Source organism: Pipra filicauda, unplaced genomic scaffold, assembly GCF_003945595.2.
Source record: "Pipra filicauda isolate LSUMZ 115617 unplaced genomic scaffold, ASM394559v2 scaffold82_size2718185_pilon, whole genome shotgun sequence".
In the NCBI taxonomy this organism is placed as follows: Eukaryota; Metazoa; Chordata; class Aves; order Passeriformes; family Pipridae; genus Pipra; species Pipra filicauda.
In genome coordinates, this window is record NW_024105009.1 from 2,375,259 (window position 1) to 2,436,206 (window position 60,948).

General features: G+C 41.7%; 2 protein-coding genes across 4 annotated transcripts; both read right to left on the reverse strand.

Annotated features, from left to right (window-relative positions):
* Positions 1-8,125: 8,125 nt before the first annotated feature.
* BBOX1 (gamma-butyrobetaine hydroxylase 1) lies at positions 8,126-29,175 on the reverse strand. Of its 3 annotated transcripts, XM_039390510.1 has the most exons (9): positions 25,027-29,174; positions 23,855-24,422; positions 22,156-22,270; positions 16,570-16,744; positions 16,393-16,416; positions 12,878-12,983; positions 10,533-10,729; positions 9,636-9,802; positions 8,126-8,487 (listed from the first exon to the last, which is right to left on the reverse strand). In XM_039390510.1, exons 2-9 carry the CDS (start codon positions 24,365-24,367, stop codon positions 8,327-8,329), a joined length of 1,458 nt encoding a protein of 485 aa, XP_039246444.1. In that variant the 5' UTR covers positions 24,368-24,422; positions 25,027-29,174; the 3' UTR covers positions 8,126-8,326. The 3 variants fall into 3 exon arrangements, with proteins under 3 accessions (XP_039246444.1, XP_039246445.1, XP_039246443.1); XM_039390511.1 differs by having other exon boundaries at positions 16,393-16,452; positions 16,606-16,744; positions 23,855-29,175; XM_039390509.1 differs by having other exon boundaries at positions 23,855-29,174.
* A 7,039-nt stretch (positions 29,176-36,214) lies between these two features.
* FIBIN (fin bud initiation factor homolog) lies at positions 36,215-38,346 on the reverse strand. Its single transcript, XM_027735789.2, has one exon. It carries the CDS (start codon positions 38,206-38,208, stop codon positions 37,585-37,587), a length of 624 nt encoding a protein of 207 aa, XP_027591590.1. The 5' UTR covers positions 38,209-38,346; the 3' UTR covers positions 36,215-37,584.
* Positions 38,347-60,948: the final 22,602 nt, after the last annotated feature.

Genomic DNA, 60,948 nt, shown 5'->3' on the forward strand with positions numbered 1-60,948 from the left:
CTTATTCTGGACAAATAAACCTATGTGTAAAAAGAGAATAGAAACGTGTTTACTCAGATGAGACATTTGCCGTGACAGGCAGAGGTAGTTGCAAAGCCAAACTCACCCTACATGCTGTCTAATCTCCAGGAGATCTTGGCTGCACATCAGACTCATTACTCAGCCCACAACCCCAACAAAGCCTCCTGTAGAAGGCAAAAAAGGTCAGAGAACACTATGGCAGGAGTGCCTGCCCTGCAGTGATTTTCTTCAGGTTGAGTCCATGACTTGAAAACCCCATTTCTAACCTATGTGAGCCAAAGCTTGTACACACTGGGTTACCAGTGCCTTCATCAGCCTTCAGCAGAGCAACACCCACTTCCAATGAAAGGCAGTAGGTGCCTAACATGCCTCTCTTTTCCCCTTTGAGGGAGCAGCAACAGGTGTGGATGATGGGAATGCAACAAACCTGTCCTGAAGTTTGCTTGGTGTCCTGGCTCCCTGAGGTGTCCTGAGCCTGTCTGTGAGGGTACTGCTGGCAAGCCAGGGGATGGTGAAGGTTTTCACCCACTCCATGAACTGCTTTGAACAGCAACGTAGGAAACGTCAGGGAGCATCACCAAGCTGGGAATGTTAGTGTTAAATGGAAAATTTCAGGGGGCTTTTCAGCTCCTTGACACAGTGATGTGATAAATCATCAGCCAAGTGCTTTTCCAGCAGATGTGACTGTACAATATGTGGTGCATCTGACAGCAAACATCTGCCTGGGCTGCAAAATGGTGTGTTTTTCCTATCATATTCGTTTACCTTACTCATCTGATGGACGTGAAATTTCACTGAACCTTGGCTTTTTTTTTCGTTTGGCTGCTTGCTTCCCTCCATCCCATAAACCACAGCAGGGATGGTAAGCAGACCGAGAGCTGCTGTGGCCACCAGCTAGGGGAGAGGCAGGGCTGGTGCAGGGCCTCCAGCCTCAGGGGATTGGAAGACTAAACTTCCATCTTCAGGGGTTTGGAAGATTAAACTTCAGTTACGAGAATTTAGCTCAATTTGAATTGGGTTGCGGGCTGCATCCAAAAAAGGAAAAGCATTTGCTGTCTTCCTCCAGCTAGGGGCAGGCTGTAACCCCATCAGCCCTACTTATTCTCGCCGGACCTTAGTGGACCTCTCACAAGATGTTGATCTCATTATGTTTCCAGAAATTTCATCTGAATTCCCATAAAAACAACTGAGCACCTGACACCCAAGACCTCAGTTATCTCTTGGTCTTCGCTTAGTTCCTGTACAAAGGATGTAGCTTTGTGCTTCAGCTTTGTATCACTGCAGCTATGAGCTTGCAAATGCTGAGTCTGGGGAAAGAAATTCAAACAACAAGTGGAAATCTAGACTGGTTAAATCCCCCATAGTGGAGTTCTTCACACAGCACATGTAGCCAGAAGCAGACTCTGAGGTACGTGGGGTTACTCCTCTGTTTTGTCGTCTTACTCAAAAAGAATTAATCTGAATGAAAAAAAAAAAGCCAGAAGCAAATCCTTAGCTCTGGAGATAAGTGAGGTATATTAGAGGAGACAATGTTTTGCCCTCTTTCACTCATGGTCCCTTTCACTTTGAGAAGTTGTGGAATTGCCATCCCTGGAAGTCTTGAAGGCCGGGTTAGATAGGGGTTGGAAAAACCTGGTTTAGTGGAAGATGTCTCTGCAGGGGGATTGGAACTAGATGATCTTCCAAGGTCCCTTCTAACCCAAACCATTCTATGATTCTATGACAAATACTTACTATGGAAAAAGCTGGCAACATAAGAGATTTATTTCTGGCTTGGTGGGCCCATGACACCTCAGGTCATCAGGGAAGAGATGCAACACACAGATGGGCTCGTGATCCAGGGGTGGACTTAACCATGGGCACTATCTCCCAGGCCATCCATAACTGTGAAACTGCAATCAAACAAGAGGGTAAAGCCCCTGTGGCTGGTGGAGGATGGTCAAAATATAAATATGGGGAGGCCTGGCAGGCTGATTACATCACGTTCCCACAAACCCGCCAAGGCAAGCACTACATGATGGAAACAATCACTGGAAGGCTGGAGACACACCCTGTGCCTCACACACTGCCCGAGACACCACCTTGGGCCATTAAAAGAAGTCCTGTGGCAACAAGGCACCACAGAGAGAGCTGAGTTGGAGAGCAGGACTCATTTCAGAAGCAGCCTCAGAGACACCTGGGCCAGAGAACACACGATTGAGTGGGTGTATCACATTCCCTATCATGCACCAACCCCTGGGAAAATTGAACAGTACAATGGACTGTTAAAAACCACACTGAAAGCAATGGAAGGTGGGACTTTCATACATTGGGACCCACATTTAGTGAAGGCCACCTGGTTAGTTAACACTAGAGGCTCTACCAATCGAGCTGGCCCTGACCAGTGAAAACCCCCATGTACCATAGAAGGGGATTAAGTCCCCATGGTGCATCTAAGGAATATGTTAGGGAAAACAGTTTGGATTAGCCCCGCCTCAAGCAAATGCAAACCAATCCATGGGACTGTGTCTGCTCAAGGACCTGGGTGCACTTGGTGAGTAATACAGAGGGACAGGGAAACACAATGTTTACCTCGAAGGCATTTGACTTTTGGGTGAGAACAGTCCATAATGTTGAATTGTATGATATTGTTTGCTGAGTGACACTGAATGCTGTATGTCATAACTACCACAGACAATGAGTGTGGACTGCTCAAGATTCACCAGCTGTGAGTTCCTGGTGCAGCTTGCAATCACATGTCAGCACACCAGCCCTCCCGCCCTGGAAAACCTCTAGGACAGACAGAACCCACAGTGATGGACTAAATGAACTCAGCAGACATCTTGGAGGGGTAACCACTGACTGTGGAAATGATACCTGTGCTTGTGTATATTCATATATATACATATGTGTGTATATGTATTATGCATATATGGAAAGATCTGGGCATGAGATGATGTAGAATAAGGGGTGGATAATGTCCTGGTTCTGGCCAGGGCAGGGTTAATTTTTGCAGTAGCCAGGAAGGAGGTTGTTCTATACCACATTACATCACTGCTAGGGACAGCAAAAAGGGACTCTGCAGGGGAGAAGGGGTCCCTTCCAGTTGAAAGCATGGTGGACAGAGTGGACATGGGGGATATCCATGTAAATCGTTTCTTTTCTTATACCTTTTGTTGTTAATACAGTCGTTGCTAATGTTCATTTTCTTATCTCATTGCTGTTTCCAGGAAACTGTTCTTGTCTCAACCTGTGATCTTTGCCTTTTCTGTCTCTGATTGGAGGGAGGAGAGGAAATGGTGCGTGGTTTTAGTAGGAGTACTAAATTGGAGAAAACCATTCCTAAACCACGACGCTGTATTACAGAATCTAGTGGACTGCATGCCCCTGGGCAAAGGGATGCCACTGTGAGGGAAGGGAAGTGATGAAGTCAGGGAGAAGCTGCATATACAATGCACAGAATTGCCTCCCTTTCCTTGTAGGATATGCCAGCAAGAGAACGACTGACACGTGGCATGGGGGAAAGGCAAAAGATGAGGAAAGGATCCTTCTAAGATCTTGCCAAAAAATAATTATGTGCTTCAGCTGCGCAGCATTTGTTTTACTTGGTAATCTTGTAGAAGAGCCAAGAAAGTGAACAGATAGGATTTTCCTCCTGCTTGCCCTGGTCTCATGTGTTTGCTTATCAAACTGAAAGCCAAGTTGCAAGGGAGCAGCGTGGGAAAGCCCAGTTGTGAGCACAGCATTGAAGACAACAAAGGATGGGAGACAGCTATGGACTGGTGTGGCTGGAAGCCAGGGAGTTGTGTCCTGCTGATTTCCAGCCGTGCTGTGGGGAGTTAACCAGCTCCTCCATTACAAGCAGTGTTTCAAAGGTATCCCACTGCAGCACTCTCTGCAGCAGCTGCTCCTCGCCCGCTGCATTCAAGGTCCTTGTATGGCCCCCAGCACATTTTCCTGACAACATTCCCGCTTGATTAAAGAAAAACAGCAGGCCCAGACTTCAGAAATTGAGTATGACATAGTCTGAAAACTGCTGTATCTTCTCCGTGTCTGTTGGTCTGTGATCTTTGCTGCTTTGAGTGCATCCAAATATAACTTGAAAGAGAGGCATAGCTTGATTATTGCCAATGTGAGTAGTTATTGATCCAAATGGCTGCTGGAAAGGAAGGACAATAGAGAAATCACCTTCTGCAATCCACATGTTTAGACCTCCTGGCTGCTTGGAAAGGAAGGATGATAGAGCAACCACCTTCTGCAATCCACATGTTTAGACTTCCTGCCTTATTTTGCTTGAGCTAATGGCCTGAGACTTGTATCATGGCATGGCAACAAAGAAAATCCTCTGCCTGCTCTAAAGCTATTGGCCCCTTTGATATTACAAATAATTAAGAATACATAAAACATTTGACTTTAAATATATTTTGCTAACTAAGCCAGCTCATACTCTAAAAGAAAAGCAGCTCCTTATCCTTTGGTTGACCACATGCCCTTGACACCAAGGAATGGCAGCCTTGGGGCCACTCTGAATTGCCATGGACCTGCTTTTAAGTAGCCAGGGAAAATAGTGGCTCATTTTCTTGCTGCAGCTGCTTCTCTTGTTCCCTAGCACCATCCTGCTGAAGATGCTGCAGGAGACTGGGAGATGCACCTCTCCCTCCCTCCTGACCCAAGGAGGAACAGCACTGCCCCCTGCCCACACCTTGGACCTCACAGCTCCAGCACCAGGGTGGAAAGGGCAGCTGCAAAACGCCCTCACTCCCTTCTCTGGTGTCTCACTCCATGCCCAATACGAAAATGGTTTCAGCAGAAAGCCCCCATATAGCTGCCCCATCTCTGCTTTAGTTAGATTTTTACATTATGGCTATTTTCTATAGGTGATGTAGCTAATTCCCAGGCTTTGATAATTTGTTTTTCAACTTTAATCAGATGTTGTCTAGAAAAACAGGGTTCTTATGGTTTGTGATTTATTTTCATTTTTATTTTTGTTTTGCTCTGGCGTGTAATTTTTCTTTGGTTGGGGGTTTTGTTTGTTTGTTTGTTTTAAAGGGGATTTTTGTGTTCTGTCTGTGTCTCAGTCTTTACCATCCTTTTTTGCACTGCTGGACTGGCACAACCAGGTGGGGGGGATCTTTTGCTGTATGTTTAAAATGTGTGTTAAAATATATCGCTTATGCTAGATTTGACCAAAAGTGATTTCAGATTTCCACCAGGAAACTTTCAAATATGGACTTGCCCTGACAGCTGGCTTTATAAATAAAAAGTCATTTGCCTTAAGGAGAATTTGAGACAAGATCACTAAGTACTTTATCTGATCTGTAGCACAGAAAAACACAGTACATAATAAATATATATTTGAATTTACAAAAGTGTGACCTCATCGCAGCCTGTACAGCCCAAATGTGAAACAGAACTGCATCTGCCTTTATGCCTCTGGGTAACATGACCCTGTGTGTACATATATATACAAATAGCATTTTAGATCTATCTGGACATATATATATATATATATATATATATAAAAATATATTTCAACTTGAAAAGGTGGGCAGCTAACCTGGTTTTCTTCCCACGATAGGTATTGGGAGATCTCTCTGGACTCTGGTTTACTGTCCACCAGCCAAAAGAAGTTAGTTGGCCCATGCTTCAGGTAGCTCAGCACTGGCTGGAGTGGAGCTCTGCTGAAGTGATCCACAGAAATGTATTGATATGCCCAAGATGCTACTTGCTTTCAGCAAGCTTTAAAAACTAGCTGGAAATCTGCTATATATATAAAATTATTTAAAAAATTATACATGAAAAGTGCCATGGGATTGGATCCAGCATCCACTGCTACAAAATGCAATGGGAGAAGAAGTGTTTGTGTGGGTAGTCTGACCCTTTTTCAGTTAAACTGCCATCGCTCCTGGAGGCATCACAGGGACTAGATTTGTTATTTGTACTTCATTCTGTTCAAAGATATGGGCTTAGTTATATTTTAACTATTGGTTAAGTACACAGGACAAACCTGTGTACTTAACCAGTAGTTAAGTACTGTGAATGGATCCAGATTAATAATATTTACAAATATTTGTAACTAACAGTAATGACTTCATATCTGTGTGCAGGATGTTACATGTGAGATTAGATACAAGCCCAAAACAGTAATCAGTTCCATAACAGCTTTTAATAAACAGAAATTTGAATAAAAGTGTTTAGAAAAGTACAGAATAAAGGCAGAAAATCTCTTTCCTATTAACAATTGGTATAAATCACAAGATGTCTTGTTTTACAGGTATAAATTGCAATCTTCAATCCATTTTTATATAGAAAATATCACAGTTAAAGCACAGCACTGCTGGAATATAGGTATTAACCCCTCCTCAGCTTTTCCCTCTTTCATAGCAAAGAGAAAAAAATACTTTCCTCATGTTTCCAAAATTAATTATTAAAGGAGGCACTGAGAAATTGAATTACCCCTAAAAAAAGTTTTGTTACACTATCACTTAGTGTCATAGCTTTGATAAAAACACTATTTAATAAAGAGGAATTCAAACCACACTGTGACCAGTGCCTAATAGAGTTTTAACTGATTATTCAACTGTTATCTGTTGACTGTAAATGATGAGTAGAAGCTATGAAAGTGTTTGCAAGCTGATGGTAGGTCACAGAATCATAGAATGGTTTGGGTTGGAAGGGACCCTAAAGATCATCTGGTTTCAACTCTCCTGCTATCGGGACATCTTCCACTAGACCACATACCTCAGAGCTCCATCTAACCTGAGCTGATTTTAATTCTACAGTTATTTAATTCTGTAGTTATGGTTCTATTGTGTTACTCCTCTAGGAAGAGACTAGGATTTATTTGACTTGGAGGGAACAGTTTGAAAATATAGAGTTGAGCAGAGAGATCACAGGGTGGAGATGGGGTTGTTTTGTCCAACTCGCAGCATGGTGAGAGGCATCCTGTTACCTCTGCAGCTGTAAGGACATTGAAGAATAAACTCAAGATTGTTAAGTATAAAAAAAATATTTGGAAATTCTTTCTCTTTCCATTTGGCATCTGAATATAGGGAAAAAAACACACTACTTTGGCTGCAGTAAGTTTTACATAACGTAATCTCTAATCAGAATCCAGAGCAGAGAAAAACATCATGTACACCTTTTGGAGGTGTCCTCTTTTATCTGGAGTAACAAAAATGGATTTGGGTTCAGTTGCCTCTCTCTGTCATGTGCAAAGTCCATAACTACCTCTTGTGCTTTGTGGTTTCCAGCCACCAGGCAGCTTCTGTGTTCCTCCTCCTGACATTACTCAGAAGTCTGCTGTGCAGATCTTAGGTCTGTGCATAGCATCTGATGGAATTTCTGACCCTACCTGTGACCTCTACACTGAGATTTATTTATCATCCTAATGCAGAGAAACATTAATATGATGCATTCTCTCGTAAGTCTATAGTTTCTGAGCTTATGGACTTGGAAATGTAAGAAAAAATATTTGTGGCTGTGATAGTCATGACGTGTACAGCAGGATATAGAGAATATGACATCTCTTCAATGAGATCATGTATTACAGTGAAGTCCTACCTTGAAAGGTGTGTATTTAAAAACTACAGCACTGGTTGTTTATTTTGATAGTGAATTTTAGTTATGATTTATGCAATAGAGAATGCCTCTCTGAAAATAGAGGAAGGTGCTGTTTATAACAAAACTTCAGTAAATAATACTTCAAGTTCTTTTCTCATGCTGACTTCCAAGCTTTCTAGGGATGGCAGGTACATATGTAGAGGCAAAGGAAGGCGTTGTGATACCCAGTCAGCCCAGTAAAGTGACAGTCTTTCAAGCCACTTTGCACACTGATTTTAAAAAAGCAAATAAACTGACAGAGGTAGCAACACATTTATAGATTCAAAGACCAGGGCACAGGCAAATCTTAAATTGTTATGAACAACACATTTCTTAGCTTATAGAACTCAAAAATATATTTATGATAGAATCATAGAATGGTTTGGATTGGAAGGGACCTTAAAGATCATCTTGTTTCAACTCCCCTGCCATGGGTTGCTCCAAGCTGCACCCAACCTGGCCTTCAACACTTCCAGGGATGGGGAATCCAGAGTCTCTGGGCAACCTGTTCCAGGGCCTCACCACTCTCACAGTAAAGAATTTCTTCCTAATATCTAATCAAAACGTCCCCTCTGTCAGTTTAAAGCCATTCCCCTTGTTCAATGACAAGCCCTTGCCAAAAGCGACGTTAGTTTCTGGAAAGAAGACTCAATTTTTTGACTCCGTTGCCGTTGTCATCGAGGTCAGACAATCTACGTTTCGCTCCTCCCAGTCCGAAGAAAGCTCAGTCCCTATTCAGGACCCTCTTCCTGAGGAGGCGGAGCCGTGACAGGACCACATCCCAGTCTGCATAGGCACCTTCCAGGTGACGTGTCACTCCCGAACCCGAGGGGTAGCTCTGGCGGCCGTGAAGCACGCGCCAGTTATCGAACGTCACTATGTCTCCTGGAAAGAGATCGCACCGAGTTCAGTAGCTGGAATGTCAGAGTGGGATCCTTCGAACAGACAGGGAGGTAGGCTCACATCAACAGTCAGGGAGCAGTAATTTCAAGTAGCTCAGCTGGACATACGCACCAACAACACAGTAATTTTAACTTAGTTGGTCGTTCTCAAACAGAGGGCAGGTCCTTTCTGACGTCTCTTTTCTTGTATAACCAGGATTTAAAAAGCAGAGTGGTAGAGAGCACATGCTGAGAAAAGCAAGCCTTGAGGAGAAAGACAACTACAGCAAATCCACACGGGTGAAATAAAAACGTGTGAAATAAATAAAATGGGTGAAAGCCACTCGGATGCTTTTTATTTGATCAGTCTGGTATTATTTGTACTGAACACATCCTGTGCTACTATCCCTGTTAAGAGAATTCTATGAGAACAAAGTCAAGCCATTGAAAGTTAGGAAATCACTGAATTAAGGTTGGAATGCAAATTTAATTTTTCTCCCTTGTGTGCCAGTGTTGTGATAAATCTCTAATTAAATTACCTTACAGTCTTTCTTTTCTTCTCCCAATTCCCTCTACCACCATTTTGGTGCATTAGTCAATAGGATGGATGTCACTAATGTAATGTAAGGTACTTTGTTTCACTGTTTATTATGTGATCTTACACATTATTTTATTGCATGTTCCCAAGAGCAAGAGATTAATTTCCTCATAGACATTTTAAAGACACTAACATCACAGTATGAGGCAGTCAGATACATTAATGAATCTACTTTTGTAACATCTCTTGAGAGATGAGGGACTATTCATATCTTTATTTTATAGCTGGGGAATGAAACAAGAAGTATATTTCCCATCTGTGGTGCTATTGACATATCAATTTCCAATACTGTATTTGTATAAAATGTAGTTTTGGATGTTGCATAAAGATACATTGGACTAATCAACAGAAAGACTATACTCCCCCGCTATTTTTATTTCTTTATAATGTAACAATGGCAAAAGTAATCTATTAGATGACCTTAAGACTGCAGTATGAAATAAAACAGTCGAGAGAAGGACTGAAATTTCCTCTCAGTGCTAACAATGCTCAAGGGTTTTGACAGTTAGGAAAAACATGTGAAAAACTGTTGAGAGGAGAAGCAACTTACTGACCTGGTTTCAGCTTGTAAGTAAACTTGTGTTCTGCACTGTTTAATAAATCATTAAATTCCTTTAGAGCTGCATAAAATGGCCTCACTTTTTCAGCTGGTATGTCAAACACGGCATCTCTTGTTGCATTATTATAATTGATGCGAACTGCTTGGCCTCTGGAATCTATGCTATGAAACAGAGGGAAGGGAAAAAGGCAAGGAAAGGGAAAAGGAAAGAAAAAGAGGAAGGGAAAGGGAAGGGGGAGAGGAAGGGAAAGGGAAGGGGAGGGGAGGGAAAAAAAGGTATTCTGTTATTATTGAAACACTGTAACATGATTAAACAACAACTGAGCTCTCCTGCTGGAATGTCAGTATGTTTCAATAGTGAAATTCAGATTGTTATTGGGTTGAATTTTGATAATTGAACCTAATCAGGAAAAGGGATAATCAGGAGAAAGTGTAGACACTTAATTAGCAAAAAAAAAATCTATATTACGTACCCTTTAATTGTAGAACGATAAACTTTTTAAAATCAGAAAAGAATATGAACGTTTGCATTTGATCTTTTGATAGTATGTAGTTCTTAATCTAAATGTTTCAAATTACAGCCTCTCTTTGGCATGATACAGATGTCACATTGGCTGGCATTTAGTAACAGACTTGTCTGCTGCTAACCCATGCCTGTGCCAAGGAGTTGTTCTAATTACCACCACTTCTTGCAAATAAGTGGAACAATGCACAGAACAAATCACACATTGGCAAAAACCCCACAAACAGAAAACCCCACCAAAACCCAGAACTGCAGACCAAGTTAAACCAGTGTTTTCCCACAAGGTGGCAGGAGCAGACCTTCTTCTACCAAAATGTAATCCACAACACAACAGGGATTTTCTTTTTAGGTCTTGTTGAAACTACTCACTCTATAATCCTTTGTTTACAGTGCACAGCAAAATCACAGAAGTCCACCCCAACATCAGTGTAGTCTACAGCAGTAGAGGAGAGGATCTGATATGCCTCAGGATTTTGTTTCTTCAGCTTGTTGGATATGTGGAATCCATCTACAACCTCACTTTCACCTCCTGTAGCTGTTTGCTTTATACAGTGGAGAAACTGGACCTGGAATGAATTAACGGTTCATTTAGAAAAGCAATTAGCTTGCATATTTAACAGCTCATTAGTATCAGTTCCCTCATAGCTGTGGTTCTTTTTTTTTTGATTTGTTGTTGTTGTTTTCCCAGTGAAAGCCTGAGTTCCCATTTACTGCAGCTTCACAACACTGTGCCACCACTACCACAAAGGAAGAAAATTAAAGCAGCGTGTCCATAAATCCATCCCCTTTTGGGTATACTCTAATGGTTGCAACCTGTAAGTCAGTGGCAAAGTGGTCTTGCTTCTTTCCTTTGAGTCCCTCTTTGTGGCAGTCACATAGTTTTAAATGCATTGAGGTCTTATGTCAAAAAGGAGGATTAGCTTTGTCCTGCAAAAACAACACCTGCTGTGAACTGTCCACTCATAGAGGGAAAAGGTGGCTGTCAGAGAAGGCAACAGGCCCAGTGTCTCTCTCATAAGGTACGATTAAGACAGTTTCATTTCACTTCAGAGTGAATTTGCCAAGGAGCAGAAAGCCTAAACTGGGCTCTGGTGTAGTTTTACTGCTGACACAAGCAGTAAAAGTCCCCGTGGCTGTAGAGAGTCCAGCACCACCCAAAGTATAATCGCTCGTCTTGCAAACGACACAAAATACACCCGTCACACCAAAGCTTGTTTCCTTTGTCACTTGTTCCCCCTTCCATGCTGGTGAATTATTTCTGAGATCACTAGGAGAATTAAAAAAGAACCCAACAAAAAACCAAAACCAAAACAAAACAACCAAAAAACCAAAAGCAAAATGACAAACCAAACAAACCAAACCCACAACAAACCTCAGCAGGAGAAAGAGGAACAGAGAAGAAGATTTGTTCTCCTTACCAGCTGGACCCACAGACCTTGCTGATGGTGATGAAGGGGGAAACTGAAGCTGTGGGCAGGCCATAGGGCTCCCACTGAAGGGAGCACAAGGCAACAAGTTCTTTTGTGGCCACAGCTGGCCTTGCACAGGGTAAGCACAGCTTGGCCCTGCTAAGGAGGGCTGCAGTAATGTAAGTCACGTTATGGTCCTAGAAAATCCTAAAACAATTTTTATGGGACAGTTCTGAAACTAATCATTATCCTTTTAAACACAGGCCTTCACATATTTGTAATAAATACGTTTAAAGAATTCAAGTATTGTGTAATAACTAGATATATAAAGAAAACTGCACATTTGGGACAATGTTCATAAACAATTCAATGTACTTTAATACTTTTATTTCTTACAAGCACGTTTGAATGAAAAATGTTACACTCTTTTTCTCATATTTCATAGTAGAGTGTGAGCTTTGGCACAGACTGGACAATGAGATAATTCACATCTGCTCTCTATTAATGAAGTGCTGTTCCATTCTTACTCTACATCAACAGTATCTAAATGATGAAAAGGTATTCTTAGTGTGAAGAATTTAGTACTTACCTGTGGGTAAATCACATTGGCTTTTTCTTTAAGCACAGAAACAACAAAGTACTCCACAGCAAGAGAAGGGGAAGTTTTATAGGTGCAAACTTTTCCAGCATTGTCTTTGTTTCTTTTTACCTGTTTCTACTACTTTCCAGTTCTCTGGAATTATGTGAATTATGTAGACTACACTTTGATATGACAGGGTGAAAACATATTTTTTGTGGTTGTCCAGTTTTAAAGAATGGCCCTTTTTTTTTGTCTGTTATGAAAGGGCAAACAAGTGTCTATCTTGTATCAATTCACAGAAAACAGAGTATACCATCTTAATAATATTTCTTCCTCTATTCCTCTCCTGAACTGAACAGATGAGTCCTAAAAAGTCACAACTTGACTATAGCATTTAGACAGCTACCTTTTGTAATATAATGAAAGCAGTATTCAAAACATACACAGGACTCTGAAGTTTTCTCATATGGTAATATTTTCAACACTTCATGAATTTAATTTAATCATTATGGGACATATAATGGGCTTATTATGCTGAACTTACATCATACTGCATACATTGCATGCCCATGTGCATATATTATACGTGTATTAATACATTGTTATTTTTACATTGCTCTTTTAAGACAAAATTCAGAGTCACTGAATGCTAAACATATTTCACACTACAGGAACATTTCCCTTTCCCCTTTTGTGGGCTGAAAAAGTCGGCAGATTCAACTCACCCCAGGTGGATGATGCAGAACAGGGTAATCAGTGTGAAAACACAGTTTCCCAGTTGTATAAGCTACATTGTTAGCATCTGCTTTGTCTTGCACTTGCCAAGTTGGTCTTCATAATGAAAGGGAAAAGAGAAAACATGTTGGAACAGCATGCCAGACAGTACACACTGAAACTGTGAAATCACAGCAGAAAAGAGTAATTTCACCTTTGAACATGAAAATATTGTAACATTATAAAGAAATCAGGATTTAGCAGTGTCCCTCCACCCCAACAAAGGCTTATTTCAGCAGCCCTAGATAAACTTCAGTGTGCCAAGGGACATCTGTCCCCAGTGCAGTACCTAGAAGAACAATGGCTTTCCAGTGGTGGCTTTTTGCTGAATGTAAAGGCCAGTTGAAGACACAAACCAAGGGGCTTCTGCCAGGAGAAATCATTATCTTAGCACTGAGGCTTCAGAAATAAGCAAGTTGAAATTGGCCCGTTCCTTTTTATTAACCTTCCACTTTCCTCTGCCACATGTAGCACATTATCAATGAAGTATAAAACTGATAAAGGCTATGTAACTTTCCCCCAAATTTATTTTTAAGGCTTTATAACCTTAGAAAATATAGAGTATCTATCTGCAGGGGGATCTTTCCTCTAACTCCAAGACTTGCCGCTGGAGGAAAATAACTGGATGAAAGACTTTGAAACTTCTTCCCTTTTGCTGACACTCTCTAGTCCCATTTATTTGGTTACACAAATTGTCTTGGAATTTGACAAAATTCAGTAAAACTGTTTTCTGACAACTGCAGTGAAAAAAAAATAGGTCACGGTGATACGACGAAGACGCGAATATTTCACCTTGCAGCACAAACAAAATGTGTTTCCAGTGACACACCGTGCAGGAGGGATTTAAGACCAAGAACCACAGGTTTTGTTTGTACAGAGTTCACAGGACTGAAGACAGTCCTCAGCAGATGCATATTATAGCTACAGACATATGTCTGAAAAAGTGTAGGTCACCATATGCAGCCCATGTAATCGCAGGCGTGTAAGTGGTTTAAAAGGAATTATGAAACTCCTTTTCCCTTGTGAAATACTGTAGACCAAATATATTAGGTTTCAGATGGTGTATGTCTAGCTTTACTTCTTAAAAACAGTTTAAAAAGAAAATATGCTAGAGAATATGCGGACAAAAATTATTTATATACAGGACACAAACGCTTTTGTTTGTCGGTTTTGAGTGGTATTTAGTATAGAAACTATGCAAAATGCTAAAACTAAATTTCTTCACTTGCCAGAGGGAAAAGCCCCTTGAATATTTGCAAACGTGCTTAACTGCCTGGGAGAAATAGTTTTTACTATTTGGTACAGCAAATATTCATCACTAGATGACCTCACTACTCAAGCATGATAATTTCAACCACACTTCCACAGTTCCAAATTTGACAGCCAAAAACCAGCCCCTTATATCATCCTTGTGCTTAGTGTTGAGGGCAGCTAGGTTTGCTCCATCTTTAATTTAATAGGCTACAATGTCACTTGATGGTTCTAAAAAAAATTAAAACATTTAAATTTTCTTATTTATATGCCATATATAAAATTGCTGGAGTGGTAATACTCTATAAAATCATTATAAGGTTTTGCAAAAGCTTTTGTGCTGGCAGAGTTTGTGAGGGGATCTGGTCCCCTGGAGCTTTCCTTCCATACAGAGAGCTTTGGTCAAAGTTCAAGTTACTGACTTGAAGTCAGAGATGCTAATAGGGAGCTCAGCACTGAATGTGAAAAAATCAACTTCACTTTGTCTAAATCTCAACTGAGCTGAAGCATCAACTCGGCCACGAGGAGAGCACACAAGAAGTAAGGGGAGAATATGCAGGTAATGCCAGAGGACTCTTGGCCTTTAGGGAGAGCAAAGCTGGGTGGAATGGTTTGTGGTTTAGTAATTAGGGTCAGATTTCAAAGCCCGTTGCTCCGGCTGTTTGACAGAGCAGGAAAATTGGCACCAAGCAGATGTAGCAATCTTTTGCATTAAGTAGCAACAGGGGCTCAGTGTCCCTGAGCAGAAAAACAGGCTGTTACATCCTTAGTCCTGCAAAACTGCTGAACTGGCAACTGAAGCCACATCTGAATCATCTGATCTTGCACTTCATTAAAAGTCCATGTCTCACTCATTTGAGAACTGGGGCCCATGTCCCCTTGCCACCGAAGCCCTCTGGGATATACAGATGGATTGGCTGTTTCCATGGGAGTGCTGGTGCTCTGAAGGACGGCCTTCATGCCACACCAAGGACTGGACAAGGCTTCAGAACAGAGGAACACGAGGTTCGGAGCATGAGAAGTTGGAGAAATAAACTGTGTTATGACTGGAGACTTTGTTAATGGAGTTGGGCCTCCATAAGGGAAAGAAAAAGGTTAATTTAAAAGCATGGAAACCCTTGATGTTGTCATATGGCTGGTACAGAGAATGTTTCCACTTTTTACAGTAATGATATTTTAGGGAGCTTGCACCAAGCACACATCTAGACAAGAAAAAAGGCTTTTTTTTTTTTTCCATGTGTCAGAATTATATTAATTTCTGTTACATTTTAGTTTAAAATTCATGGCTCTGAGGTAATGTTTTATTTGGCAAGCTTGCCAATTCCAGGTTTATCCTTTTATTTATAATATTTGGTAGGCCTTGTATTTGGCTGCCAGTGAAACAGCAAGGAAATTACCCAAAGTTATTATTTTATTACAGTTGTAAAAGCCACCCCAGAATTGGATGCCAATAAGAAATTAAATCCTGTTCCAGACATGAAAATTATTATACCTATTAGCTAATAACACTGCTTCTTTACTCAGCTAGATGGAGGTCACTGACTCAGCTCAGCAAGACGTGAGCTGCCAGCCTCGTTTGTCTACCCACCTAGTAAGGTGCTTGAGGAGTTAGAAGTGCAGTTTATTCCCTCTTGGCATCAAAAGGATGATTCACAAGTTCCTGCTTGCACTCCTGCAACTGAGCTCTGCTTGTTGGGATTGGTTATGGCTTTTCAGAGCAGACTCTGTTGAAAGCAGGGAAGGGGGTGCTCTGCCCATATTCTTGGTGACGTGAGACACAACAGCATCATCTAAGCCTTACCTATTTCTGTGACTTCAAACTAGACTAAAAAAAAGTCTCAGTACAGATAACTTCCTCTTTTCAGAAGGGGAGTGGATTAGGGATTTTTGGTTTTGTTCCATGGTATAGATAAGTAACTCTATCTTTTTGTTATCTTATATTTGACATCATCTGTTTTCAGATGCTTCTCCTTCTCTCAGCAGCTAATGTTATTGCTGCTCTTCTTCACATCTTTCTGCCCTGCCAGTGACAACGAAGCAATCCTCTTGTACAGAATATAAACTCGATGCCAGATTTTCTAAAGTACAGAGAAAAAAACCCATACACCTTGCTTTAATAACTTAATCCACAAAATAGATCCAGCAAGCTTAAATGAAGAACATTAGAGGTGATTACAAAGCTTGCAAAGCAAAGATATTAAAAAACAAAACTCACCCATAAAAAGTGAGGCGCAGGAACCCAATCCTGTGGCCAAGTTTAATCAATTCTCCCTGCCTTGTAGCAGCTCCTGTCAGCAGAACGATTCCTACTTTCTTTAGGGTGCACAGCCACTTGTATGCACTTTCATCATTGTTCATGACTTCTTCAAAAGGTATTTTGGGGCGCAGGAACCCAATCCTGTGGCCAAGTTTAATCAATTCTCCCTGCCTTGTAGCAGCTCCTGTCAGCAGAACGATTCCTACTTTCTTTAGGGTGCACAGCCACTTGTATGCACTTTCATCATTGTTCATGACTTCTTCAAAAGGTATTTTGGGAAGTTGAAGGTCTGAGCCCCAGTACTGGCGTTCTGAAAGGAAAGAAATGGAGAAAACAAGTGCTTAGCTGATCTAGCATCAAAACTCAGGACATAGTAGAAGTCTGAAGTTAATGGGATTTCTATGCTTTTGTGAATATGCTCTCAGTCCTGCAGTCAATCACCTAAAATGGGGTCCCTGAGTTTGCATGGATGACAAGCAAGCTTTATGATAAAATTCAGCAAAACGTTGCGCTAACGGAATTTTAAGCATCATCAGAGACTAAAAGGGATCAAACACCTAGACCAGTGAAAAGTGAGTAGTGTAGCCAACTCACACTATGTAGCATACAGGAGGTTTAGGAAAAAACTACCAATAGAGTAATTTGTCCCTGTGGAGAAGCCAGGACAAATCAGGATGCTGTAGGAAGCACCTCTTTGTTAATCATCTGTTTAGAACTTCTCATTACATATACTTTAAGATTTTCAGAGACATACACCAAAATCAAATTCACTTCCTTCAGTAAAAGGCAGTGCTGTAGCCACCCATTACTGCAGGCAAAAACCACATAATAACTAAACTAAATCCTCCTGATTCTTTGTTTTCCCCTAAATATCATAGGCCAAGATCACTTTGTTAAAATAATAAAAGGTCATTCCATGCCCCCCATCCCACCCCCATTTTTTTCCCCACAGACTAATGCTGCCAGGACCAATTTTGCTAAACAACACTGAAACCATACCACCTAGGTTTTAATGGCTCCAGTGCATTCAGCCAAGAACTCAAGGGATCAGTAATGTGGAAAGCAAAAAGGCAGGAAGTTAATCATGGAGCATGGAGTAAGCCTCTCACCAGGATACTTTCTGGAGCTTAACAGGGGTTAGTGGAGTTAACTTTCACTTAATTTGTCTGTGTTACTGGTAGAGGACACTGGAAGCCACAGTTGTGGGTCACATTTGATACTTTACAGATTATACTGATTTTCTTCTGCAGCTCATAGAATTCCAGAGAACATCCTAACGTAGTGAACCTGGACCTCTGAACCCATCCTGGTCTTTTCTTTATTTCTTTATTCATAGGGATTTTAAAGGAGTACAGGGTTTAAAGCCAAGTGAAATCACTGCCCATGCAGATATAAACATACACACCTGTTCAAACCAAAGATGTTGCACAGTAATGGGTAAAAAGAACAAAGATGCTGTTTCTTACTTTTTTTGTTTTGCACAAAGTTAGCACTGATTCTAGTTTTTTGCAAAACTTGAAAGATTATTATTTTATGTCAAGCATTCTCTTAAATATTGAATCAGAGCTCTTACTGTTACAGTAAAGATATAACTGTTTTTCCTTGCTTTTAGTCTGAAACAGCTAATTTTTAGGAGAGTGCACTGCAAAGCAGGAAAACATTTTATCTATTTCATAGAATAATTGCTTTATTTAAATCACAACTACCTTACTTGGTATTTTAGCTAACATTCAGTTAAGTTGCCCAGTCATCAATCACAGAGATTACACACCAGAAATGAGACCATAAACATTTGAGAAATGCAGGTGGCATTCTTTATAAAACACCTATATCTTCCTTTATGTCAACATCTCTTCAACAAACAGGACCAATCAAAACTATTACAAATTCCAGGGAGCTTTCAAATGAGAGCTCTGGGGAATTTCACCTGGTGACTGAGGGACACAATATACTTCAAACAAATGTGAAGGCCAGGTTTGGGGTTTCTTTTTTATCTCTTTCTAGATATAGGCAGAAAATACAAAATACAAGGTACTCATAAAAAATTGAAGCCAGACACTACACAGTTACAGCATTTTTCAACCACTAGTGCTCCTCTTTCCTTTGGCCAGTGCTAGCTAGAGACAGTCCAAGAAACACAACACATGCCCAAATATAACCTATCCATATAGACCATCTTCTATACTCTACCTGTGTTTCAAAAAAGTTGACGTATGATTGACAAGCTGTTGAATTTTTAACATGCAAAAAATGAAAAAAGTGCAATCCTTGAGGAATGATATAATCTCACCTCACTGCTCCACCGTGTTTAACTCAAGACAGCCTTTCACACACTTGAAAGATGGTGAAAAGATAAAATATGAACGTTTTCCCTTTTCTCTGTTAAAAGTTATGAAATTGAAATAGCCCTAGGTATGCTGTGTGAACTGCCAAGAACACCCTTTGAAGGACAAATTTAAATTTAAGCTTCACTGTCAGTGCAGGTAAATAATTATGTGAAAATTAATGGAATATTTTAAGTTTCATCTTTTCCTTCTTAGTTTTCTTCCTGTCTTGCTAATAAATATTTTCCTCATCTTCCTGAAATGAGTAGAATTTCAAGGGATATACCAAGACATTTTTCCTCACTTTGAAAAATAAATATATGCACCTGGAGTTGAACTGCAGCTCCAAGAGTCCCAGGCTTCTATGGGTACATGGACTGTCCTCTTGTTGAAGTTCCCAATGCTTACTGCTCTTGCTAGAAGTTCCACCTAATATGGGATGGCCCTTCTGCAGCAGGGCACGGGCTGTGGTGTTGGGTTTTCAGGTGGTTTTGGTTTTGTTACAGACACCTGCTTTGTCACAGCACTGCAAAACAGTGCACACACAGTAAACCAGTCTGGGACTGTGCTGGACTTCAGCAAAACAAAACTGTCAACCCTTATAGGCCTGTAGAGAACATTCAAGGAACAACCACCCATTTCATCCTCCTCCCAGTCAGACCCCCTGCACTGGAGGCCATCATCTGGCCACACACCTCCAAAGCTACGGAGCCAAAGGGACACAAAAGCTACATTCAAATTGTTTCTGTACTTTACTTGCAAGACACCGTAGCTGGAGAAGTAGAATATGGCTCTTTTGCTGTTCTTTTGGGAGTATTTTGTAAGCTGGGCTGAAATGAGCCTTGATATACACAAATAGGAGATTTTGCATTTTGCATGGTAGGATTTGGCAATGTTTTAAAAGGGGAACCTTGACATATTGCCACACAGCTACTTACAGTCACTTCATCATGCACTGAAAATCTGACCTACTCTTCTTTTTGGGTTTGATAAAACATCCAGCATCTAGGGTTTTTGAATCAGAAACCATGATGGAAAAACATTAAAAAACAAAACAAAACAAAACAAAACAAAACAACAACAACAAAAAAAAACAAACCAAAACAAACAAAAAAAAACCAAAACAAAAAAGTGACATTAAAAGCAAGTAACCACTTGCAAAAGAAAATAGAAAAGAAATAGCCACTGCTGTGACAGTGTCAGCAGTGAAGGTTAACCTTTAACTACAGCAGTCTGGTGAGCTTGGGTTTCTATTTGTTGAACCAGCATGCAGGGCTGGTATTCCATATCATTGTCTGTAATCCTATACTGCTGGGATATGATTAGTTACTTAAGGGCATGTAATTTGCAGTGTGTAACTCCCCTGACCACAAAGAAGCGAGTTCTAAACTTACCCCAACGCCCAATGAGAAACAGATCTTAGCCAGCCAGCAAGCAAACTCACAGGCTGCAGCCTTTTTTTTTGCAACTGAAACCTGGGAAAAGTTGGGAAAAGCTGTCCATCATAATGAGCCAAAGCTTTTCTGAGAATATGAGGAACAACAGAATTACACCACTAAAAAAGGCTAGTTAATTAGTGTAATTTTTGTAAACATATTTCTTCACCTCTACCATGTGAAACAGAATTTGAAAAAGCATTGCCCAAAAAATAAAACAGATCTTTGGTGTATATTTTTCACCTGGATGGCTCTACTGGAGAAGAGCAGTGGCAGAGGGGAGAACTGGCTTCCAAAACATGCATTGTATTTAGAAGCCAGGAGTAAGCTCTGTGCAAATGAATGAATGAAGGCAAATCACAGCCAGTTAGACTTCATAACGGGTGAAAAAAGTAGCATGACATCTGAAATACTGAAATCTCAGCTACTGAAGTCTCAACTATTGATATCTTTGTTAATAAATATAACCAGAGATCTAGATTATTTTGCCTGAGTATTAATTAAAGCAATGTTCAATTTACATTGATCCCTCAGAGGCTACAAAAGGGGTTTTGTAGCCTGCCAGTTTCCACAGCATCTTCATTTTTACAAATAAAAATTCAACTCCCTGGGAAATCAAGCCTAGTTTCCCTGAATGAGGTTTGCATCTTCTCCATGTTCAGTCTGGAAACATGCCCAACCCTCCAAAATAGTAAACACAGCAGTTTATTGTTGCCAAAACTAAAATAGATACAAACTTTTATATTACCAGGGAAAAACTGTTCCTTCCTCTACTATGAAGAGTCTGTTATAGGATCCACTGAAATGAATGGAAATATTACTCATCACTTAAGTTTTAAACCAGATATAAAAGGCTGGCTTTTGTTTAGGAGAACGGGTGCTAAGGAATATTTGACCTGCAGAAACTGGGAAATATAACTGGCCTCTTCATTTGTCCCTAAAATGCCAAACAAAGCTCAGATGCAGGACAGATCTAGGGCCACATATTTTCCCATTTCTCATCTTTCAGGGAAAAAAACACGGCACAAACCAACTTTCTTTTATTTGTTAGAATATAAAATACCCAAAAAAAGGGCATAAACCAACTGGGGATTTGCCTTTGCTAAGCTCTGGATCTGAGTTTCACACCATCAGCCTACCTCTAGTTTCTTTTTTTTCTAAAGTAATATCCTATTTTAACAGATACTGTCTTAACCCTGAATACAGATGCACAGCTTTCTGCAACAGCAGATCTCACAGGAACACAGTTAAGAGCAACAGCAGAAATCTTGCAAGTTTTCACACGTTTGATTCTCACAGTCTGAAAGGCTGTCAAAGAAATGAGGATGTGCATCCTGCCAGTCCTAGTGGGGTTACAATTATTCACTCAAAAGGGTGAGTGATTTAGAGTGGGTAAATGTTACAGACAGTTGCACAAAAACGCTTTGTGACCAAAAGACTGCCAACTACTGCAACATGTATGGGATGCAAAGCAAACACAACCTGAACTTCAGCACTGCACACTGCTGCACTACACAGTTACTTTTTAACAAGGCAGCCACAGAAAGGGAAAAAAAATGTTTCAGTTATAGCTCTCTTGCAATTCTAAATAATCTTTCTTTTTGGAAAAATTTAGAAAAAATTAAATAGTTTAAACAGCACACACACACACACACTTACACTTGCATTGTCACACAGGTCACTGTCGGTCCACAAGGCTCATTTGTGAGACCTACCAACCCTATCCTGGAAAGAAAAGGCTTTTAGGAAAGTAAATGCAGCCCAAACAGTTACAGTTCTCTCAGGTACAGAGGTTAGGAAAGGTAACAACGGGTCCCTGTTGTGCACATACAGCCTGGCACTGGGCACCAAGGGTGGCTGCCACTGCTCCAGCTGGGCGGACCTGGTCTTCACACAGGCACCTCTAGCCAGGACTGTCTTGCATTTGACACAAGCAGGACAGACATGGATTTAATTCCTACCTGGTAAAAATAAATCTGCTTGCATTTCTGCTCTGGCTGCTTCAGAGAAGCATCGTTTTTTCAACCACTCAGCTTCATATTCGCTTGCGTGTTCATCAGGCCACGTGATGGAGATCTTTCAACACAAAGCAAAAGACAAGTTTAGAAGAAAAAAAGTTGATTAAAAAACATGGCCTAGAACAACAAAAAAAAACCCCTCTTAGAAACTGCAGAAATTGTAATATTTAGATCGGTAATATTACAATTAAGCATTCCCTGGAATGTGACAGCAAACATCTAATGAAAACATAATCTGAACATCATCCAAATTCTGACACCTTTTATAAATGCTCATTTTCACATGAATCCATGACCTAATTTGCTGGTTTCACTGTGGGAGCTGCACTTAAAGGGAAGAAGGAAAAGGCAGAAACTGGCACATATCTCTGGGGAGAGCACTTCACCACAACTCAGAAGAGTGAAAATATCTTGCAAAACAGACAGCTTGTGAGAAAAGAAATCCCTCTCCTAGCTTTGAAAAGTCTTTCCTCTTTTCAAATAAGTTTTTAAAAAGTGTTGTACTTTTTAAACCCTGAAAAAAAACATGGAAAGAAAGGATATGGCTTTGCTTGTCATGAACTGAAAGAGCTCAGTCCAGCACAGACCCTCAGCTGAATTCTCAGGGCTGTTGAGTAGGTATCAATTCCCATTTCACATAATTCTGCTCTTTCACATGATGGTAAATCAGCACTATCAGTTTAGGATTGATTAGTGCTGTGCTTTCATCAGTCCCTGAGTGGAACACACAATCCCTAATTTTCCTAATAGAATAATGAATTTACATTGTGTTAATTCTGGTAACAACCTTTGGAGCCCAGAATTCCTCACCAGAGATCCTTATGCTGTGGCTGAGACACACTCCTGCATGGTTTAGCCCCTGCAAACTGCCCCTGCAGAGAGGCTGCCCCAGGGTTGACTGCTGAATATTCAACACATTTAAAACATCTTTAAGGGTAAAATTAGGGAAACGAGTTTGCCAAAGGAGCCAGGTGCTTCTTTTAATAAAACATATAAAACCTAAATGATATATTAGGTTTTTATATGGCAGGAAATATTAAAAATCATAGGGAGGGCAATTCCTGTCTTCTCTTGCTCAATAACTTCCCCTTTTCCAGGAACAAATGTTAATGCAGATAGGTAGATATCAACACTAGGCCAATTCTGATTATTGGATGCAACTTCAGTTTGAGAGTTCATTCTAAGATGAAGACTTTTGTGCATTGGAAATTAGCTAATAAACTGGTACCTTTGCTATGGATTAAGTCATTGTCACTTTGCCATTTGTTTTTCTGATTTTCAAGCCATTTACTTAAAGAACAAAGAGAGAGAGAAAAGTGTAGGTGTAATTAAATGTGCGGGAAACGCCTGAATTTGCCTTTCAACACCTGGTGATGCAGAAGCGCACGGCAGAATTTTCAAAAGCGTTATTATATTATAAAAGCTGAAGCCTGGGTTCCTGCAGCCTTTATAAAGCGAAGTTTCATACGAGGGTGGGGAGATGCGAGTTCCCCAAATTGCGTTTTTTTTTCCCAAAAGCTTTTCAAATTACCCGACGAGGTTCACGGATAAGCAAACTGTGGTTAGAGCGTAAGCCGGAGTTGTCTCTAAGCGTTGTTAGACAAGTTTCACAAGAAGGTGAATCACGGTTCGCTTCAAATACCTTTTTTCCATCTGCCAGAGCCACCTCCTTCACCACGATGTTCACATCCAGGTCCTCGAAGAGCAGCCTGCGCGCTCCGGCGGAGGGCAGGAAGCAGAGGGGACACTGGCAGTTGTCCCTCAGCCAGACGCAGGGGTAGCGGCTCTCACTTCCATCCTCCCACTCCACACGGACAAAATGGCCCGCGTCCAAAGCTTCCACCTTCTGTATTCCCGGGCTCATGCTGAGCTGCTGGGCGGTGTGGAGCCCCGGCACTGCACGCTGGCAGCAGTGGGTGCTCCCAGGGAGCAGGCTCCGGCCCTCCTGCGCCGGCAGCGGGCGGAATGCTTGGCCTCCGGGGACTTTGGCCCTCGACAGGGCGTTAACCACCGCCCTCCACATTTTGGGCTTGTTACGAAACAGGTTATATTCCTTAAAAAAGGCGTCTATGCAGCAGTGGGGAAAAACGTTGAGGAGAGATTTAATCCCTGAAACAGACAGCAGCTGACGGGGAAAGCTCTGGGTGATGTCCATGTGTTAGAAAAACAAATTAAAGTTCAGGGCTTGACATGCGTTGGTGCTCTCAGACCTGGGGGAGGAAGTTAACAAAGCACTGGAGAGAGGGGTAGTGCTGAGAACTGGACACCAGGAATGCAGAATTTATATAGACTTCATGGACATTTTGCAGAAAACAAAGATAAAGGAAAAAAATAACAAAGACAACGCAGCAATGGTACTGAAACTCTCCCTATCTGGGAAAAAAGATAATAAAAAGACTAGAAATGTGGACTAATTACCATGAGAAGTAAGAAATCACTAACAAATAGAAGACAGAATACTAATTAATAGAACTATGTTACTTGCAGCCAATCAACACTTATTCCTTTGTTTGCTAAAACAATAGTTAAAAGTATAAATAGTTAAAAGTTTTGATAATCGGTGTACATGCCAGGTGGAGTGATCCCCCACGTACCTCAGTGCTGAATAAAGAAACATTGACTTTCTAACCTAACAAACTGTTTGGAGAGCTTATTTCCCAGTGTTTGGTGACAGGTTCTTTAACGAAATCATCGGAGGGAGGGAGAATGCTGTCGCTGAGTCCCTAAAACACCCCGAAGAGCAGCTTCTTACTGAAGGAGTCAGGACAGCAAAAACACAATATTAAGCTGATTCTCCCCTCCCTTCCTACTTACTTAGACCTTCAGGGACATTCATCATCTGCTGCTTACAAAGGGTGTACTCAGACCCATCTATTCAAAAATCCTTTCAACGTGATCCATCACCTTGGCTGTCTTTTGTTTCTGTGGTCAGTTTAATACCTATCGCACAAAGACATTAAAAAGACACCTTGAGGTGAGTTCCACAAACCAAAAGTAGGAGCTACTACCAACCACGTTCAAAAGCTGGAGCTTTAAAGTACACACACCTTAATCCCAGCTGTGGATACTAACGGAAAAGAAAAGGAAAAGCTTTGTAATCATGACTTCAGCTACAACAACAGAGTTCTGTGAGAGTTCTTTTCTCCTTTCACAGTCACACTGCTTTCTATGGATTTACTCTTTTATTTAAAGCTAGTTGCATACTGTATTGCAGAAAGATGATGCCTCCAAATCTTAAAAACAGGAAAGTTCTGGCCTAATGTCCTTCTCATTCAGAAAAATTCAGAGGAGGACCCTCTGAATCAGTAAGTCATTACATATATATTTTAATAGATTTTACCGACTTCAAATATTGCATGTTTATTCAGTATCTTTTCCTTTTCTTTTTGTTCTTAAGCTCACAGGGCAAAATATTGATGGTGCACCAGGACCAATCTGTCTTTGTGCATGGAAAACTTCCTGGGCTTCAGTGTTTTGATTCACAAAGGCCTTCTGGAGTTATTCGAACATTTTTTAATTTTTTCCTTCGCTACAATTTAGAATTAGGTTACACAGGGCCCTTGGGCCTCCTTTTGTTTTTATTTCATATGATTGAGTACAGCAAAGCAGAATACTGATTTTTTTTTCTTTCTCATGTTTGAGTATAGTGGTCCCATTGGAATCCAGTAATAACCAACCTTCACTTGCAGTGCAGTCAAGCTAGTTTTGTGCACACAGACCCAAACATCTTTTATCCAACAAATGGGTTCATATCCAGACTGAATGTATTCTTTTTTTATACAAATATGTACAGAAATATACACATGTAAATGCATATGTACAGATTTCCACCATAATTGTAAAGCACTGCCCAAGTACAGCAATTTTCGAACTGCAAAAATATTTACACTGGCTGCAGTGTCTGTCTGAGATTTCTTGAACAAAGTTTTATTATACATGAAGGTAAAGTTCTGCTACGTTTTAGGGGTTATAAAAAAAAAACAGGGATGACCATTTCAACATACCATAAAATTTTTCTACATCTGTACCGGTTTCAAGATAGTTCTCTGCTCAAGGCAGTAGGTTACCTGATGGTAATGGGTCACAATGCCAGACCCCTGGACAATGCCTTGTGGTGAAATTAAGCATTTGCTATTTAAATACACTGTAGTGTTTGCACTAGACTTCTGTTTCTGTCTTCATTGTAAAGCAATTCTTTGGGTTACTCCCCTACCAAGAGCAATCCTGTAACAATAAAGAGGCTGTTTGTTGTTTTCCTTGAGTTAGTCATATCATAGTGTCACTGTTAAAACGAAAGCGCAGTTAACAGTGATTAAAAATATCTGCTCAAGCATGCCCTCTAGATGTTTTTCTTCTTAGATACACAAATTGAATAGACCTGCAAGACTACTTTTTTTCCCCTAGACACAGCACCAGAGTAGAAGCTTCTCCTTCCAGGAGGATTTTTTCCACAGTGGGGTGGTAGGGGTATTCTAGGCCAAGTTCTGCACAGAGGCTGCCCAAACATGTCTTCACTGGGCTACTTCAATATAGCATTTCACAGCCACCAGGGACTTGTCACTGCTTCTACTACAGTGCTCAGTAGTACTTCTCAGCTTGGACCCGTGTGCCAGATGAGTGCCAGGCACATTGAGTCCCCTCTTTCTCACCTGCATCATGCAAGACACAACATCTTGCCTCTCTGACTGTTCCAGGGATCACCAGCCTCCAATGCTCCAAATCAGCCAGGAGGAAGAGGTAACCAACAGCTCCTGCTGGAATGACAAAGGCAGCCAGCCTGGTGCTGACACTCCTTTTTTCCCAGAACACATAAAGCTAGGCCAAAGTATTCCTCAAGTAGCACCTGCAAGCCCCTAGCTACCATGTGAACAAGAAGAAATCCCTGTCTGATGGCTCTGCCCATTTCCAGCATGCTGTAAGGAAAGAAGAGCTGTCCATGGATGGTGTGGAATTGTCTGGAAACTGTGTGTTTTCCCTGATTTCTAATTAAGTGAATTTTCTTTACATTGAATGTGTATATGACATTATGGCGAGCATGCAAATAGCAGGGAAGAACCTGAACTGTTCCAGAAAATCCTGCAATTGCACGTTTGAAAGTAGTGCACAGAAGCTAACTTCTACCTTCCCACTCAATGACAAAGGAAACATTCTTTCCCCTTTTCTAGTAAGTGTATCTATACATGGTGTAACTGGGCAAAATGGCCATTTCCATTTCTGATCATTTGCACAACTATAGCTACTGGGTCACACTGCTGCTTTCCCAGAAACAATGTTAAGACAGAATACTAAATGCCAGAAAAATACAACTATGTCTCAAAAAACCTGGAGTCCAAGACAGCTGAACTGCTGGTAAAGAAAACCAAATCCAAATGCCTGGTCCTGATAGCGTCAGGCCACTGCAGAAAGCTCATCTCCCATTCTAGAAGGCTATTAAAGGTGCTTATGGAATCAATCACACAACATGGATCTCCTTATCACACACAGTACACTTCCTAAATTTGACGGTTGCTTAGAGGTTTGCCTTCTTTGGTTGTTTTCAGTGTTATTTTTTTCAATTTTACATAAAAGCTGGATGCTAATTGCAAATTAATTGAGACTAAACTATCAGCAAGAGTTCCGGGATTTTTTTCTTCCCTTCCCTCCTTGACATTTTCAGTCAGACATGCATCCCCGTGCTGCTATTTTACACTTGAAATTGCATTCGGTACTAAACTGCAAGCAGAACTCACTGGTCCACCTAAAGTCAGCATTCTCATAACCACAGTCAAATTGAAGAGCAACTGAGAAGGCAAAGCAAATTCTCAGCATAACAGCTCCCTGCATTTCTTGTCTCTGAACTGCTGTTATCCGCATGAACCCTGAAGGCAAGATATGTAACTCTGCTTTCAGTTATCAGATCTTAGATTTGCACAGTTTAAAACAAATACAACCAGTAGCTCCTATAAGTCACAGCATCTCACGTGAACATCGTTCCAGGCTCATGGATTTTCTGTCCACATTGCCCCCAGCAACATGTCAAGGGTCAGCCTGAATTATGATTTAAGGTGAACCCCATTATCTGGAGGCTACGCTTTCAGTTCTCCCCACCTTTCCAGTATCACCAAAGGTCATGCTAACTGCTTTCTTTGTCAAAAATCTGTCCTCCCCTTCAGTTTCTTCAAATCTAACCCCACTAAACATCACCCAGATCCCCCTTTTTGCTGACCTCAGCTCAGCAGTTTACCTGCAGAGCTACTTAAAATTTAATTCTGATTATCGGTACTTTAAGACGGCTGAGATACTTTGGCTAACATACCTTCTGCTCACACAACATTAAGACGCTGCAGAGAAATGAACGGTATGATTTTGCACTATAATTACGTTTCAGCTATGCCTTCAAAACAGTTTGCTGCATCAGAAGCTGCTCGGTGGAGGATGCAAGAGCACAGCGCTGCCAGCGGCACTGGCACCACGGATACTTACAAACTCGTACAACTGCAGTGAAAGCTGCACTGGCCTCTGCTTGAAACTGAGGTTTCACACCTTGCAAGTACTGCCCGAGTCAAAAGTAGGAGCAAACTTCAGAGAAAGAATAACCCTGGCCTAAATACTGCACGTGGACCGGTGTACCACAGTCTCCGAGGGCAAACGCTCGCCCGACGCTGCCGCCTCGCAAGCGAAGCAGCGACTACGGACCGTAAAGGCAGAACGCCCTGCGCGCCCGCATTCCCTCAGGGCTGCACAGCCCTGCGTGCGAAGGCCCGGGGGAAACACACTGCCTGAAGGGTGTCCCCGCTCCAGCCTGACACCTCTCTGATGAGCGCAGCGAGAGCAGGCGGCGAGGGCGATCAGCAGCGGCGGCCGCGGGCAGGGCCTCCCTCACACGCTTCCCGGGGGGACGCGCGGCCCCCGCGCCCACGGCCGGGGCTGGGCGAGCCCTCGCGGCCGATGCGCCCGCCCCGACCCCGCGGCCGCATTCCCGGTCCTGCTCCAGCTCCAGCTCCAGCTCCAGCTCCAGCTCCCGATCCATCCCCCCTCACCTACCCGGGCGCCCGGCGGCCCCGGCGGCGGGGCGGGACGCGGCTCCACCGAGCTCAGCAGGCCCGGCCCCGGGGAGGACCCGCCGCGCAAGGCGGGCCGGCTGCGGCGGAGGGGGCGCGGCGCTCCCCGGGGAGTTTGGTCCCCTCTCGAGTTAAAGGGGGTGTGTGTCTTTCATGGGTTATTTATCCCCTGAGGAACACGCTGTTATCCCTGTTACCACTGCACTGACCCTCGTGTGTAACAACACTTCGGGCCCCAGTGGAGCCTGAACAACTCGGGGTTTCAAATATCAGATGTAACCTACAGTAAACATCAACCAAACAGAGATGGCCTTTGTGAGCGAGACTGAGCGAGACCATGGTCGAACAGAGCCTGTGCTGTGGCATAAAACAGCCCTGCTCTTTCAGATGGGGCCACCCTTGTCTGCACCCTCTGAGATAACGGGGCAGGTTTGTGTTAGACCGCAGGACCAGGGCAGTGACCATTCCCCACGAACTTGGCACTGGGGAGGCCACACTTTGAATCCCGTGTTCAGTTTTGGGCCCCTCACAATAAGAAAGATAATGAGGTGCTGAAGCAAGTCCAGAGAAGGGAAATGGAGCTGGTGGAGGGTCTGGAGCACAAGTCTGATCAGGGCCAGCTGAGGGAGATGGGGGCGTTCAACCTCTGAAAGGAGGTTGTAGTCAGGTGGTGGTCAGTCTCTTCTCCCATGTAATAAGCAATAGGGCAAGAGAAAATGGCCCCATATTGTGCCAGGGAAGGCCTAGATTGCATATTGGGAAAAATTTTTTCCGCCAAAGGGTTGTCAAGCATTGGAACAGGCTGCTCATGGAAATGGTGGAATCACCATTCCTGGAGGTATTTAAAAGCCAAGTAGGTGCAGCACTTAGGGACTGTTAGTGGTGTGCTCAGCAGTGCTGGGTTAACAGCCAACTCAATGATCTTAGGGGTCTTTTCCAATCTAAGCGATTCTGTGACTCTATGAGGTGATTTTACTGACAAACAAGCCTTGTGAGCAGTAAGTTTCAGGGAAACAAACTTTCTGGAAACAAATGTAAAACCAGCATTAATACACTCTCATTGTTTAGTGCCCCATACCTTCCCGCTGGTAACCATGCTAATGCTGCATTTATTTGATCAGTGTGTTTCTTTTGGTTGAAGGGAAGGAGGTTCTAATAGAGAGAAATAAAACTTGTGTCATTGAAGGCAATGGCAGAATGTAGCACCTACCAGTTTTCAGCTGAAGCAGCTTATGTTGGTCTTCAAGTTTTCAGCTTTTATTGCACTGGAATCCCCACCTTCTTCAGTATGCATTAACTGGTGGCATGAGTGACAAGAAAAAGAAGAGCCGAATTAAAACGAAAAGGAAGACCTTTATTTCCTTCCAGATAGATAGCTTTTTCCCAGCTGTACCTGCTCCGTGGGACACTCAGTGGCCATACTGCAGTCTGCAAAGCACCCAGAAAAGACCTGGTGCCTCAGTGTAACCAATAAAGAGAAAACCTTAACATAAATGTTGCCTGAGCAGCATTTTTCACAGACAGTAAAGCACTCACACAGATGAAAAGTTGGCTGGAAGCAGGTACATGCAGAAGTGAAAATACTCAAATCACTGTTTAGATACATTTTGGCAGCTAAAAAGGGGCTCAGACCGAGTCTGTGACTTATGGGAAATGAAGTATTTTTGTTGGTAGTTATCATTTCACATCTTCAATAAAAAACAATCTTCCTGTGCCAAGGCAGTGCTGCAATGCATGGAGTTAGATGCATTACTTTTAAGGAAAGAGTGATAGGAATTATTTGCTTTTAAATTAGGTCCCAAATCCATTTCTTTCAGCTTTCCTTCATATTCTTGTTCTTTTCCCATCTTCACAATGGAATACACATAGTTTTGGTTATTTCCCCATTGAAATACATTATTCCAAACCAGGAGCTTGAAAATTCTAAATTATTTTCAAAGTTGCATAGACTGGATTTCTGGTAGATAATTAGTTTCCTTTCATATATACTGTTTACAAATTGAAACCTATTGAAGTATTATAACCTTAATAAGGGTGTGGGAATTAAAATACTCCTAAGCCTCATTCCGTAACAGGAGCACTCCAAGGCGTTTGCAAGGCTGGCTCTCTACCTTTATAAACAGTGTTACATAATATAGAAGTGGAAAAGTCTCTTATCTGAGTGGAAATATGAACCAAACTGCCTTCAAGGTAAACATAATTCAGTAAAATCTGAATCATTAGTGTTGTGCTTGTATTTTTTGTGTTTCTATAAAAGAAAGAATTTTAAAAGAGGGCTATCAGAAGCACTACATAATGAAAATATTGCCCTTATTTATTTTACAGTACATTTACATGCCGTTTTACTGTCACAACATCATTTTGCTGAATCTTGTAGTGCAAGATCAGTACACTGATTCTCTTTGGGCTTTACTCTGTCGCTGTCATTCATAGGGGGATGTACCATGGGGGTCATGCCACAGGTTTTCCGTGTGACTACGAGTGTCTGCAGTAAGTTACTGCCACATAAATATCATCAATTCGTAGGTAGAGGTCATTGCAAAAGAAGCAAAGTCTGTCCAATAAATTTGCTACCTTGAGACGACAGTAGAAGGCTACAGACTAGACCAGTATTCCCAGTGGAGTCTGACATACCAACAATAAAGGTATTTTCCTGGTTCTGTGAGGTGGAGCTCTGCACATGTGCCGAGGGAGATAAAGGCAGCAACTTAGAGCAGGCCTGAGATGTATGTGCAGTGGGGAAGACTGAAATGTAGCTCAGAAATGTAGAGGCATTAAAGTTAGTGCAGTGTGTAAATAAATAAATGCCACAGAGCCTGCATATGGTTCCAGAATCAGGCACAATGGAAGGGTGATTAGGATAGGAGCTACAAAAATCAATATATAAGTAGCACAAGGGGATGCCCAGCTTTTTGAAAATCCTAATTGCAACAGAAATATAAGTGTTAGAAATGAAAACTGGACCTGGTTGCAAATTAGCTTCTAGGGTAAATGAGCACAGTGTGAACTTCAGTCCATTCTTAATGTACACGGTCAGATTAATCCTTTTGCACTTACATAAGGAAAAAAAAAATCTGAGTGAGGTTTTGCATTCACTCTTTTTTCTAGGATAGCTCTTCTGAAATTAGAGAATATGCAAGACATAATTTAAAATCACAAATCTAATAGCATCCTGACTTGTGTGGTGACCTATTAATGAACTAGCTCGCATTTTGTTGTGCCTCTGTTAGAATCCAGAGTTTAAAAAGTGCACTACTTTGTAAGAAAACATCAACACATAAAAACAATTTGTAATATATTTAGCATATACCTTCATACTGATCTGAATTTTAATGAAAATCTCAATAAATTAGAAACAAAATCATATTAATAAAAAAGGAGAAAGCTTGCTATTAAGAAGAGTTGACTGCTCTTGTTTAATCAAGAAGCTGTCAACACAGAAAGTGTATGGGAAAGAATTCTTTATCGTTACCCAGGAAAAGGCACAACAAACTTCAGTAAAAAACCTGAGAACCTCAGACTACAAATCCACTGAATTAATTGTGTCAGACCAAAACCTAGCACTAAATGGAAAATCATCGTCACATTATTTTTCAGAAGAGATGGCAAGGAGACAGAAAAAAAAAAAAAAAAGATCATCTTGCAGTTTGGAGTGTCTATATTAATTCTCTATTATTTACACTAAAACTACTCTATGTTGTCCAAGCAAAATGTTTGCAGAGTGGAAAAAGTATGGAAGATGTGATGTGACTATGTAGCTTTTTTAGTCATCCTGCACTTGACAATACCCACGAATCTCTCCCTTTGCCAGCCTTCTCCAATGACTGTTTCCCCCCCCCAAAGAAAGTTCAGACACAAACAATGACTACTACACAGACAGTTTCTAAGCACTTAGAAGAGGTGTGCATATAGCCCAAGGAAGGTTGCTGTCTGAGAAAATATGATACACTTGGCATTGTCTTCTCTTTACGAAAGAATGTTAATGGCAGGTTGGAGACGGCCAGTGATACCTCCCCAAGGTAAGGCAGTTTTCAAGGAGGAATGGCTCCACAAAGCCATGAATTACTCTGTCCAAGCCACATCATTAAAAATGTAATGATTATGGAGACCATATGTTTTTCCTGTTACAGAATTAGTCATTAAATTCTGCCTTTTCCAGTCAGAAACTGGTCTTGTAGGCAGGATGACAACTTTATGAAGAAAATAAAATAAGCACAGTTATAGTCTTTTTATACACATATATTCTAATAAAAGCCTTTTAAAAAAGCATGTAAGATGGTCAGGTTTTTTGCCAGTTTCACATACTATAGGAATGAAATACAGACCCACAAATTGTTCAATTTTTCAGTAACGGCTCACCAAAAAAAAATCTAAGTAATAAAAAACAAATTCCCCAGTGGGCTGTAAGTAAAAATACATTTTAAAAGACAGAAAAATGCCAGATTTTGAACATACAGGATTACTTCAGGAATAGTGGCTGTGAAATGCACTTCACTCAACAACACTGCAGTGTTAGCTGAAAACCTCTTTACTAAACACAAAATTGGTATTGGAGAAACACGAGCAAGAAGCTGTTAAAGCAACATCTAAATGAACAGCCACACCAACAGCAAGAGATGCACCCAATAGAATTTCTCCACAAAATACACATTTTCTAGACAAGATTATAACCAGAGCCCTCAATAGCTCATGAGGTTGTTTCTAGTGACTAAGGCAGGTGTGGTTTTTTGCTTCTGAGGTTCAAATCTTGGCAACCCGCAGTTGAGCACGACAACCTGTAGGAGCAACAACTTAGCTTCAGACAATTCATACACCCAGCTTGTCACACACAGGGTTTTTTAGAAACACCATGTTTTTGAAAGCTTCACTCCACTTCTCTTTCTGAGGATGGTCCTGGGTAGGTCAACCTGTGAAACTGAAGTTGCAATTTAGAAATCCAGTTTGCAGACACCCCCCTAAGCTCCTAGCCATTGACTTGGCACAAGGCAAGCACACAGTTCTTTCTCAAGCTTTTGTGAACAATTTTGCACACACTCCGAGCTTCTTCTCTCCTGTGTGCATCAGTAGATGTGAGAATGTCCACATCAGAGCACTGCCCTCAAAAGAAAGCTACCTGGAGAGATGTGGAGGTGTGTCCCTTAAGGCCTTGCTTTGACTAAGCAGAGAATGGTTTGGATGGGAAGGGACCTTAAAGATTATCTTGTTCCAAACCCCCTGCCATGGACACCACTAGATCAGGTTGCTCCAGGCCCCATCCAACCTGGCCTTGAACCCTTCCAGGGATGGGGTACCCACAACTTTTCTGGGCAACCTGTTCCTCTCCATGACTTAAATCACTGGTTGAGTGGCAAAAAAAACTTCAGTATTAAGTAAGCTCTCTCTGACTGTTCCAGCTGCAGAACTTTTTTTTTTCCCAGAAAATACAGTCTTTTGCTCTTCAGTATCATCAACTCTTTAATAAATTTGAAAGCAATACGTATTTTGAAAATCTTCAGAAAGCCACAAAAAACCCCAAGGCAGCTTAATTTTAGTTCAAACTACTGCATTCCGAAAAACAAAAGAAAAGAGCCTAATATGAATGCAATATTTTAACACAACACAAGGACCTAATGGATCAAAATAGCTGCTACAATCATCCTTTAAAAGCTCTCTGCTTGAAAATCTTTACCAAATTTTCAATGATAAAAAAGGCCTTTACCTCTTGAAATTGGCTGTATAAACTCAGTCTTCATTTCTTCCAATTAGATAAGTTTTATCAGATAAAAAAGCACAAGCAGAACACTTATAAGATTGCAAAGAGGATTACAATATAGTTTTCATAGTTTTTAAAGAACAAATTTGAATTTAAAACTTAAAACTGCACTCAGTTCTTGTAGGCACTGCAGCTCTATAAAAACCATTTAATGCATCAGCTCTGACTCAAAAATTATATTTTTAATATATACATTTGCTTAGACCAGCCGAAATTATGTAAATCAAATTCTAGTAGATTTAAATGTCCTAAAAGATTTTTGTACTGGCTTAATCGAATCCATGTAAGATCGACTATTTCTACTAAGTGTGTTGAACTCATGCATAGACCAGGCTCAGACATCTTATTTTTGAAAGGAACATTTAAAGCCTCTCATAATCAATGCTACTGAAATAAAATCAGCATTCCGCCATATTTCAAATATAAAACCGATTACATTTTACTGAAACATAAACCAGTGTCAGAAATTCATATTTATCATATGAAACATTAGGGTGGCACAAATGGAACTGCATGACATCCTTGGCACCTACTTCTAAACTGGTCAGATTCAGAAGGGATACTGGACATGAATGAAACCCTCAGGTTCTTCTGGAGCTTGGTCCAGACCAGAAATGCCATATGGTTTGCTGTGACAGTGAGCAGACAAGACTCAGTGACTCAGATGGCTCTTGTGTTGTTCCATCCACCCCTATTAGCAAGGAAAAAGTATCACACATAAATTAATTTTTAAGAGCCTGCCATACCTTCTAACTTGACAACACGAAAGTAACAGAGCAGTTCCACCGAAGTCACTCCATAAGATGTTTCTTTTTCAGCAGATCTTCAAAGATACTTGGGACCTAAAGGTGCAAATTGACATCTCGAGTATCCTGCTAGCAGCTACACCTCAGACTTCAGCAGACAGCAGTGAGCTGCCTGGTTCTGTAAGCACATACTTTAACCAGACTTTCCTGGTGCCTTCAGCACTCTGGTCTCAGGTGACTTATGCACTGGTGAGTAACTTACCCACTGGATGGTCTGCAGACCAAAGTATAACTGAATGTGAGCAGGGTTAACAAGAACAGACCTCAAAAGTACACCAAACAGCTTCTCTTCCAGCGCCATGAGATTGCTAGGTGCTTAAAAAGGCCTACAAATTAAAAAAAAAAAAAAAATCTGCTCTACAAGCCCTTCTGTATAACTGCTTTTAAGGAAACTTGCTTACCTCTCGAGTCTGTAAACTTTTATTTATTTGTTTTTACTAAAAAAGCAAGTTATTTCACTTGGCAGGAGCTACAAATTTGCAATTTTTTTTCTGAACAGACATTTCAACAACATGTTTTAAATTAAGAACCTCTCAAGGAAATCAGTAAAAGAACAAAAATGTACTTTAACATTGTTTTCAAATATTTATTAAAACAACATACGAATGTTTTTCATCCAAATAGCGATTCTGCCTGCAGTATCTGTAACGTAATAGCCACATTACCCCCAGTTGTCAGTTAATAGCAATGAGTCTACAAACCCAAACAATCCTCCCCCTCCTTCCCACTAGGCACTTTTGCTATTGTCTAGGACCACAAATAGCTTTATTAATAGCTTAGCTAGCAAAAGTACAAAGTCACCAAAAAGAAATATCACTGTGCTAGCACAGACAAAACCTTTTTGTCTGCTCTAGAAGCATGCTCCTGGCTCTCAAATTTGGGATCAAAAACTCCAATCACCACTAGGGCTCATTCCTTTTACTATAAAAATCTCCGTCGGCATTCTCAGGATCTGACATAAACCTTTTTTGGCTGGTTCTTGGGGTTATGATAGCTTAGAGTCACAGATAAGCAAGCCTGGAAGAGTACAAATCCTGCCAGAATAATTCCCATCTTTCCAAACACAAATGAAAAAAATCACAGCTTTAAGTTACGTAGTAGAACAACGTTTAACGTGCATAGAATACGAACCATTACAAAAGGTTAACAAAGTTAATAGAGGGCCAGAGGTTTCACTCTGAAGGAGTAACAACAAATGCGATTTAAGTATTTGCTACACACGAGGCTGGAAGGGGCTGCCGAGCACCACACTGCATCCACGTTTGTGGCAGATGAGCCACAGTAGAACAGGTGATATATAAACAAACAACAGGGAATCAGAAACGAGAAAGCTTATTTTACTTTGGAACCAAAGACGAATCATGTAACAGAGGATAGGTTTTTTTGAACATGGGGTATTAACTTAAACATACCTCGAACCTCCTGGTTTATAGAGTCGTGCTATTTGTTTAGAAAGTCAAATAGAATAAATAAAGCTTTTTTTTTTTTCCATGAAGAAGGATGTATTTTGGTGGAGTCACCATCCCTGGAAGTGTTAAAAAAATTAGCAGATCTGGCACTTCGCGGCATGTTTTAGCGGACATGGTGGTATTCAGTCGAAGGCTGGACTTGGTGATCCTGGGAGGTCTTTCCCAACCTAAGATCTGTGCAAGGAGGTGCTCCTTCCAGGCAGACGCCGGGGCTGTGCCTCCCGAGGGGGCTGGCGGCAGGGCTGGGGGTCCCGTTTGAAGGCGGCGGGGGTCCGGGTCCAGCCGGGGCGGGTCCGAGTCCGCTCTCAGGCGCGGAGATAGTCGTTCTTGAGGCGGCTGAGGCGGGCGCCGTGGCTGCGGACGGTGAGGGCCAGCAGGTCGTGCTTGTCGCGCAGCCCGCTGGAGATGTGGCGGGTCTCTCGCAGCAGGGCGCGGGCGTGCAGCAGCAGCCCCAGGAAGCTGTCGCCCAGGCGGGACTCCTCCCGGCCGCCCTGCTCCTGCCCCTGGCGGAACTTGCCCTCCAGCTCGCTCAGCGAGCGGTCCGAGCTGGAGTACGCGTCGCTGATCTGCGCGGACTCGCGGCGCAGGTAGGCGCCGTAGCTCTCCTCCCCGTCCAGGTCGTAGGAGATGCTCCTGCCGATGCCCTCCAGCACCCGGCCCGCGTCCTCCACCTGCCGCCCCAGCACCGTGAGCTCCTCCCGCAGGCTGAGCCCGCCGCCCGGCGCCGCCGCCCCGCACCGCCGCTGCTCGCTCACCCGGAACAGCAGCTGGCACCGCTCGGGGTCGTCGTTCTCCTCGTAGTCGCCGTCGGGGACGAAGTAGTGGTGCAGGCTCCCGTTGGACATCTCGGGGTACAGCGGCCCCTCGAAGTACCCGCGGCAGAGGCTGCAGAGCCAGAGCAGCCCCAGCAGGCGCAGGGGGCCCGGCATGCTGCGGCCGACGAGCAGCCTAGGGCCGCCCGCGCCCCATCGGTGTCCCCGCCGCCGTCCCCGCCTCCGCTGCGGGCCGCCCGGGCCGAGGGAGGGCTGGCGGCGCTCTGGGCCCGGCTCCGCCGCGCCGCGTTTAAAAGCGGGGCAGCCCGCCCAGGGGGAAGCGGCCCCCGGGCAGGGCAGGGCCGGGCCGGGCCGCCCCCCGCCCCCGGCAGTGCCCCCCGCATCGCCCCCGCGGGGAGGGAGGGACACGCGTACAACTTTCTCCTCTTTGAATAAAGAAATCCCCCTAAACCCGGCGTTGCTCAGCTCTGCTCATTTTCCCCGTCAGAAATGACTGCTTTGCTAGCAGCCCGGTCTGCACAGCAGCTCGGACACAGTGTTCGGGGCGGAGGGACTTGACGAAGTTGCTCAGGCCACGTAGTTTGTCGCTGGTTGAACACTCAGGAGGGAAAAAGATGCGACTTCGAGTATAAAGTGTAAAACAATAAACCTTGATAGGGAAGATGGGGAAATGAAATGCAAAACCAGGTCTTAAACAAAATGTCAGATGTATTCGAGGAAAACCCCAATACAATGCATCCAATGGAGCTGACTTTGTAAAATTTGAACGGTTTCTCTTTCATGACAAAATATTGTGTGTGAGTCTAGTAGTTGGATTGTGGCAGGGTCGAACCGTGCATGTAACTTGTAGAAATCTCTCTTTATTCCTTTTGAGTTGTTAAATCAAGGTGAGATCACAAAAAGAAAGGGTCTGTAAAGTTACCAACTCCTTTCACATCATCTTTCCTCTTCCATGGAAAAAATCTCCATCTAGCAGAGATTATACCAAATCCTGTAGTCAGCCAGAGTAAAACTTACTGAATTGCTTTAAAGTAGGCTCTCCAAGCCCTGGAGTCAGTTGAGACCACCCATACATACACCTCCATACGTACATACATTCATGAGCAATGTTTGCAGAGTCCAGGCAACTTCCTGTTGACAATCCAGGCCAGACAAGCTGTCATAACAGAAACACTCCACTCATTTGGAAACATTTCAAACTTGTAATTAAGTTCACAAAACACTCATACAACTAGGTAGGATTGAGGTAAACTATTGTGCTTCAGCTTTCTATAAAACGTTTAAAGCTTACTCAGCTGAGGCTGTTTGATATTTGTCCTTGGTCTGTGTTTGCCAACAGGGGCTTTATGAAACAATTTTATTCACAGGATGCTCTTGTTTCACCTAATATTTCCTTTGGATACCAGTTCTTTGTCAACCATAGTACATTACCTGCATCAGTTTCTACCCAGGCTGGTATTACTGCCAGGCAGCTGGTTTGCCTGGTACTTGGTTTGTGGTGGACTCCACTTTTGAGGTCTCTTCATGGAAGCACTGCACTGTAAATCACCCAACCATAGCTTTGTCAGCATGGTTACGCTTTCCACAGTGCCACAGAGGGTAAAAAAAACAGCCTTAGTAAATATTTTGTCTCTTCATACATTTAGAGATTAAGAGGTGTCTGCTGCTCCCTGCTGCAGCCGCTGACTCCCTGCCACTGCTGTTTTCAATCCAACATGTATTATCTGAGTTTAATTTAAATTTTATATCCAAATAGCGTCTCCCCAAGTAACCCGCTTGGAATGTCTGCTTTTGAAGGCAGTCTGCAGTACAGGGTCTGCAATCTTGGTGACTCAGTGGGCATAGCTTTGGTAAAAACTGGAACTTGCTGAAAGATACACAACAGCCTGATCCAAGGCAATACCTATTATGGGTCAGGATTAAACACCACAGAGTTCTAAGTTTTAACCAAAAAGCATGAAACAATGGAAAAGGTGTAGGCTTACACTGTCAGAACAAGACTGTGCGTGAGTAGCCATTATTCATTCCAAAATCACATCTAAAAGACAAAAGTCTTAAGACCGCAATGAGATAATCTAATATGAATACCCTTAAACTGACCATAAAACTGTGTGCATAAAAATGAAAATCAGATTATTTTTTCTTTATGAAAGACACACACTGAAAGCAACCATTACCTTTATCGATCAAGACTTGGGTTGAAGGGTCAGACATTTTCATCACAGTTAAATGCAGCAGGAACAGAACACCACAGCAAAGGCTGTAGTAATAACATAAAAGTCGGGGTCAGTGCAGAGTTTCCTAAAGTAATTTCTGGCATTATCTGGAAGTTCAGAGGGCAATAAAACCGAAGGAAGACAGAAGGGAATTTCTCAGGAATACCAGAAACCTGGGGTGCAGAGAACCAGGGAGGAGAGCAAGCCATTTTTTCTGCTGGGAATCCATAGGGGTAGTTGCATGAGATCACATATCTGGGGAGCTTTTGGGATGCATCCAAGAAGCAGCTGTTCCTTGTGGCACGCTCCCATGAAGGCCCTCATTGAAGTCCTGGCATTGTCAAAAGGCCCATTGATTTCAGCATGACAGTATTTTACCCTCCATGCCTGCTTAAGCGTTTAAAAATTCCCTCTGTATAAATGAGGAAAAAGCACTGGAAGCAAAAATAAAGCAGCATACTGATACTGTCATCTTACAAACACTTGGCACGACGTACTCTGCTGTGGTAAATCCATTGTTTTTCCACTGAACAGCAGTAGTTTATAGTACTATAAAGAACTACAGAATTTACTCTGCATAGCCTCTTATGCCACAGCACCAAAATTTGCCTCCGGCCAAGAAAATGCATATAAACTGGTGGCAAATGTGCAGCTCAGCACTGGATTTCAGGTGACACTTGTATACATCTTCCTCTGTAAGCCATGCTTTATCTTTGGGTTTTGGCTCACACATGCTTGCTCTTTCTGTTGCAGGTCATGGTAAACTTTGCAGCATCATAATGTTTCAGGTGTAAATGGCCATTAATTTGGAGAACAGATATATGTTATTTGGTCCTAAAGGCCCCACAGGTTTTAAGGTATAAATGTTCTCTGACTACTGGCTTCTGTTTTCCTGCTATGAAGTGCTCTACAGCTTTACATAAAGATACCTTGTTTAAACATGAGACTAACAAGTATGTGTGTGTGATTTCTAATCCTAGGGTGTAGTGCTAAATGCTCAAATGGCATCAAGTGAGGTGGGCATGAAATAGTCCATGAAAGAATAATGGCATTTTTTGTAGGAAAATTGCCATAAGAACATACCAGAAACTCTGCAGAATAAAAAAAGATTTGGGGAATGAAACCTTTATAACACACTTAATACTTATTCAGTATAACTTTGCAATACAACAGAGATTCAGAATTACAAACCCAGGCTTCAGCATATTCATGTCAGAAATACTGAATGTTCCAAGACCATCATACTTGTCTGGGGTTACACAGAAATTTTTAATTTATCAGAAAGGCATATTTAATTCAGAGTTGAAACAGCTGACCAACAGATATCTCAAATACAAACTTATAGAGGAAACAGCTTTATTGTTAGCTTGTTTAATCTGACTGATTCTGATAACCCTTTTCTTCTTCACAGGCTTCAGGCTGAAACCACAACTGTGTCTGGGCACAGAGTCCCCTGAGTCCATTAGTATTGGCCCTTCTTGGACAAGCAATACAGAAAACCAAATTTAAAAAACCCCAGTAGCTATAGAAAGATTGGGTATGAGGCTGAATGTGAATACAACTAATGGAAAGGGTCTGCCAGGCTTGTTTTCTTGGAAGAATATGCAATTAATATTGAACCTACTTCAACTTTAGCCAACACCAAAATGAGCTCAGCCTTTGCAGAAAAATACAGAAAATGATTTTACCACAGCTCGTCTCTGTAGTGGATGCTGATTTACTTTATGGAAATAGAATCTCCTTAAATCAAAAAATTGAGGATATGCTCAGATTATTTTTGAAAAGAGAAGTGGTGCGTCTGGATGCTTCCTAAGAATGGAAAAAGAGAGATGAAGCAGAATGAATATTTACTAGTATTTTACTAGTGCAGTTTCTGTCTGTTGATGAAAAACCTCAAACCCCAGAAGGGATATTGCTAGCATTTCTTCAGCAAGGTTCCTGAAGTGGAAATAATAACACTTCCTCGGTGGAAATGAAAACATTTAAAAAAACCATCATCGCTGGCCAACACATAGAGAAGCTTTCCCACTACTGTAAATGTGGTTTGTTACAGAGACAGCATGTTATGCTTTTAACATGTTGATTTGATTTTCAGTCCTTTCTGTGTTCTTAATGCTCTACGTGAACATGAAAAGGCTGCATATGAAAACGTATTTTGAAGTTGTTACAGAAACAGAGTTCACTAATTATTCCTGATAATGCATTCTCTTTCCCTTTAACCTGTTAGGAGTAAAACAAGATTTGGTTTAGGATTTTAGAACCCCACAAATTTTCTTTTCCCTTTCTCTTCCTGTCTCACAAAGTAGAAAAAGCTTACTATTCTAACATGTCCTGCTCAGTGGGGTTGGCAAAGAATTTAAATAAAAGCCCTGGAAGAAATCTAGGAGAGGCTGGTGAGGAAATGCTGATGTAATTTCCAATGGGATCAATCCTTTGCTACAGTTTCCCAGGATTTGTATTCCTGTCATCTAATGTATTTGAGGCAGGGTCTTCAGAACCGGAATTTTCGGAAAGCTGGATTTCACCAGGTCTGTTCTTTAGGCTGATTCCCCAACAATTCAAAAACACCATATAATTTTCAGTTTTCCACATTTATAAGGATGGCATTTTCTGAGTTACACACACAATCTTATGTATTGAGATCAGGGATGAATTCCTGAATAAAAGCTAGATCCTGACACATTTTATACAGGTCAGTCATCAAATTTCTTCTTCTCACCAATCCTTTGAAGTCTCTGCTCATGAATTTAAAGGGTGAGCCTACCTGCTCGGGCTAACCGACTCCATGTAGTTTTATTAAACAAGTCTCCACAGTAGGTTAGCCTTCCTATTCTCTGCTTCAGGTAAAAGTTAAATAGTGTCCTCTGTGCAGATAAAAGTGAGATAAGATGGGAAATATAAAAAAAAATAAATTAAAAAAATCATAGGATTTAACTAGTTTAATCTCCTCTCACCCATATCTTTCCTATTGTAGCATATAAAGTATAAATCTCCCCATGCTTCTCTAGTAAAATTAATTTGGGTTCCCAGGTCGGATTTTTAGCAGTTGAAAAATGTCCCTTTTGTATCCTAGCACATTCACTCAGGTTTTTGTTTAGGTCTTTTTTAACAGTTTATTAAATTTAAAACTTGTCAAACTTTGTATCTGAGCAGAGTAAACCCAAACATATGGTTTCAATTCAAATATACCGAAATCTCCCTGTTAAAAAAAACCCCAACAAACCCAAAACATTCCCTTTAACAAACATTCTTATAAAATTCTACTTGAAGAAGCAGGTGAAGGAGTACTACTTACAGTCAGCTGTATATTTATTTTTGTGCAGTCATGGTTGACTGTTCCACAGGTTTTTAATGACCTGGTGCACACAGAGCACTCATTCAGCAGCCTGAACACTGCGTTGTTCTCCCTTGCCTGGCGCTGGGGCAGAATGTCCATACGGAATTTATACCTCCTGCTACAGTTTATGGCTTTTATTTGGAATGGCATGGCTTAGGAACTGGCATTCAAGGTTATTTCCTTGTGACTCTGCAGACCCTTCTGCAGAGGATGGGATGGGCACTGGTGAAACTTGCCTCTGTGGCCTGACCTGGAGCCCCAGCGTGGCTGTTTGCCCTGACTGACTCCAAACCACAGTCGTGGGGTGCTCCTCACAGCTGCAGGAACCTGACCCACCCACTTCCACCTTTACAGTCAAGAAGCAGAGACCATGCACAGAGCTAGAAACACTCTATAGCAGAATCTCTTCTGTATATATACATATATATATATATACACACATATACATATCTTAGAACCACAGAATTATTTGGATTGACCTTCAAAGGTCATCTAGTCCAATCCCTCTGCAATGAGCAGGGACATCTTTAACTAGACCACGTTGCTCAGAGCACTGTCCAACCTCACCTTGAATGCTTCCAGGACATCTACCACCTCTCTGGGTAACCTGTGCCAGTGTTTCACCACCCTCATTACATATATAGATGTGTATATGTGTGTGTGTGTGTGTATAGTTCCAGGCTTACAGTGCCAGTTCAGAGGCTGACAACTTGGGTGCCTTGTAGCTCAGTGGGTAGCTGCCCCAGGCCTCTATTTCACTAAAGTTCCATACTCTAACTCCTTTTTTCCCCGTCAGAAGACTCTTGTGCCCCTGTGCCGTCCTGGCAGCCCAGCTACTGCCACTTGGGGCTGGCAGTACTGCCTGAGTGCTCCCATGCCAGTCTGAAGCCATTGCTTCCACAATGCCACGGCTGGACTGGAACAGGAGGAAGCCTTCAGCAGCCCTGTTTGCATTTACAGCTTGGGCAGCTGCTCCTTGTCTCCTCCAGGAGAAGGGCAGGGGTCAGATCTCTCTGTGGTCAAGGCAGCTGGTTGGACGATGCTGACCAAAACCTCAAATGCTTTCACAGACCAGACAAAGCCTTCACAGCCACATCCCGCTCTTAAGCAGGACAAGGAGCATGGAGATGGTTGCAAACCACTCTGAGTTACTCTGCAGGAGATGTGTTTCAGCAGGGTGGCAACTCAGAGGGTCTTTAAAGGTACACAGCACAGAGAGGAGCAGTTTTGTTCTGGTGATGCAAATTACAATTGCATATGAACAAGCTTAGCCAATCAGTTCCAGAAGTACTCAGAAAAAAGTCCATTTTTGAAAAATGCAAAGAAAATAAACCAAACCTCAGCAGCAGTATGACTACTCAGTACTCTATGAAAGGCTTGTGGCAAGGTCCGTGAAATTTAAAACATTATTATAATATTAATTCTTATACTATTGACATGACTTAACCATGATTGGTAACTGAGCCCCACACAGCTGCTTGTTCACTCTCCCCTCCAGTGGGATGGGGCTGAGAGTCAGAAGAGTAAAAGTGAGAAAACTATTGGGTTGAGATAAAGATAGTTTAATAGGTAGGGCAAAAGCCATGTGCACAAGCAAAGCAAAATAAGGAATTCAATTCCCACTTCCCATGGGCAGGCAGGTGTTCAGCCATCTCTGGGAAAGCGTGACTCCATCTCCCATAACTATGACTTGGGAAGACAAACAGTATCACTCCAAATATGCTCTCCCTCACGGCCTTTCTTCTTCTTCCTCCAGCTTCCTAAGCTGAGCGTGACACCATATGGTGTGGAATATTCCTTGGGTCAGCTGTCCCTGGTGTGTCCCCTCCCAGCTTCTTGTGCCCCCCAGCCTCCTCTCTGGTAAGGTGGGATGGGAGGCAGAAAAGTCACTGCTCAGGGTCCTACCCCTCCTGGCTATTGCAAAAATTAACCTTCTCCTGGCTGGAACCAGGACAACATCCTCACCTGACCTAGCTTCAGGTGCTGTTGCAGGGACCCTTGGAGACACCACCCCCATCCAGGCAGTGACCAGCCATCCTGTTCAAGAGATCTGTTTCCCTACACCCATGTAAGAAATCCCAATGAGTTAGGGGGTTTTGTTCCCAACAAATACTTTTTCAACAAGTGTCTACGCAACAGGAAAAAAATAGGGGTGCTGAAAGTCTGCAGTGTCAAATGTGAGCGTTAGGCATCAAAATGCAGCCCAGAGAGCCCATTCCTTCATGCCTGCTCCATGGCAGGTGGGGTTCAGAGCTCCCATCCTCCTCAGCACTGAGTCAGAACTCATGAAGACAAGGTTTACTGCTAAAGGCCACAGAGAAATAGGCTGAACAGCTCTTCTTTTCCTTTTCCCCTTCCCACCTATCCAAGAAGAAAAACCAAACACAGTGGCTTCCAGTCAAGAGTGGGATGAGATTCACTGTTTTTACCATGTAATATTTTTCTCCTCTGAATTGCTAGGCCCTTTTCTCCCTTCACTGTATTTAGTACATGAGACACAGATTGTGGCCTCAGAGTGGAAATCCACTTGCTTGTCTTCCTTAAATGGTTATTTTGTGATTCTCCTTAATAACAATATCTATTCCAGGTCAGCATAGACCTCTAGAAGAAGAAAGGACCTCAATTTATTGGATCTCATCATTATTTAGGTGCAGCTGCATGCTGCACATCAACCATATGAGTCTTCCAAGAACTGAACTAACAGATCAAGCTGTAACAAAGATCCAGCTGTACTATCCTTGCTGTATTTTTCTTGGACACTTAAATTTCCTAGAGAGCAGTGGGAAGATGTTTTGAAATTGCTTACATATTCTGTAAATATGGTAAATTTCCCTGAGCACAATGAAACATATAATTGAAATTTTAAATGATGGACATAGTGGCATGAATCCAATGACTTGTAAGAACTGGAAGGGAAGAATGCATTAGGGAAGAAATGCATTGGTGTAATGAAAAAAATAATTCCATCCAGAATTCAGACTTGCCCTTCAACCCAAATGCTCGCTGAATAAATCCAAAACCTCAAGAGAGTTATAAAAATGATAGCCTTGGAGACTGAAAGCCAGCCATTAGCTGATAAATCAGAGACTCAGACTCCTTGCTGGGTAAATCCATGGGATTATTTCTGTCTTTTCCAGCAGTCATGGGAACGTACTGGGTTGCCATGTACAGGCACAGCTTCTAGACTTGTTATCTTGAGTACTGATGGCAGCTGTTTGTGGCCAGATCTCAACTCAAAATAAATGTCCAGTATTTACCTAACTTCACTCATGACACTGCAAACTGCAGGGAGTTCAGAATTGCAAAGCCTACACTGCTGGCAAAGAGTTATGGAGCTGCACCAGCAGCAATGTTTACGTTAATACAACTACAAGTTCCCTTTTCAGACTTAAAGCAAAGTTCTGTCCCAATATGGGACAAAAACATTTAAAGCTATCCTGGAATCCGAGAAAACATCATCCCTGGAAATACCCTGTGGGGATGAGAACAACGGCGAGGTTAAGCATTTTGTCTTCCATTTGTTTTTTTTTTTTTAATGACAGCCACTATGGAAGAAAATATCTGAACAGTTTGTATCCCAGTGGCACAGGCAGAGCAAAGGAACTTTAGCCTACATGGAGATTTCCTTTATTAGTGAACCAGGAGCAGTGATGAGGTGATAAAAATTCAAAGCAGCCTCTAAAGAGAGTACACACCAAAGAACTCGACAGACTGAAGAAACCAGCCTGGTAAGTTTAAACCATTTATAGAAGATTTTTAAGAATTCAGAGGAAAATTCAATCCCCATATAACTCACTGAGCCAGAATCATGCTACTGAAAACCTGAACCCCCCCCCCCAAAAAATGCTTTTCAGTCAAAACCTCAATATATACCTCACTAGAATTTATTTCCATGAGGAGCTGGCCATTTCTGCTTTTTCCATGCTGCTTGTCTTTTCCATCAGGTTTCTTATATTGCAGCCATCTACTAACTGAATGTGCAATCCCCTTTCATCATGGATTCTATGTAATCATAACCCCAGTCCTGCTGTCACTCGGTCCAAAAGAGAGCATGAAGTTGATTTAGATGAGATATAAGGAGGAAGTTTATTACAATAAGTGTGGTAAACCACAGGAACAGGTTGCCCAGAGAGATGGTTGATGCCCCATCCCTGGAAACATTCAGGTTGGATGGGACTCTAATAACCTGCAGCAATATATTCTGGGCAAATAACAAGAAATGACAATCTGGGCCCAGAGGAATACATACACTGAATAATAAACTCTGAAAGAGTTCTTCTTTTAGATAGACTTCAGACATCCTTACATGTTTTTCTTAAGCCTAACATAAAAAGATTACTTAATTTATCTTGTTTAAACCTTTAGTCTAAAATATTTAATTCCTTTAATGATTCTTTCTTACATTTCTTGCATCCAGCCAATGTTTTGAATTACTGTACCATGACTTCAGGCTCATGTGACCAGATGTGGAAGACCAGGCATAAGCCTTGTAAGAATAATTTGTCTCAGACATTCTGACTGACTGCTGTGACAGATGTGATTGGGAGAGGGGGTACCACTGATGTGGGGCAGCACTGCTTTGAGCCAACTTCCTTTTCTGCCTTGAGACTTATCCTCATTGCACCAGCATCAATTCCCCCTCCCCGCAGCTCAGTTCCTGGGGGGCTCAAAGGAACTGGCTCTGCATGCATGAACAAAATGGCAGGAAAAATCTACGTAAACACATAGGAAGTTTGCACAATAAAGGAAGCAGATTGGTCTCCCTCCTCCCTCTTTGTCTCACTACCCCAGATAGGGATCATCCACATGGCAGGACCAACACAGACTCTAAGGACTGGTGATCTTTCTTGTCTTTCTCTCTTCTCTGTCTTTATTTCTTTTCTCTCTTTCTTTGCCTTGGCAGAGGGCAGCTATCATATTGTACCCCTTACTCCGTACTGAAGTTTGTCGTGAGAGTTGGGAGCTTGGCGAAGGGTTTTGAGAAAATTAAGGGCTTCTTAGCCAAGGCTTTTGAGACTAAACAGTGGTCTAGTCACCAGAGTTAAAACAATTATACAATAAAGCATAAAAGATGCCTGACACGTGGACTGGTGTGTGTGTGTGTTCAGCCCGAAGAGGATTTATAACGAACATCACGACCCCTATCAAGTGGGTCTTCATGAGAGATTGGAGAAAATTATTACTGGCTCAAAACAACTAAACTGGGGGCAGGGGGTGGGTGGGAAGAGAGGAAGGGGGGCCAGCAGTGGAATGGTGGACTGCTCCACCCAGGAGCAGGGGTAGATTATTTGTCATACTAGACTAGATTATTTGTCATACTTTTTGAACCAGGGGAAGAAAGACCTCTAGACAGCATAATCCTGTGCTTAAAGCATCAGCCATGAAAGACAGAGCTCCAGTAAACATCCAGCAGAAGACAAAATGAACAAAAAATATCAGGTTGAGATCATATCATTCTTCTCATAGCACTGAGAAATGCTCATGCTCAGTTTTCCCAGCCTGTCTCTGACTTGGTGGGGGCAGCTTCTACTAGTCAGAATTGTGAAGCATTTTCTCTGTAAAGATCAGCTGTTTCAGGGACCTAAACTCAGTTTGTCCTGAAATTTGATATGCAGTGCTTGGTATGCTGGCAGTAGGGTGAGTCTGCCCAAGATCAGACATTTGGCTGAGAGAGCCTTCAAAGATATATATCCTCCAAATCCTTTTTTTTTTCCTTAAGCCTGACAAATTATGGTGCATGCAGGCTCAGTGATTTTGTTCAGGCCACCAAAGAGTATCCCCACCTCCTGCAGATCTCAGGGCAGGTCAGCACCACTGTAACTCATATTCACAAAAGGGCTTTGTAAGCTGCAAGTCTCAGAGCAAAAAAACTGTCTTGACGTGGTGTAGCTGGGGAGATGAGTCAAAAAACCTACTTTGTCGGGTTTGCACCTGAATACCTTCCATCTTCATAGAGCACAGCTGAAAATTGGCTTCAGACAAACACTTTGACACAAAATTTCTCATCTCGGTGAAATTTTTGTGCTCTGACAGTGCAGACATACAATAAAATACGTCTTTTCATCAGCAAGATAACCCTGCTGTTGCTATTTTGTGCTCACTGCCTTATTTTGCAGGAAATGTTTGGTCTGTTTGCATCTGTTTATGGAAGGGCATTTCCAGGGAAAGAGAAACAAGCACAGCAAACTGGGAAAAGGCTTTCTCTGTGGTACAGCAGTACAATATTAATAGTGCTTGCCATTTCGCTCAGCAATAACTAACAACCTATTTCTTTCTTAGAAAAAAATTAAAAAAAAGGCAGCAAGAACACACCCTTAGCCAAAACCATCCCAAGCAGGAAGGCCAAGTTTCCGTAAGTGCAAGACCACATTAATTATATGTCAAAACAGTCCTCAGCATTTGCAGAAAGCAACTGATTTCTTTCAAAGCTGTTACTTTTAAAATGTATTTTCAGTGCTGGCCAGAGTTGATCAGCAAAACAAGCACTGTTCTCTTTTTGGTGGGGTTAGGAATGTGGAGACATGGAGAGCAGGAAAGGTCCTACATGCCTGACCAGGGGGCAACCGGGACACCTGGCTCACATTCAGTTCGTTTCCCCTTGAAAAAACTACTCTGCCTTGAATTTCTGGTTGCATTAATTAGGAGAAAAAAACCCCACAATTAGTTCTTGCTAATTCATAGCTGTGAAATATTGCTATTCAAGCTTCCTTTGGCTTAAGTTTCTTTTTAAATCCATATATAGTTACAGAATGCCTGCCCAGCAAACTCACGGATCCAGCCTAGCTCCTTCCTTTTGAAAGTCTGACATGAGAAGGAGCTCTGTAAAAAGTTAGAGGCAGTATCAAATGGACCTGCAGAATTATTTTATTTTTATATTTGTGACTACCAAGGGATGCTAATGGAATAGAATTTCAGCCTGTAAACCATCTCCTTCTTTATGGATCTCACCTATCCTTTAGGAAGTCGGTTACTTGAGGGTTTAACTCCAAGAAAGCACTCTAAGTTATGCATAAACTTCTTTATATGATGAAATCAGGAGCAATCATATTGCTGCCTTTTTTTTTTTTTAACTGCACAGACATATCAATTACTTTTTCAAAATAACAAAATCCTTTTTAATTTCTGAATTTTCTACAGAAATATATTACGAAGTTACCATGTGAGTTACCATATATGCCTGTGCAATCTCATCTGAGGTGTGATGAAGTTCATAACGTTTTTTTTTCTCAGACAGAGCATGAGATTTGCTCTTGTTTACCTCAGCCAGAACGAATTGATTCTGTTTTCAAATTGGAGCAATTAATCAGTGTAAGCAGCTTCTTCTGAAGTGAATTAAGTCTGAGGCACAGGGTTTGAACTAAACTGAATTCTGTATTTATAACATGGCATGCTTTTTGCTTCATGAAAAATCAGACAGAAAGAAAATTTTATGGGAATAGCTTTTAGATGGGAATGGCTATTGGATGGGAATGGTTTTGAATGTAGATGAGTGATTTTGTGGCAGCTCTTCAGGTTGTGAAAGCACTGCCAGTGTCACAGAAGCCTTAGATCTGATACAGAACAGTTTCCAATCATAAGACCCAACAGCAGCAGACAGAATTTTATCAAATTGTTATACTATTCACTATATGAAATTAATGACTGAACTTGCAATGGCATTTTCATCTTTGCAGTCACTGCTGCAGTGAATGCAGCTGATAGTGGAGAAGAAATAAAGCAGAGGTGGTGAGATGAAATCAAGACATCTCAATGTTGAAAAAGTATGCAGCCTAATCCCTGACCTTTATAGGTGTGCTTAGCTTGAGTGTAGGTCTGCCTAAATTCCTATTGCTCAGAGATCCTTGGGATCCTGCAAGTGAAAAAGAATTGGAAAATTGTGGTATTCCTTCTTCTACCCATATCGCCTTTGCTTGTGGGTTCACTGAGCACCACATGGACAAAGACTGCACTGCTGAGCCTCGTCCTCCTCCTCTGAAATGAGACCATGATTAATCACCTCCAGTGTCTTGAACGCTTTAGCCAAGAGCCTGTGGAAAGGGGAACATTTGCTGCTGTGTTCCTGTGATGAACCGCCGGTGACCTTTTTTCTGGGGGTGGGGTTTTCTTTGGTGGAGGGGTTTTTAAATTAGTTCTATATTAGATTGCAGTGAAATATTCCCCCAGATTACATCCATGTGCATCAGTTTTCCCCTGTACTTGCAAACAGATGGTTGTCTTCCTTATTTCAGGAATGAAAACCTTGCATTCCCATAGCTCAGAGCGTCTGTGCACTGCCACCAATACATATTGGTTTTGGTGCTGAAAGGCTATAATAATTCAGACTTGGGCTAGGTCTTTATTGACCCATTTACATACACTGACATATGTCTTTAGTACTTTAAAGTACATTAATGCCTTTCTGATAAAAACTAAAGAACCTCTTATTTTATCATTATTTATTTATTGCATATAAAGACAAAAGATATGATGTGCATCATCCACTCCCTCTGTCTTCAAAAATGATGCAGTTCAGTTTTTGTAAAATTTTTTTTCTGTGACTCCTAATAAGTTGGGTAACTGCTATCTTACTAACTGTGTGAAGAAAGACATGTCAAAACTCTTTCCTTTTACTGTGCATTTTTGATCACAATGAAAAGGGGAGGGAGAAGAACGTACATTTTTAGTTTTCAGGCAAGCAGATGAAGTTCTCATGAAATATTCTCCTTATATTTTAAACAAAGTTAGAAATTTCAACTGACCTAAAAATTGAAATTCAAATCCAAAGAAATTACCAAAAGAGTGAATTTTTAATGACCCGTGACAAAGCTCTTGTGTGCACTGAGCACTTTTCACAATGAGAAGATTAAGTATTGCAGGATCTAAACTAACTTACAAGGATGGCAGATTTCAGCTACAAATAACATTTTTGTTAATGGCTGATATTAGTCTTGCTGTGTTTGTCTCCAACGCAGTCATGCCGTCTCAACTACCTCAAGACCTCCACATTGTATTGTGAGGGTTTCATCATTTTTTATTAATTATAAGGAAATAGTTATGATTTTAGGAGTAAAATTACTCCTAAAGTAATCAGTAAACCTTACATAACTCAAGATAAATACCTCCTTCCAGAAATTCTTAAGTGTTGCTAAGATGCAATAGCAGGTCCACAAGTGCTTCCACTGCATTAAAATAAGAATATCCATCTTGAACAAGATAATTTATTGTATTCTTTCGGAACTAACATAATTTAATATTTTCATTAGTGATTTTGGCACAAAGACCTAGAGGATATTAACAAAATATGAAGGGGTCCTGAAACGAGAAGACAATCAATATAAGGACAATAAAGAAGAATTTATTGCAATTAGAAACAGGATGAAATCTGCCAAAAACATGTACTCTGGAACTGAGAGCAAGAATTTTTGCCTTGATCTTTGAACTCAGCAAATTAAATGGCAGAAGAGGAGAAAAAGCTTTGGATATTAGTTGATCACAGGATAACTAACCACTCTAATGCAGCTGTGGAAGAAACTGAGTGGAGCTCAGACTATTTCAACCACTATATTTTGGCCAGAAATAAATATTAGTGCGATTGTATTGTTGGACTGCACCTTGCAGTGTGTTAGCACGAATTTCCTGTTAAAGCAAGATCATTTCAAATTAAATAAACAAAACCCATAAAACCATCAAACCAGAAATATCTGTCTTATGACACAGACTGGAAGACACTAGCTGCTTTAAGCCTACTAAAATAAAGCCTGAGAAGCAATATAGCCGCTTTCTATAAATATGCTCTGAGCTAAACATTGGGAACATATGAGAACCATTTAAGCTAAATGGCCATATATGTGCACGTACATACAGCACATTGGCACAAACTGGATGGAAGTGAGCCACCAAAGAAAAAGAGTTCTTGAACATCCTCCCAGCAAATCAACACAGGCCAAGGACTGATAAAATTGAGAAATGAAGGCTGAGCAAATCATGAAAAGAATTACGCGCCGCGGTCGTCCCTCATAGCACGGAGCTGCTTTCTGTGAGCCAAAGGGCTGATGGACACTGTTGTCCAGGTTCTTGCTGAGCTCATCCAGCTCATTTCCATGAGTGGAGAAAAGCCCAGGAACCAACCAGCACAACACAACAGCTCCGGATGGCTCATGGGGAGGGGGCAGTTGCCACCAGGGCACGTGGAGAAGCCAGTGCCCAGCAGGGGATGAATGGCAGCAGATAATGCTGCTTGATAGTGTGATACTGCTGTGGGGGCAGTGCCACACGGGCTGGCACGTGCAGGGGGGACAGGAGGAGCCTGGAGGAGGAGGCGAGTTTCAGCCAGCCAGAAAACCAACTGGAAAATTACCTGTGTCACTTGTGCGTTTTTTTTATCTTCCAGCTGCTTGACTTGAAGACCTGGACTTCATCTGGAAAATTCATGCACTTGAAAAACCAAATCTCGGTTTTCTCATACTGCCCACTTTAAAATACTGCAAGTTGGGTTCTCAGGCCTCAATTAACTTCACTCTTCAACTGTAAACACTCAGCATCTTCTATGAAAAGCCTTCTCACAAATGCTCAATTTCCAGTTGAGCAAACAGTTAATTTAGAGACGCTACACTAAACACTAAAGTTTCACACTCTTTAAGTATTTTCGTAGTAAGGCGGTCCCTGTAATCTTAAACGTATTTAGTTCCTAGGCCGACTTTTCAGGAAACCCTACTTAGCCTCAGCAAAAACTATCACAACTGAAGTATCTGTACAACAAATATACAATGTATAATTTGACTGATGCCAGTTCTTACTTTCATAGTAAGATAAGTCATTTATTTTCAGCAAAATCCTGTTGTGGGGTGTTTTTTTCTGTTGTTTTTCTTTTTTCTTCCTGTATGGTTTTTTTTTAGGGAGGAATTTGTTTGTTTGTTTTGTTTTGTGGGGGGTTGGGTTTGGTTTTGGTGTTTTGGTTTTTTTTAGTAGAAAAATATTGGAGAAATCTGTTTCTCTGTTGCCTTCTGAAAGACTGTGCCTTATATATAGTCTTCTTCAGTCATCTTTTTTTCCTCCTATGTTCATTGTCCATCCAAAATAGACATTAGTGTAGCTTTTTCCCAGACTTTGGGTCAGAATTTGGTGCATCCATTATGGTAGCTAGTAAAATCTCTCAATTTAAAATGTAGTCTAGTCAAGTAAACAGTTTCATATTTCTATTTGTGGGGGGTAGTTTAGGTGGAAGATGGTCAAAAAGAACACTGCAAACACCCGCGCCACTGTTGTTTAAGGTGAAAAAAATTATTTTAGGTGCTTTCCCGGGCAAACACAAATCACAGGAATTTTGAGCGGATTTAGGAATTCTCACTCTCTTCTCCCTGTACTCTGTGTGTTGCCTGAGCAGCTTTTTGCCTTGGCAGTGTCTTTAAAGCCTTTGAAATCTCCACTCTGCTTGGGACTGAGCACGTAGGTCCAAAAGGCCCTCATGACCTGGCTCTCTGTAATGTGCAGTGGGCAGAACACTGTACAGCCTTGCAGACCACCCAAAACCACCAGAAGGGGTATAGCTAGAAAAGTTAAAATCAAAGCTCTTCACAACATACAGGTAATACATTGAGACTTTTTATGTAACACACAGTCTCACCCATCTGACTACCAGTTCCCCAATTTCTCCTGCCTTCCACAAACGACAGCACCTCCAGGCACAGTTCCCCATCTTTCCCAAGAATGACTGAACAATCTTGCGTTACTCCTTTTCTACTCTGACTTTTTCTCCCCAGCAGAAAAGCCTGCCCTTGGCTAAAATTGTCAAATTAATTACATTCTTTTGATTTGGCCTTGTGTGCCAATAATTAGGAATCTGGATTCTCATTTGATAAAGTTTGTTTGCAGTGATGAAAATGTAGGACTGCAACAGTTAAACATTGACTGCAAGCTACTTTCTGTAATAAACTGTGGACTGGTTTTGCCTGTCTGCTTGACTTAATTAATTGGTTGCTCGAAAAAAAAAAAGTAACTATAACTAAAATTATATGTAAACTTTACCAATGAAGCAACTTGGCTAAATTTCTTTGGTTGTTCTCTGTTTGAACATCTAGTTCATACCATAGCTGGTTAGAAACTTCTCTGTGTGTGCTTGTGCAGATGTGGTTTAGCTAATTTCTAGTTTACATGATTTTAGTTGAAGCAAGTTAATCTATGATGTCTAGACTTTCTTTCCCACATGACTCCAGTATAGATGGTTTTTAGCAGCACTATCCCAACCTGTGTAATTTATACATCTGTACTATATTTTCTCTGTATGCAGGCCAAGTCCCTGTGTAGATGGATCTCTGCCAAAAAACTTTTCCAGTCCTTCTTGTTTGATCACTCAAACCATGATTCTAACACTGATTCACTTATTACTACAAACCGACAGGAACCAAACACAAATTTGCTACAAAATGTCTGCTGAAAGTATAGCAAAATCACATCTTTGTTGTTCTGGTTTGATGTTTTTGTTAGTTTTTTAAATTTTCAATTAAATGTAAATTGTCAAGCTATTTCTTGGTGCTAGAAGAAGAAATCTCTGACATTTCTAAGTAGTTCTTTACTTCCTTTTGATTTCTTGCAAAAAGGATACATGGTTGTTGAGATAAACTAATTACACCTAAATATATGATAAGATGAATCTATGGTTCAAGTAATTATCCACAGAGACCCTTAAATGTGCAGCCAAAAATAACCAGGTTTAAGAGATACTTAAAAAAACTGCTTTTAAAATAAAATATGGATGATGGTAATGCAAGTCTAAACTTTAATGTCATCTCCCCTGTAGGTTTTACCCTCATTTGGAGAAAAAAGATATAAAAGTATGAAAATGTTTTTTTATTATTAAACTGATTGGCTTTGCTTCAACCTGAAACTTTGTGTGCTTTGATTTCACCCTGGGCAAGTGTGGAGACAGTGCTTAACGACCAAAATACATTTTATCAAAAATATGGCTGAAAAGGACATCAAATTACTTTAGATCTAGGGTTTGATCCTAGTATGTTTCTCAGTAGTTTATTCAGAGGGACATATCACATTTAATTGGTGGGGTTGCAACCCTTGAAAATAGGATTCAAGTCCTGTTGGTGCCTATATATTTTTAGGATCCTGCTGAAACTCCCATAGTACTGAAATCCACGGTTCACGTTAAAGCTCATTTGTGTGAGTTTTAACACTTGTTGTTATTAGAGTATCCAAACAACCAGCTTTTCACTTGTGACTGCATGTTTCACCCACAAGAAAAGGAGAAAGGCAACTAACCCTCATGATACTGGCAATTTCCAGGGTAGTGAATACTCGTTGAATCATTACACAGAGAGAGAGAGCTGAAGTGTATCCGAAGAAATTATATATCTACTCTGTGATTCCTTCCCCCATCTGCAGAGCCAAGCACTGCATTCCAGTCCTAATGTGCCTGGCTGCATCTTATCAACCTTTTCTGCCAAATCTCTGAAGCTCCTCTGGGGCTTTGTGAGCGGCTCAGGATGATGAGATGCAGCAGATGTCTTTCCTGTGAGATTTCTGGTGTCTTTTCAGAATCTCAGGCCCCACTAACCCATTTTTGCTAACCTGAGAAAGCACCTTGTCCTGCCACCCTTTCATCCTCTGCAGAGCACCAGGCATAAGCATGTTTTGTCTCAAACATCCTGAATGTTAGGACAGGAAAGGTGTGACTGGAAGAGAGGGTCCTGTGGAGGTGGGGCAGCACTGTTTTGAGCCAACATCCTGCTCCACGTTGAGACTCATGCTCAGTCCCCCCCCACTACTCACTCCCTGGAGGAGAGCTCAAAGGGGCTGGCTGCGCACATCCAAACAAAACAGCATGAAAAACCTAGTTTACATGAGAGGCGTGCACCAAGTTAACTATAAAAGGAATTGGATCAGGCCCCTTCACACTCTCTTTCCTCCCTTTCACTCTCATTGTTTACCCCAGCTCTCAACGCAGAAGGACCAGCGTGGGATCTAAGGGCTAATATTACATAATCTTTGTTCTCTTTCTGTCTTTTCTGTCTTTATTTCTCTCCTCCCATGCTTTGCCTGGGCAAAGTGTGGCTGTCATATTCTGCCCTGTACTCTGTACTGAAGTTTGTTGCAGGAGTGGGGAGCTTGTGGAAGTGTGCTGTGGTTTGTGCCAGCACCTTTGAAAAGCGGTGTATTGTGTCTTGCTAGACAGCACCCTTGAGTAGTATGTTGTTGCTTGTTAGCCAACACCTTTGCAAAGTCTGTTGTGGGGGTTGAGAGCTTGTTGAAGTGTACTGTCAAACTTTAGCCACTGCTTTTGAGAAGTGTACTGTAGAATTTAAGGGCACGTCAGCCAACACCCCATGAGTCTAAATAGCGGGCCGGTTGCCGGAGTTACGGTGACTGTACAAGAAAAGCACAAGAGTTCCCTAACACGTGGTCAGGTGTCTTTCTTTGTTCAGCCTGACAAGAATTTACAATCAACATCACACCCTGAACCGATGGGTCGTGACAGCCTCCAAAGCAGCCCTCCTGCAGCACGAGAGACTCTTTTATGCTTACAAATACGTATTTCCATTACCCTAATGGTGTAATTAAGTAATTTGTGTTTATAATCACTAACATCTTGCTTCACAGCACAATTGCAAGCCACATTTTTCATGATATAACACATGGAGAATGAGACATATGTCTGCAAAATGAGGCATGTAAGTGGCTATGTAGAAGCAGTAACTTTGATTTTAAACCTACATCACAAGAACTCTTGGGTACTTTATCATTTCCACACCTTTCCTACTTGGGAAAAGTAGGGGGTCAAATTCAGTCACAGCTCAAGATGATATAACTCAGATTAGTTCACTGTGATTACATTGATGTGAACAGTTTTTGAGATCTCAAGACAAAAGCTTGTAGTAGAGATTGTTTCAAGTCACAAACCCCATGCTGCTGCTGCGTGGCACACAGGAACATGCAGCTGTTTCTCTGCCATGGCCACCCCACCCTCCAGCATCTTCTCCCTTGATAGAGAGATCCATGCAATTTCCCCATTAGGGTGAAAGCTTATCCCTCTCAGGGAGCCATAAAACCCTCCTCCTCTGGGGCAGCGAAGGTAGTTCAAAACGAGAGAATCCTTTATTTTTCTTGGTTTCAGTGGTAATGTATTCCTTTGGCACAAGGGAAAGGCAATTTTCCTGTGGCCCCACTAGTACACAGCTTGTCCCACTGACCTCACACAGAGCAGAAGGAGATTTCTTTGCTCTTGATGGAGCTCCAGCTAAATACAAGGGCTGCACTATTATCAAATTTTTATTTTCCATGGATCCTCTCCTATTTTTGAGTCCTTCCTGGGGTCTTAAGTATGACCATTCTGGAGTTACCAGCTTTTTCGTAGAAAAGATAAAAATTACATATATGGAGTTAATAGATATTCATATAAACACAGACTTCCAGATATATTTGAATGTCACAGAAACTGAAGTTCCTTCCTTTCTTGGCCTGCCTCCAAACTTGAAGACAGTTTCCAGGAATAAGAAAGTTTTTGTTTATTCTACAAACTTATAAGATACCACCACTGGAGTAAAACAAACAAAAACTCTCCTGCAGAAAATGTGAGTTCATGTTCTTAAAATGTTACTGTCTTCTGTAACAGTCATGGATGAGAGATTTAGAATCGGTCATCCAAAATCCACACAGTACAGAAAATTGCCTGCATATACCGAGCAGTAAGGTTCATCTACCCGAGGATGAGAAAGGATGCCCTTGGAAACGATGTGCCAAGAAGTAAAACCAACCTTCTGGAGAAGGCAGAGGGGAGGGCAGTGGTGCTCAGGGACCATCGTTCCTCTTTTGCTGTGCTACACTGGCAGCAAGTTGGCCCTTCTGGTCAAGTAAAACACAGCACTAAAGTGCTTTCATTGAGTGCTTGTGATATAAAACTCCAAATAATACCTATTCACCAGTCATTATACAAGTTTCCAAACAAACTTGCATTCAAGGATTTCGAACATGATAAACCTCAACGACCAGTTCCCATTACTGTCTTTGTTTTATACGTTGCTTGTTAATCTTTCTATTTATGGTTGCTATTGCAGTGGTCAGTCAGACCCAAACAAAATGAGCACTGGCCAAGAGCAGCCCAAAAGATGCCCCCTGCCCAGATGTCCCTTGCCCAGAAAGTCACGGTCCCAGCAGATCTGATCTAAAAAAGACAGGAGAGGCAGGAGCTCAGCTGTCATTCTGCAAGGGAAAAGCTAAAGATAAAAACCATTCACCCAAAGCTCAGAGCACACCCTGGATCTTCTCCCTCTGCAGTGAACTTGAGCTTCAGAATAATGTTTACGTGGCGACAGAATGAACTCTGACAGCCTAAATCTGATTAATTCTGTCCCCGAGAATCACTTCTGTAACCAAAAACAACTGAGAGTACAACATAATGTTTTTTTCTCTCTCCTCTTTTTTTTTTTTTTTTTCTGAATGAGTTATTTTGTGGTTAAGCAAAATGTTTGCCCTGCTCCAGCAGGAGGAAGCACGCAGATGAGTTGCTGCCATTACATCTTGTCTAGGCAGCTGAGATGCTTTGGGAAAACACCTGTGATGCAAGTACACGTCATGCTCATGAACTTTGCCAAAGTAAACCTTTAATCCATGCGAACACTGCACTGCTCAGTCCTTTCTTCTTACCCTTCTTTTATTATCAGATCCCTTCTCTGCAAATTATAGAATAAAAAGTAAAGATGCACTTAACCTCAGTGCAGCCTCACAGGCAGGACTTGCTCACCCGGCACAAAATTAAAAAAAGGAATAAACATGCTCATCCTCTTTTTCCGGATTGCACCAATGAAAACAGCTTGAGCACGAGCTGGTGGCAGCAGGCCAGGACTGTGATACTGTGCGACTGGAAGCACTCACTTGTGATGTTCTGAACTTGAATAACTCATTACTGCTGCGCGGTGGCAGCTCCTCGGGTAACTGCTGGGCTTTACAGAGGACATTCCTCGTCGTCTGGGGCTTGTTGCCTCTGCTGGGCAAAAATTGCTTTGAAGTGAAGGCTTCAAAAGAAGACAAAGGGGTTTGCTTACCCTACCATGAAAGATGCTAGGGGTTGTAAATGGAAAAACAATAAGAATGGATCACGTTCTATGTCCAGAGAGTGCAGTACCACTCTGCACAACCCTGATATGAGGAGGTGCTGATGCCCAGTCCTGCCAATCCTTTGGAACTGAACCAGCAGAAACTCTTCTTCACATGAAGCAAACACCTACATCCAAAGCTAACTGCTAAGGTTCCCAAAAAAAATGGAATGCAGGAGGTGGCTTAGTGCCATTTGTGTTACACTTACAGTAATGACACAATTGAGAATGTTATTGAAGGGCTTGAGGTCAGAACTCAGTCGTG

What these genes read in the sequence shown, in the direction of transcription:
- FIBIN (XM_027735789.2), bottom strand. Translation starts at nt 38,208, where the DNA reads ATGCCGGGCCCCCTGCGCCTGCTGGGGCTGCTCTGGCTCTGCAGCCTC.
- BBOX1 (XM_039390511.1), bottom strand. Translation starts at nt 24,367, where the DNA reads ATGGACATCACCCAGAGCTTTCCCCGTCAGCTGCTGTCTGTTTCAGGG. An exon ending in CTGACAGGAGCTGCTACAAG is followed by an intron (nt 16,453 to 16,605) that starts GCAGGGAGAATT and finishes AGCTGCTACAAG; the next exon opens with GCAGGGAGAATTGATTAAAC. An exon ending in TGTAAACAAAGGATTATAGA is followed by an intron (nt 9,803 to 10,532) that starts GTGAGTAGTTTC and finishes TCTGTTTCATAG; the next exon opens with CATAGATTCCAGAGGCCAAG.